The sequence below is a fragment of the Dipteris shenzhenensis genome, chromosome 22, assembly GCF_047967505.1.
Source record: "Dipteris shenzhenensis isolate YYH24624 ecotype China chromosome 22, Dip_SZ_1.0, whole genome shotgun sequence".
In the NCBI taxonomy this organism is placed as follows: domain Eukaryota; kingdom Viridiplantae; phylum Streptophyta; class Polypodiopsida; order Gleicheniales; family Dipteridaceae; genus Dipteris; species Dipteris shenzhenensis.
In genome coordinates, this window is record NC_141617.1 from 30451700 (window position 1) to 30523788 (window position 72089).

The window sequence follows — 72089 nt, forward strand, 5'->3', positions numbered from 1 at the left end:
TATGACAAGTTGTTCAATAGAGAAATTCTATTAGAAGAAGGAAACGAAGAGTCCTAAAGAAGGAAGAAACCATCCATCCAAGAATTGGAGAGTGACAAAGACAGAAAGAAGAAAAGGTGCCCAAAAGGACACCGAGGTAAAAAAGGATCTTAAGAAGCTATGTAGAGAAATGGGCATTTGAGGAGAAGATCTGGTGCCACAAATGCAAACAAATGGACACATAGCAAACAATTGTCAATCAGGCCAAATTACCAAGTCACACAAATGAAGATTTTTGGTACAACAAGATAGTAGGCCCAAGAGCGAAAGAGAGCCTACCAAGGCAAAAGGCTAAGGAACACTAGCATTGTGTGCTTAATCTATGGGAAAGAAGGGCATTGAAAGAGTGAGTGCGGACTATGAAAGAAGTTATGGAAATGCTGCAAAGAGCATCCAACAACGATGAGCGTGCACCCCAAGCACGTGTAGTGATCGATGAAGTGGAAGGGCATCGAAAGAGTGGCTGCAAACTATAAAAGAAGCTATTGGAAATGTTGCAAAAAGCATCAACAATGATGAACATGCACAGTGATCGACGAAGTGGATGCCAAGTGGTCAAACCAAAGAAGACAAGAGAAGCCCAGTTTAGATGAAGGGAAGAAAAGAAGATGGCCACAACAAAGATCAGCCACAAATTGAAACAAAAAGGATCACTCTGTGAAGTGGATCCAAGCAACCAATTTAGGTTGACAAAAGGACAAAAGACCAAAAAAGGGTAGCACACCCTCGAAAGAAGAAGGAGACAACCACCTAGTGGAGTAAGCGAGATCGATTTCGTCTTGGAACAAGTTCAAGGAACCCAATGTCATGGTCACCAATCGACCAACTAATAGAGCTTGTGCGCAATTGTATGAAGTTCTTTCAAAGGACAATATTGGGGCAACGACCCAAAGCCATCCCTCTAGCATCAACAATCTAGGTGATCAAAACCGTGATCTAGGACAAAGAGGTACCCATGATTGAAGTCACGGTTCAAAATCATAAATGTAGGGTGTGGCAATTGATGATGGTTGGGTGTGAACATCATGTCCAAAAAGGCTCAAAGTCAAGAACCTAAAGCCTTTCCCATTTAAAATATGAATGGCGAATCAGAGATTGGACATGCCAGTGGGCATGCTGGAAGATGCTTGCATCAAAATTAGTGAAGCCTACTTTAATGTTACGTCCATTGTGGTAAAGATGGGGCACAAAGGTGGTACCTGATGATGTTAGGCCACACCTGGGCCTCTAGATGTCTCTTTAGGTCTACTGCTAAAGAGGATAACATGACTATGTCATGTACATACAACAATTTCTATATCATCAAATTCGCAAGCAGTGATCCCTCACATCTTCGGTGTTTATTAATGAAGGTCTTAATCTCATCACTCTAGAGCCCAAACAGTATGTGAGAGGGGGCATCCTTGCTTCACTCTAATTGTGTCCTCAACCCAATTTGATAGGCCTCTAGCGGCATGCATTGTCCCTTTGACTAACTCATATAGACTAGTGCAAACTGACCATTAAGAGACCAATTCATCCAAGGTCGACAATCCACAAATAATGGTATATAAGCCTAGTGTCAGACAAGAAGTCACTTTTCACAATCTAGCCCAAAAGCTTCAACTCCCCATCCACCCTCTCTACAACCACCAAATCTTTTGCATCCCTCACAAGTTTGACACCTTCAACCATGACGGCTGAAGAAGAAGAACAAAAGAAGGGAACACAGAGGTGACAAACATGAAGTCCAAATGCTTCAAAGAGAAAAAGTTGGAGGGGTTGGGGCTAATCCCACCATAAGACTGGGAGTACCCAATGGCCTGTTTTGTCTTAGTTGATTGCCATGCCCTCCCCACAGTTCAATTTTTGGTGATAGAGGCCATCAACTCGTATGTTTTGATGACAATGACATTGAAAGCAATAGGGCAGAGGATCACAGTCACAGAAGAGGTAGAGTTGCAATAATGTTAAAGTTGCTGAACTTGAAGGAGACTATCACATACCCCCTCGTCAATGACTTTAAGGAATTGTTTGGAAAAATAGGGTAAAGGGGCTAGTAAAGAGGCGGGTGCCTTGCAAATGTCAGCATCCCCCCTTTTTTGTTCATGGAAAAACCCAATAAAGAGGCATGAAAAAGTGTCAAGCTGTTATGAAAAGTTAAGTTAGTCTCTACATGTGGCACAGTACTGGCCCACCAATGCTTTTAGTATTGGGTATTTAGGTTTTCTACCAAGTGAAAAAAAAATTCTCAATTTTTTTGGAAAACTTAGACTCTCTCTTTTGACTACAAACCCTTCAATTCTAGAGCCTTTGATGGCTTTATAATAATCCCAACATCCTCAAAGTACTTCCATAAAACAGGCAATCCTCGTGCATCTTTCCAATCATGAATTCCTTTGTCTCTCCCAACCAATCAACTCCAACATCTATCTTTGGAAAGCATTACAAAATGAAATATCTCAATAAGAAAACTCTTGTTCGTTATCAACCCGGAATACATGGAAAATCTTATGCCATGCTTACCAATCTTTTTTATGTGATCTTTCTGTTCAGCATATGCTTTGTCTAGTATAGTTGTGCACAACATGGGGTACACATGGGGTATGATGGAGCCTTGATGTGTAGTCCATATCTAGCGATGCATCTCACATATCCTAGTTATGTACCATACTCATTGGAATCTTCCAAGAATCAATCTTGGATGAATCGCAATCCACTTTAGTTTGACAAAACATAGATAAAGATGCTTCTCACACGGTAGATCAAATATTTACATAGATAGAAGATACTCTAGTATGAGTTCTTGCAAAGATTGTACTGTCTTGAGATTGTGTGCTTGGATGCTCCATGTGACCATGGTGCACTATGTCGGTGCAACTTCAAACCATATCTCCTCTCACACTAAGTGTGAAACACAGCAAAGTCATGTACCATTCCTCTTATAGTTTTATCAGCAGTTCATCCCAGAGTCTCTAGCTCAGAGTCAAATTGCCCCAAATGTGACCTCTCAATGGCTTACCTGAATATACGGGTAATCATGCATCGAATAAACTATAAAAATTTCAGCAGAAAGTCATCCGACAAAAGAAAGAAGCGCCTTGCCAACAATACAACAGAGGGACCAGTCTAAAAATTACAAGCAAGGGAGCATCCATGTTCATTCTTTACAATACAAAATTGAACATCAACCTGAGCAAGAAAACAAGCATGAACTTTTCCCTCACCGCTTCAACAAGATGGTTTAGTACAAGTTATACAGGAGCAAGTTCAACACCTTTTGATGACATGTCATACTGTGGGTCTGAAACAGAGCAAATCCATGTACTCTTCCCATTCAATAACAATAGGTGTATCACAGAGTTGAGGCCCAATATTCATTAAAGTCTCTGACAGTCCAGATGCTGAAGGACAATGAATAAAGAAACCGCTCGACGACCTGGCAGGAATATGTATTCCAGTCTGGTGAGTGGGCAAAATGACACAGCTAAAGCTAAAGGCAGATGATTATGCATAGAGATTTGCATTGGAGGTATGGTTGTGTTTTGGGAAGAAAAGGGTATCACTCAAATTGTTTTATAATTTGGATGTTTCCAACCAGCAAAGCATCGGTGAGTGAACAAAAGCCAAGAATTGCATCGGATGTATGGTTGTGTTTTGGAGGTTTCAGACCACCAAAGCATGGTAAAGTGAACAAAAGCGAAGACTGTCCACCATATTGAAACAGGCTCACCAAAGGAACTTTACCACAATAAAGCTCCAGCTATAGCTCCTAGTATCCATTGTGCTTTACATAATATCCCATATCGCAACTCAACCATGATAAATAGAAACCATTTCCATGGTGGGTAACTAATTGTACACCTCATGCCTTTCACGCTTGAAAACAACCAACATAGCAGTCACTTGAAGACTTGCAGGCATTCTGCCAGCTCATATTGCATGTAGTAACCAGCAGGAATGTGTTGGGGGACACAAACTTTAAAGTCCCACGCGTCTATAATGCAAGCTATACATGTCCATGTGATTGCACTTCCTCCACCAATTGTATCTGATTTTAGGATATACTCTCAAGAGCAATGAAAAATGGCATAGGTGTTTGACAGCGGGATTTGAGCATCTTTAGAGTACAACAAAAATATCCTCTCAACTTTCTTGAGAGGATGCCTTCCCAGATCCAACATATTCGGACACTTACCCCTCCTCTTTGTCTGTTACCCCACTATCTGAATGCATCTAAACTTCCACCAATAAAATTGCCAACACCAAGAAACACTATTATCAAAGCCCTCTAAGTCGTCGTTAAACTGTACAGATGCCGTCATGTCCTGCATCCACAGGGTTGAAAACCCCAAAACCTTTTTCAACCAATCTTCAGCAACAACCATCCCGTATTCTCAGGGGAAGGGAATCAACACAAGATTCTGCTCTCAGGACAAAGTTTCTCCTTTCATGGTACTTCATAGAATTTTCAGAGTACCTATGTTGGATAATGTCAACCCAACAATAAAATGAATGCGAGGTAAGGATACAATAGAAAAGGATCCACAACCATGTTGTTGTGCAAGAATCAGCAAGTTTTAGAACCCCATAAAATGTGAACAAGCTCACAAAAGCGAATAGAATTACCGTTTTTTTTGTAGGGACACAAGGCCTTTCCAAGCTGGCTGCTGCCACCAGCTTTGTACAGAGGGTATCTGATCCATGATCACGTGATAGTTTAAACCATTCTCTTCACAAACTTGGGTGTGCTTTGGAGCCCTTCTAAAAGCTGCAGAAACAATAAAATATTTTATTTGTCAAATAACTCAGACGCTACATATAAACATGTCATTTTTTCTTCTTTTGTCCTTCTGAGTGAATGCATCTGATGCCACACGAGAGCAGAACAGAAACTAGGACTAGGTGCAACAGATGGAAAATAATATTGAACTGCAGTGCTTATGCTTATGTGTGCATGAATCTTACATGAAAATTTCCACACTTTCAAATTCATACCCACTTCATAGTAAATAACAAGGGCCTTCCTGTAGTAGCTAGCAGGTCCTCTTAAATGGTTTGATGCCTACAACTCACTATCTGTCCAAGATTGGCATGTGTGTGCTATTCGCAAATCCCAAGACACGTGTTGAATCCCATATCTAGGAATCTGACCACTCCACACCATAATTTGCAGATGAGAAGAAAGCAGAGCATGCCACCATAAGTTCTGTTAACCACGCATACGGACTGCTCACACCCAGCCATAGGTTCTAAATATAAGGACCACCTCCATGCTTGAGGTCTAGTCCGCCACCGCAAGAGCTACATAGGTCCATTCCCAAGCCCCAAGGTCACAGGCCATGGCGGAGCAGTTCGAGTCGCCAAGGGTTGCAAGGTAGCCACCTAGAAACAAGTTCAGCAGAGGGGAATGTCACGTACACTAGTGCAAGGCACAGGTGGCAGTGACACTTGGCTGTGCAGTCATCATTTCTCAGCATCAATTAGCAGCAGACTCGCATGGTTTTCATAATATGCATAATGTGGTTGATAAGCCTATGACTAGAGTTGTTAATGCTAATGCATGAAGCTCCAATGGATGCAACATCCTCCCCGCATAATGCTCATGAGAGCATTATGTGGGGAGGATGTTGAGGATTTTTGAAGAGCACAAAGGAAAGTAGAAAATGTGGGGATAGAAAACAAGTCTATTGGCCCAAAATGGGGTTTGCAACCAATTTGCATGACTATGTTGAAGGGAAATGCAAATTTCATCACAAGGAGAAATCTAGAGGTGCCTCTTGTATCAGAAGTGACCTACTTGGTTCTGCAAATAATCTATTGCACTTTGCCACGCTCCAGGGGCAGCTAGCCATGCAATGAACTGGAGGAAAATGAAAAAGGCAAAAAAGATCAATTGGGGAAGTTATGAGCAATACTTCCAACGTCCCATCTCCCATGATTCCAACACAGTCTCAGACTACAATTGTACCACCTCACATAAAAGTAGTGAGGCTACCCAAGCCCATTTCAGTAGTATTGGTGCAAGCACACCTCAATTGGGAAATCACAAAGCATCCACATCTACATCGCGTAGAACCAGAGTTACTGCTTGGAAATCAGAACATGAGGCAACCATTAATTGAGTGTATTTAAAAATAGGCATTGGAGATGGCTCAACACATTTTTGGTCAACCGATTTTGTATTATGGTTATCCATTCAGTGTGGTTGATAATGCAGCCATGCAAGATGCATAGAATTGCATTGCCTGGTGTTGTGCAGGTTTCAAACCTCCTACTTACAATGCCTTGTGGACAACTATATTAGACAAAGCATATGTTAAGCAAAAGGATTGCATCAACCATAATATTTCTCAGCTCTTGCATATCACAAGATGCACAATTGTTTATGATGAATGGACAAATATAAAAGATGTCCATTATTGAATGTGATGATTGTATCATTGAGAGGAGAGGACTTTCATAAGTCCATTGATTCAAAAAATAAAAGAAAGTATGCGATATATAGCAAGTATTTTGGCAGAACCCATGAGAGAGATAGGCCCAAACCTAGTTATGCAAATCATCATGGATAATGTGAATGATGGGAGGAACATCTCCGCAAGGGTGGAATTGGGAACATCAATTTTCCAGGGCCAGCCAACACACAAAAGTGTGCATCATGGACAAGACCAGTTGGGCAGGGTTGGCCCAAAGGGCTGAGGGCTGACCAGGTTGGGTCAAAATACCTGACCAAGCAGGTTGGCCAACTGATTGCTCTGGTCCCTCAAACCGATAGGAGAGCCTGTTTCCAGCCCTATTTAAGGAACTATGTAGCCTCAGTCCTCTGGAGGGCAGTGGGCAGATTATCCACCCAGCAAGGGTGCAACCTGGACAGCGGCAATTCGAGGTGTTTCCAGTCATGTTTCAGCAGCATAAGTCGTTCTCCCACAGTCGCAGCTTCCCCCTTAGATAGGGGTACTTCCAGCTCAGCTTTGTACTGATTGGTACTCATGTACAGACAATAGTTAGGGCATTTTGGCCAGCATTTATACATCATAAATAAAGCAATGTACGGTAGATCCCTACTGTCCTTCATGCTTGAGTTCTCTATTTGCATTCATCTTTTCAGTACACTTCTACTCATTGCTTGCTCCACTTGAAATATGGTTGTGGAAAGATCCATCTATATGCAAAAAAAGATGAGAAAGAATATAGAGAAAGTGCACAACTATAAAGGTGATTTCGTAATGACGAGATCAAAAATGAAATGCACTAGTACTACTGCTACGCCTAGAGGAGTACATTCTGGAGGTTAGATACAAGCTAACAAGGGCCAGCTCAGTACGTCACATACTCCCCATTCAAAACAGAATTTATGTCCTCAGAATTAGGTAGGAAATCTCTTTGATAAAGATTGAAGTAATCTTGCCTATGATTGGTGAGCCCTTGTAGTTGGTGTAGAGCAAGGATAGTAGCAGATAGTTATCTACTAGATAAGGATACAATTTGTATTCAGATGATATAGACACTAGGCACTCATGATAGTCCATCTTTGTGACATTGGGGTATTCAAAAGACTTGAAAAGACGGTTCTACCATCCTCATATAGATAAGGACATCCAGGATTTCTCTAAAATAGTTGATAGATTGAACAAGATGGCTCATTTATTCCAACTAAGAAAAATGTGAACCCCTTGAGTTGGCGGCAAGGTTGTTTGTAAAGGAGTTTTCAAGTTGTAGGGGTTACTAGCTGTCGCTATTGTTAGTGACCAAGATAGCAAGTTTGATAGCCATTATTGGAGGGTTCTCAGTTTCATTAGTTGGAAACAAAGTCACATATGAGTACGTTTGATTATGGAAAAGGTGGTCAATAAAACCTTAGAAGATATGCTACGTGCATATGTAAATAAAAGGCATACAGATTGGAAAGAGTGCCTTTCAATTTAAGAACTTGCCTATAATCGTTCAAAGCATTCAATAATGGGATATGGTCCCTTCATGTTGATGCACTAATATAGGTTGGTGGTTCCCATGATCCCACATTTAATATCTGTGGATGTAACACGGGGGTTTGTTTGAACAGAGATTATTAAGGATACTTACAATTGTGTTAACCATTACTAAGAAGGCACCTCTGTCCTCAAGTAATCGTTGACCGTACTAGCTGCTGATCAAGTGCGTCTGATCTCATCCTTATGTTTATGTCTCGATAGAAACGTTGTTGAGGCTGCTTAGCACAACACAACACCAAATGCCAATGTACTGCAGGTTGGGTATTACTCTAATCTTTTGAATATTAATATGGTGGGAGAAAGTATTTCTTACGACCCCTTGCTGGTGGCCAATTTTGAGGTCTGTTGGAGCTTGTCATCTCGCACCCTTTTCAGAGGATTTTTCAAAAGCGTTGGGATCTTTTACAGCAATCACCAACATAGCAACAAAAGATACCCTTCCCTAAGCTTAACCATGCTAATATCAAAGAAGAAGAATTCCTGCTCAAACATAATAGTCCCCGAAAAAAAACTGTACATTCTGCAAAGATAAACAATAGAAGGGAGGCATTACTGCTACTTCATGAAATGAAGGGAAAGTGCAAGGAAAACAACAATTGGGATAAGTAACAACACTAGCATTAGAGCTGCACGTAGAAGGGAAACATGTCAAATTTGTTGAACAAGCCTGTCATACTTGTAAATATGATGCCTACATGAAGATTACCTTAGATGTAGGTTGGATTGTTCTATTTGACCTTCTAGGTTCCAAACTTTCTGTTCCTGGCTGTCCTTTATCTGTGTCTTTCACAGCTTCTTTGCTTGAGTTAGGTGGTCGTTTCTCTTTTCCCATCACATCTGAGTCCAGTGGAATTGTACCACCTTTGGCAGAAGCATACGGCTTGTGCAGGCTGTTTTCTTTAGGAAGAGTACCAGAAATATCGCCACTTAATCCCAAGTCTTCCTGATTTCCAACAGAAGGTGCATTTTTCAACAGCTTCCCTTCCATATTCTTGTGGCTTAAAGCCAAACCTTCCTGAGTGAGAGCAATTTTGTGAAGACCAATCCCCGAACCAGAGAAAGACTTCTCGTCATTCTTGAGGGTTCTATTCTTAATTTGACCTTTTTCAAAAACATCAGGCTCTTTTTGTATGCTTGTTTGTTGCTTTGACAGAAGCTTTGTTTTTGGTTCTGCTCCATCACCTTTACTAACTCCTGCAGATTCCCTGTGAAATTCTGAAGCAGATGCTTTATGGTCTTCATGTTTACTACTCTCCTTCCCATCAGGGGAGCCACATGTCACTTTGGAAGCATAATGCTTGCTTACTTCTATAAATCTCCTTTTCTTGGAGGGCTTTGGAACTCCAAATACAACCTTAGAAACTTCCTTGGCCGGAGTATCTCTATCTGCCTCATTGTTCCTTGTGACAGCCTTATCAGAATTATTCTCTTCCACGTGAGACAAAACTGGCACCTTCCCCTTGGTGCTTGCCTCAGTATGTTTTTCCTTGATTAGATAAGAGTTGCTTACTTGCACTTTCTCAAATTTCCGACGCTTTGCAATGGGAGTCTCACCCTAGCACATTTCAAAAAAATTGGCAAGCAGCAAGTTTAGAGACGAATTAAAGAAATGAAAAATCATTAAGTTGGCAGGCACAATTTGTAACAGAGGGATCATGTCCTGTACCTTATGTACAGCTTTGAGCGACTCAAGAGGTCTGTTATTTTGTAGTTTGATATCCGTCCACAGTATCCATTGGCCATTACTCCAAACCAAAGATGGTCTCAAGTTTGATGTTCTGATTTGTGCTGTATCACCTTCCCCTATATGACACAAAAGAGGAAAAACAGGATCAAATGGAAGCAATACAACAAAATGGGTTAACAGGCATGCAAAATGAGATAGTTAGCAGAAATAACAACTTTGTCTGCCACCTTTGACCATTATGGGATCACGACAAAATAACTGAATATCAGATTCTCAAATAGCAAAACCTTAATTATAAGCGTATTAGGACATACAACTCTTGCAAAATAAACGTTGACCTATTTACTAGCACATGTATATAAGAAAGCCTTCAATTCTTACCTGGGAAAAAGACCTTGACTTTGCCCTCATCTTCATCAAATACATCAACAATTTCTCCCTCCCACCACCTGAAACCCCCAAGTTAGAAGTTTACCGAGTTATCTCAAAAGCATGACTGTTCAATAAGTCGAACTTTATCACACTGAAAGAATCTCTAGAAGAAAAGTGCCTGATGTAGGAAGTTATGCAAGAGAGGTGGCATGCAGATGGCGGGTGATTGTTTGTTTAAACATCTAAAATAAAAAATGTTGACAACTGCCAGAAATCCAGAAAATTTCTCTGAAATTCTGCATCCAGAAAGTGGTATACCCATCCCGAATCCAAGCATCAACCCGGTCTCCAACAGACCACTTATGGTTGCCCATAGCTGCTCTCCTCCGTTTTCTCATGCCTTCAAAACTGATATTGGAAATTGGATGAGCCATCCGCACTCTAGGCACTTCACCGGGTGCTCCCTCCAGATCAATCCATTCCTCTAATGGATTGGGACCTGTCGTCTCAGACAGGAGGATTTTATAAGATCACAAAGGAATAAGCTCACCATGTTTTTGCACAGTAACTCAAAACATGCAAGTAACATGAGAATAATTTACCATCATCAGAGAGTAGCTCATCATAAAGAATCAATGCCTTTCCACCTTCTATATTCAAAACTTTAGCAGAAAACCACACTCCACAAAGGCCCTCTTCATCTGACAAAACCTGAATAAAGGCAGGGGCAAATGTCATAGTATGCAGCTTTTATTGAAAATTTGATGAAAGTACAGTTTTCATGAACCAGTAGAAACATGCAGGGCAAACAACCGACAATCTTAAAAGCACAGGAGAATAATAATGCAGAAGAGCAAAAAGCAACTTGATTTCAAGGCAACCAACCTCAACAATGGAATCCTTAACTATTTGATTTGCAGTTGATGGAATTCCTTGCTCCATCCTCCTGTCAGGCTCTGTCTCAGCAGACAACAGTACCTCTGTTTGATGAATACCTGATCGTGTGCCTGCTCCTTCAAGATCATCAGCCCCTTCTTCTCTTCTTGTAGGAGAATTGGGTGCTATCTCTTTGTGACCCCTTGACTCATTGCTTATTGGATGATCCACAGCACCCTTTGAATGAGGTTCCCTAAATTGGGCTGCCTTCTGTGTATCTTCCTGCATACAGCTTTCCTTCAGCACATCACAATCATTCCTAAATAAATTCCTTTTGGATGATGCCAATTCATCTCCCTTATCTAGACCCTTGCCCTTTAGTTTATGCCTCGTTTCCTTCTGATTTGCTCTCTCTTTGTCTTGCAAGGGGTCAGGTGAGACCGTTTTTTCCAATCTGTGGAACCCCTCAGGACCACCATCTAGGAGCATATCCAATGTAAAAGGGATCGGGTCACCCATTGCTACTATATCACCAGCCTGACAAACAGCAACAGCTGCTAGCTCAGCTGCTCTTACAACTGAGTCCAGATTTTGTGCTCTCATTCTAGCTGCCGATGCAGCTTCAAACTTCTTTTTAGAAGCCTGTTTTGCAGTTACCATTATAGATTTGAAACTCCTTGGTACCTTCCAAGTTTGAGACAAACTCTTGTTAGTTTCTTTTGATAATTCTGTTCCCATGGCAGATTTTTCACTAGATATGTCTTCTGGAGATTGACACCCATTTGCTGCTTCGTCTGAAGCTGTTTCTCTTATCATCATGGTCTGAAGAATGGCCTCATATGCAACTTTAGCAGATGCTGCAGCAGCTTTTGCAACTGAAGCAGCTGTTGCCATTGCAATAGCTGATGAGGCCAATTGCACTTCTGTATCTGAAACAAGGCCAGAGCTGTTTTGAGTTCGTAGAAGACTCCACATTGACTCACTTTCTCTTACAGCAGAAGCTGCTAGTGAAGAGGCTTCTTCTGCACGTACCTTTGCTTGCTCTAAATGACTCACCACATTTTGGGTAAGCGTGTGCCTGTCTTGACGATTTCCAATAGGTACAGGCTGATGGTTGGCTATGGGATTGAGTGAGTGGATACTAAGTATATTAGTCAAGAAGGGAATTGAAGCCTGACCGGCGAGTGGTGCTAGTGCAGGTGTGTCAGCGAAAGAACTTGCTGAGACCTGAGTGCCTGCAACAACCATGGCAAGAGTTTCTGGAGAAGTGCATGATTGCAAGCTTGGAAGATTCGATGGGACTGAACGATTCTGATGAGTTTCTGAGCCCCACATCTGTACATTAAGAGGTAAAGTTGTGAGACTGCTAGCTATAGGAACACTCGCAGGGCTCAATAATGAAGAGCTTGCAGTAACCATATTATCCACCATGGGCATCCTATAGGGTTCAGATTGGCCAGGTATTTTGACGGATTCTGATTGAGTTTTCTTTCTCTTCCGTGACCCAGGATCTGAAGCAGCTTCCCTCATAGAGGCAGCATTGTTTCTCTGCACTGATCCTGCATGAGATGCTGCCCTTGTCAGAATAGGTGAAGGCCCAAGTACTGGCATTGAAAATGATGGGATAATAGAAATCGTAGACACAGATGACCCATTGGAAGATGTAGTCTTTCGAGATCCAGCTGACTCTTGTGTCATATCAGAGCTTCCAACAGATTGAGCATGAGTGAAAGAAAGTGAGGAGTCACACCGTGTTTGTTGAGGCAGTGGTAACCATGGTCTGAGAAACGAGGATGGGGAAATCCACGGTGTTGGCCCAGACAAGAAGGGTCCTAGATGTGAAGTTGAAAAAATAGTTCTGGCTGGAATCTGCCGAGAGTCCGCATGTAATGATCTACTAGATTGATGAGTTTTCAAGGTTTCACCTGACAAAGAAGGTGGTGCGTGCATTACAGCTGATATAACAGGCACTCGAATTGAGTTGGTAGGAACTGCTTGATTACTTCTGCTTCCCTGTGTAGCTGTAACAGCAGCAGTACTCTGTCTCGAGTGAATGAATTGAGTCAATTGACCCTTCAAGCCAGATGCATCCAGAAACCCGGTATTCAAGACAGGGAGGTCTCTTGCATTTTCTGTGCTACTAATAGCACTGGGGCCCAACTTTTTGGAAATGCCCTTAGCCCTCATACTTCCCTCAGCTGTCCTAGTTGGCAAATTTGAAATAACTTCACCTGAATGTGGTTGATCTCTTGGTGTACTTGGCAAAGTTCTGCTTTGGACTTTCTCAGTAGCTGTTCTCCATAATTTCTCCCAAACATTCCTTCTTGAAACACTTCCTGACTCCCATCTGGCTGCTGAAACAAATGCAGGACTCAATGAGTATATGCAAGCCCCAGATTCATGACTATAATCCTATCCCAGCACCTCAACAGGAATTCAGAACCAAAAAAACAGAATCAGAAGGCCAACCAATAAAAAAGAAATAGATATCTCCGATATGTGCTTTTAACAGAGGGTTGAAGAGTAAACTCAACCTCCAGTGACATCAGAAAATGCTGCCATCATCAATGTCTCCTCTGGTAGAGCCCCCTGGCTGCCATACAATTAGCTTTAGTGAGAAACGAAATCCCTACTTCTTTCTAAAACCAGCAAAACAAATAATTAAATAGTCTTCATGTTGTTGTCTGCTTACATAAGAGATCCATAAACAAGAATCTGAGCACGCAATTGAATTTGCTGTGAATCGCTGAAAGGCTGTGACCCCAGAGCAAGAGGCGCTAATTCAGCCACATTCAAATCTGGCAAAGGAGTTTGCTGTCTAGAACTAACTGGAAGAGTTGGTTGGTTCAGGCTCGGACTTGGAACATTCTCGTGCACTGTACGACGAGTTTTTCTCAAAAGCGTAACTGTATCTATTCCTTCTGATGCTCGATCTTGAGAACTTGTCCCATTGTGTCTCAAGGGCCTCTTCTCATACAGACTATTCCCAGCAAGTGCTAGTGAGTCTTTTACCTTGAAGCACCTGTCAGCCTTGGGTGAAGGCTTCATTAGAACACTCCCATCCTGAACCACAGAAACAGAAACTTCCGCATTCTTCATACGACTTAGGACATCTGAAGCCTGCAATAGCGCCTTGCCATCCTGAGCCACAGATGTAGGAACACCTTTCTTGTTTCCGGGATTCAATGATAAAGTTTTTTTGGTGGATGCACCTCCAGCCCCTTTTTTTCGTCCAATGGATCCAGGAACCCTGTTTCGCGTTGGCCTTGAAGTTTTTTTATTCTTGTCAGGTAAAGCAGAATCACTTTTGTGCTTAACTGCATCCTCTATACGAATACTCTTGACTTGTTCAGCATTTTCCTGATCTGACATCATTTGTGAGTGGCTTGTTCCAGCATTTCCCCCTTCTCCAAGACCCCTATCTTGATTGTCAAGAGTCTTTAAGGAAGGCAAAATTTCATTTTCTGCCAAAACCAGCTCAGAGCTGTGCATGGCACAACCAGGATTTATTTTGTAAGCATCCTTTTTCTTTCCCATACCAGCCTGATCAGCAGTCACTTTTTCTGAAACCACTCCAGAATTTGGATCCTGCATGTACAAGACATAATTCAAGTAAAGATACAACAAAAAGAGCACATGACTGTAATCTAACAGTGTGCTCCAACTAGGTGGGGCGACAAAAAACATTTGTTTGATTAACTTGTTGACTACACACTCTCATATCTTATGTATATTGGTAGGTCTTCATGAGCTCAACCCTCCTTGGTATCCAAAAACTTCCACTGACGATACAACGATTATCAGGCAGACGGGTATGAACTGACTTATAAGAGTGAAAACATCAAAAACATGTGTCCAGCAATACTACTTCTCTTCCAGACTTATACTTGCAAGGCACAGTTTGAGAACAAAACTACATGGTTGTCTACAGTGTCCAGTACACCAGAAAATTAGTGCATGCAGTTGGTCAAAAAATCAGCAGCCTAATGGAAAGATAATGAGCTTCTTGTGTAAACATAAATTGTTACTGGAACCCCAACTCTTGGAAACATATGGTGCCTCACCTCATTCACAATTTCCCTGCATATAACCAGATGCATGACCTTTCAACATCATCAATGCATTGTTTTCATCAATCCAAGGAAAGCATGTGACACCCCGACAGTTTGCCTAACAGGATGGCAAGTACATAAACAACTAATAATGCGACCAGTAGTGCTCAATTTGAGTAAACAATTATTTCTTAAGAACCTTGTTGTATCTGCATACACATAAGGCATTTAACTAGAAATAATGTCCAGAGGTGAATTTATGCTAAGTTGTGGACTCTTGGCCTCTATTTATTTGATTCAAATGCCTCTTTAAACAAATCATCACAAAGAAAGTCTTGATCGAACATCCAAAATAACTATCATGTGCATGAACCGTTTCTGACGTATGCTCTGGTCACACAAGACTAGCTCAGAAAGCTTGGGGTAGCTTAGGACTAGGAAGGTGATTCGCGGGTAGAGCTGCAAGGACACTGCTGAATTAGGGTTTCCCTAATTCAGGCGTACTAGGCACCTATTTTCCAGGTTAGGACCTCAGCTTGGAGATGGTCGTCTACCTCAAATTTTGTAGATACAGAAGTGCAGAAATTTGCAGCCAATTCAAGAGGCTTCAGAATAGACCAAGACAAGTAGGATTTGTGATTTACAAGCTGCTGCTAGACAAGGGTGTGTTAATGCTCAAGCTGACTTGATAAGAACCAGGCTTGATCTCAGAAAACAGGAACAAATAATTCTGAATGACTCCAGAATATATTTCAGAGACTGCCCCTTCTAAAGAGAGGAGATGACTCCCTGGTCAGCAGCCAGGAGGAGGACGTTAATCTCATTCAACAACATTTTCAAAACCTTCTCTCCTCCATAGTTGTCCTTGATGATAAGGTTCAAAGAGCAAGGAAGATTTGTCAAACTACTAGAGAGAAATCTGTTCTCAATTTTAAGAATTTCTTGCCCTTGACCATTGAAGAACGCAAAGAGGCTCTTATGGTCATGGCTGATGGTAAGACCCCAGGAGAAGATGGCTTACCCATTGCATTCTATAAAGCCTTTTGGGATGTTGTAGGCCCTTACCTTCTCTTTCTCTAGCAAGAGAGTGTTAGAGAAAATGCTCTCCCCAGCCATTTCAATGGAGGAGTCACTCATCCCCAAAGATGGCCCGAAGAATGAATTGAAAAATTGGAGGCCCCTCACTATGTTGAATTGCAGTTACAAAATCTTTGCCAAAGCCCTTTCCCTCAAGATTCAGAAGAGAACGGACACTTGGATTTTACAAGAGCAGAAAGGTTTCACACAAGGCAGGCACCTGTTAGAGGCCATCGTTAATATCTAGGAGGGGTGTGAATATGCCAAGGAGACCAAACAAAACATTTTCTTTCTTAAAGTTGATTTTGACTAGGCCTATGACGGGTTGGAATGGGATTTCCTCATCCAGTCTCTTCAAGACATGGGACTTGGTCTCTTTTTTTTGTCTTATGTGCGCCTTCAAGACATGGGACTTGGTCTTTTTGTGTCTTATGTGAGCCTTCTATTGACAAATACCTCAGCCAAACTTTGTATTAATGGTGAAATAAGTCAACCCTTCCCTCTTAGGATGTCAATAAGACAAGGATGTCCTTTACTCTTTGCCATTGCTGCTGACTCTTTAGGCTGGCTTATCCAAGGTCAGGTTAAAGGTGTAATTAGAGGAATAGAGCTCCCCACTGGCAAACAGTTGGTGTGTCAACAATTTGCAGATGACACCAATCTCACCCCAAGGAACATAGTTCAGGATATTTAGGGAGTAATGAACTGTCTAGAGGTTTTCTACAAAGCTTCTGGGTCCAAAATTAATCATGCCAAGACTGGATATTCCACCCTCAGGGGGGATGAACAAGTCTTCCTCAAGGATCTGAGCTGCCTCAGGATACCCAAAGGAATTGTTTTTAGGATGCTTGTTCTACCTATGGGTTTTGATATCTCAATGAAGCAGAGATGGGATTGGTTCATGGACAGGTTCTGGAAGAAACTGGATAAATGGTGGAGAGGGATCCAGGCTAATCTTGCAGGAAGAAGATTAGTGCTAAATCATGGCATTTACCCTTTTTCAAATTTTTCTCTCTCCTACTGGGCCCCCTCAAAAACAAACCTAGACAGATTCATCAAGCTGTGTAGATCTTTTTTGTAGGGAGGGGATTCCAAAATTTCCAAGTTCAGATGGTCTTTTTGCATCAAGCCTAAAGAGGAAGGTGAATTGGGTGTCATTGATATTGGACCAGACAGCTAAGAAACTTTCTGCTTCTTGGGTAATCAAAGCCATCCTTAGCCCCAAAAGTGACTAAGCTCATCATTTACTCAAAAATCTGAGTCTGTTAAGACCCTATAGAGCTCCTAGGTGGAAGAATTATCATGTGCTATTAGCCCTTTGCAACCCTGAACCTTGCAAGGCTAAGGGGAGCTCATTGAGCCAAATAATTTTCTCTGGTAAAGGGGCTTTCATGGCAATAGCTTCAAGCTAGGTCTCTGTGATTTTCAAGACATCTCCCCTCACTGATGAGATGAATTTTTGAATGCCAGTATTCTGTTCAAAAAAGGGCTCCAATGCTAGGGCAAGTTGTGGAACAAGGAGCTCTTCAGATGGAAGACTTGGCAGGAGATCAGAAGAGAATTTGTTCTCAACAATCTGCAGCAAAATGTAGCTCATCATTTACTCAAAAATCTGAGTCTGTTAAGACCCTATAGAGCTCCTAGGTGGAAGAATTGTCATGTGCTATTAGCCCCTTGCAACCCTGAACCTTGCAAGGCTAAGGGGAGCCCATTGAGCCAAATAATTTTCTCTGGTAAAGGGGCTTTCATGGCAATAGCTTCAAGCTAGGTCTCTGTGATTTTCAAGACCTCTCCCCTCACTGATGAGATGAATTTTTGAATGCCAGTATTCTGTTCAAAAAAGGGCTCCAATGCTAGGGCAAGTTGTGGAACAAGGAGCTCTTCAGATGGAAGACTTGGCAGGAGATCAGAAGAGAATTTGTTCTCAACAATCTGCAGCAAAATCTAGTCTTAAGCAGGTTGGCTCTTTGGAACAAGGATGTTCAGTGGAAGGGGGGGCATCACTTGGTTTACAGTAGTTGGTTTACAGTAGAGAATTTAGTTAGGCGAACAGTCCAGTGTTCTTCCCCATCCCCACCGCAACCTCTGACATTGAGGATCTTTTCAGGATATTAAACGCTGATGGAAGTTCTATGATAGCAGAGAAAAGTGGAAGGAAAGGTTCTCCAAGGTGTCGATTAAGAAAATTCCAGAAAAGATTTCTGCATTCTATGGCTTTATTGCACAAAGCTGTTTGAACTAATGTGAGAAGTTTGACCATTGGGAAATGTAATGGTAAATGCAAAAAATGTTGGAAATGGAAGCGAGAGAACGCAAGAGAATGGAGCTGAAGCAAGCTAGATGAAATTGCAGCAGCAACAATAAACTACAAAGCTAAGGTAGTCATAGAGATGAAACCCTAGAATGAACCCTAACTAGGGTTAAAAGATGCGTGGTGACTAACTCACCCACAAACTACAGATTCCCGAACGCCGATCTTGATTGCTCAAGCTACCTCCCTGCAAACTGCACCCGTTTGTTACTAGCAACCCGTGTGGGGTCACCCAACTCCTTTTACTATCTCAAATGCCCACTAAACCACTGGCATGCCCAAGCAATGGGTCAAAGCATAATGATCAGCCTACAATCTCAGGGAGCCTGCACTCGAACTGAAAGCATTCACGATGAAATATTCTGCTAGCAAAGTCTCTCCAAGTCAGCTCACGACCGAGGAGCAGGATCAAGCAGGAACAACCAAATCAAACTGGAGGCATCCAACTAGCTCATATACGAGCTACTATTGCTAGTGAGCAGCCATAGCTAGTGCTGACTGTACAAGCGTTCTTACTCCGTACAGTATTCGTACACAGAACATACGCTGACTGTTCACTCGTCTGTCATACACCCTGTCATGTGCACGGATTCGTATCTGACGTGTACTAGGTACACAGAGCTAGATCAGGTTAGCCTGGGGAGGCTTAGAGCTAGGCAGGCTTGATTCTCGGGTTGAGTGGCAAGGGTACGAACTATTTATAGGTCTTCGCTATTTTTGGCGCCGGGGCCCGAGTCTATAAAAGAGGCCCAGGGGGTTCGGTTCTCAGTGTGCAGTTGGGAGCAAGTCTCGTTCCTAGGTGCAAGGTCTGATCCTGGATTGTGTCACGGACGCGCGCCTGCATCTTAGCGTAGCCCAAGGCCCAGTGGCAGATCCAGGGCTTCACAGCGCCACCTGGTGGTATGGGACACCAGGCTGGTTTGGATCTGATTGGGAGTTCGTGCCAGTAGCTCAGCTCGTGGCTCGGAGGGGACATCTTCTGATTTGGGATCACATCCCGTAGATGTCACGGTTGGGTGGTGAGCAGCCTGCTCAGTTCTGATGTTGTGTGTGGTTGTTTTGCAGATCAGGGGTTTCAGGAGTGCTGGGACGTGTCAGTTGGTATCAGAGCCAACTCTTGAGGTAGGAACTTCTGATGCGAGAATTTTGACGGATTTCTCTTCCAGGTATGCCCTAAATTTCGAAATTTCCTGCTGCGTTTTTGCTGGCTACCTGGGGTAGAAGGGGTGAACAGATATCTGGAAAAGCAAGAAGAATAGGAGTGAGAGAGAATCGAAATCTCTGAAGGCTACGGGGAGAAGTTTAGAGGGAGGAGAAAGAGAGCAGAAAAGTAGGAGAGAGGTGCAGAAAAAAGACAGCAAGGGAGGAAGGGATGCGGAGCCTAGGAAGGGGCGCAGTAGACGAGGCAGTAGAGGCTGGACAGCCTATGTAATAGGCTGTCCACGGCCAGCGCAATAGGCTGTCCACAGCCTGCGCCTAGGGCTGCGTGCAGCCTGCGCAGGAGGAAGGTGCTTTTTGAAAAAAGCACCCCTCCAAAGTTGGAGGGGCACAGGTGCTTTTTTCGAAAAAGCACCCCTCCAAAGCTGGAGGGGCTCAGCCTTTTTTGGAAGCCCAGCTTCCAAATAAGGCAGCCCTGCACCCTATATAGGTGGGGGCTGGGTGCTAGGCTACTATGCACCTCGTTGCCTCAGTGAAGGAGCAAAATAAGGAATGGGTCATTGGGATTTGCATGTCCATGTGTCCGATCGTGGGTTCAGAATTTGCACAAGTCATAAACCCTATGGTTTCCATGCTCTTGCAAAGTTTGAGTCCCATCCGACACTGTATGCGGGCACAACGAGGTCAGAGGGCCTATTTTCACCCTATGCACCTTGTTGTGTTTGTGAAGGAGCAAAATAAGCAATAGGTCATTAGGATTTGCATGTCCATGTGTTCGATCAGGCTCAAAATTTGCATAGGTCCTAAAACCAATGGTTTCCATGCTCTTGCAAAGTTTGAGTCGCATTCGACACAGGATGTGGGATGGCAAGGTTAGAGGGCCCATTTTCACCCTATGCACCACAAGCAGCCTCGAGTTTCGAGACCTTACCTCGAGTTTCGTGCCCAGCCAGCCTCATCCGTACAGCCTGCGCCCTGTTTCGACCAGCTCCCCTGCATCTGCCCTTGCCTGCGTCAGCCCTGCACGGTTCCCGAAGCCTCTGCAACAGTCCGTACAGCTTCTGCGACAGCCGTACAGCCTGTACGGCCTGTTCCGCCTGCTCCTATACCCGCTGCTGCTCCGAACAGAGGCTGCGCCAGTACCTGCAGCCACCGTATGGCCTGCGTCAGCAGATCGTACAGCTTCTACTGCAGCCTGCGCTTCCGGTTTGCGGATTCGAGGAGGCTCCGTGACTCTAGGTCTTCTGTTTCGCCAGATTTCAGCATCTCCTTCCGTCAGCTTCATTCGGGACGGTTTTCTTCTGCTCCATCCTCTTCTGTGCTTCGTTTCAGTCAGTTATTTCTCTCCGTTTGTAATCAAATCAGATTTCAGCCATGTCTGATGCTCAAAATCCCGAGTTCACCATGGGAGAGCAGGACTTGGATTACACTCCAGTGGGAGAGGATGATCAGGGTCTCTACGACGACCTGATAACTAAGAAAGCCTTCTGTGAGTTTACGACTGCTCTTGATGGAAAATTCGAGCAGGTCAATGCTAATCAATCGGGGTTGACACAGCAACTCCAGGGGATACAGGCAACTCTCACTCTTCTGGCTAGCACTGTACAGGCACTCACGCATGTGGATGCCATGGCTTCAGTGCTAGGCCCGAATATAACTCCAGATCCTTTTCCAGGTGACCAAAAGTCAAGAACAAAGGAGGTAGTTGACACTTGGTTGCACAAGTGGCAGGTACACTTCCAATTTCACCCCTATCCAGATGAGAAAAAGATTAAGCTTGCAGCAGGATTTATGTCAAGAAAAGCCTTGCTTTGGTGAAAAGAACTCCAGCCTAAGCTTGATACTTGGACAGATTTTGAGGGCATCTTCAGGAAGGAGTTCCTGAAGAAGGAAGATGACTACGATATCGTCGGCAAGCTCAAGGCCCTCGATATGTCAAAATTAAATTTAACTTTTGAAGTTTATCTTCAAAGATTTAGGGATCTGCAAACCAGGGCCACTAAAATGGATCCAGTAACCTTGTTAGGTTTCTTCGTGGATGGTTTGCCAGACTCCTATAAGTTGCAGATAAAGAACAACAAGTGCACAACATTGCAGGAGGCCATGACATATGCGCGCATCTATGATGATACCATGGCCGGTACCAAGGCAACCACAGTTACCGAAACGAGTGGAAAGAACAAACGCAAGTTCTTTCAGCATACGACTGGTATTGCGGAGACGAAGTCTACGGACAACGCCTCCAAGAAAAGCTTAACTCCAGCAAAGAATGGTAAGGCCCGTTTCCTTCGCACTCTCAGGCTCAAGAAAGAAGGCCGATGTTTTTATTGCGAGGAGCGGGGCCACACAAAGAATGAGTGTCCTAAGCGGAAGAACCAAAAGTTGGTGCTAGGACCGAAGCTCCAGGCGGGTCCACGTACCGTAGCCAAGGGAGCCAACCAAGTCACGATGACAGGTATTTCAGTAAATGTCCTTACCTGCCCCCTTTCTTGTAATTGTACCTTTAATACTTCGTTGTTTGGTTCCCATGATCTTTTCCGAGTTTATGGAGAAGTTCGGGACCAACAGGTTCACATTCTCTTTGATTCGGGCAGCTCTCACAATTTTGTTAATTACAAATTTGTGCAGAAGATGGGGCTGTCCACAGTACCTAGCGACCACACCTACGAGGTGCAGCTTCCAGCTGGAAAGCAGTTTTGGGATCGCAAGGTTGAAGCGCTTCCCATCCGGATTAAAGCCTACACGGGAGCTCTCACATGTTATGTTATGCATCTAGAGCATGTAGACTTGTTGATCGGAATAGAGTGGTTTAAAACCCACAATATTCAGATCGGATGGACGGAGCATACGCTTTCTTTTATAGACAAGGACACCCAATTTTGTATTCAGTGTGATCAAATCCCCCCTTCTCAGGGGCCTATTGTATCTGCGATGCAGCTTCGGAATATATTAAACACTTCTCATTATGATGTCTATCAGTGTGTTTTGATTCCACTTTCTTCATTTGTTGTTTCGGTAATTAACAAGAATGAATTAAGTGTGTTTGAACACCGTGAATTGAGAATGTTGTTAGATAATTTTAACGACGTATTCCCAGCTCAACTGCCGGAAGGTTTACCTCCAGAACGGGCAGTGGATCATCGCATAGACTTAGTCCCAGGGGCTCAACCTATCAGTGTACCACCTTATAGGATGAGCCAGGTAGAGGAGGATGAGTTAGCTATCCAGCTTCAGGATTACCTGAATATGGGCTATATCCGCCCAAGTAAATCACCTTGGGGTGCACCTGTCCTCTTAAGAAAGAAGAAAGATTCTTCCTGGAGAATGTGTATAGATTATAAACGATTAAATAAAGTTACAATTAAGAACCGCTATCCTTTACCTCGTTCCGATGATTTGATAGACCGTTTGGCCGGAGCGAAGTATTTCACTAAGATTGACTTGCGCACGGGTTATCATCAAATCCGTATCTATGCTAAACACATAGATAGGACCGCATTCCGGACTAGGTATGGTCATTACGAGTTCCTCGTATTACCTTTTGGTTTGACCAATGCTCCTGCTACTTTTCAGCAGATGATGAACGATTTGTTCAGGGATTTTCTGGGCAAATTTGTTGTTCTTAGATGATATCTTGGTATATAGTAAGACGCTTGAGGATCATATAGGGCACCTTCGGGTTGTCTTACTTGTTCTAAGACAGCATAAGCTTTATGCCAAGATGAGTAAATGTGACTTCTTTATGAAGGAGATCATTTACTTAGGACACAACATTTCTTCTGAAGGTATTAGCATTGATCTGGATCGTATCCAGAAGGTTTTAGAATGGCCTATCCCTCAGACTGTGAAACAACTTCGTTCTTTCCTAGGATTTACGGTATTTCTTCGAAAGTCAGTGCGTGATTATTCACATATCACGGCACCCTTGACCAACATATTGAAAGGTCGTGGACGCAGGTCTACTCAGCCGATCCCTTGGAATGATGCAATGAACAAGGCTTTTGAAACCTTGAAGTTTTCTATCAAGGAAGCACCCGTTCTTGCATTACCCGATCCTACCCGGCCTTATGTTTTAGAGGCCGATGCGAGTGATTATGCGATTGGGGCAGCTCTATTCCAAGAGGGCAGACCTGTAGCTTTCGAGAGTAAGAAGCTAGATGACACTCAATATCGTTGGCCCACACTTGAGAAGGAACTTTATGCTGTAGTGTATGCTCTCAAGGTTTGGAGACACTACTTGTATGGTTCAAAGTTCCTTGTATTGACTGATCACCAGTCAATTAAGTATGTGTGTGATGGATCAGAATTGAGAGAAAGAAAAGCTAGATGGGCAGAGTTAATGCAGGATTTTGATTTCGAAATACGTTATCGTAAGGGTTCGTTGAATAGTGTGGTGGATGCCTTAAGTCGGGTTAAGTTTGTAAATGCTTTGTCATTTACGGAAATATCCTCAGACCTATTTCAATCCTTGAGGGCTATACGCAACTGATAGTCATTTCAGTTCTTATTGGCAGAGAGTCCAGGATGGGAATTCCATGGTTGACCGGGACTCAGGGATTGTGCCCCCTAGGATACAGGCGGCAGGAGGTCAGTGGATGATTAGGAACGGCTTGCTGTTCCGGAATCAAAAGATTTGTGTACCTGATGTTCTGGACCTTAAATCCAAGATTCTTTGGGGGTGTCATGATGCTCCTAGTGCGGGACATCCAGGTATACATAGGACTCTGTCTCTTGTGAAGCATACCTTTTATTGGCCTAAGATGCGTGCCTTTATAGAGAACTATGTAGTAGGTTGCCGGGTTTGTCAGGTTACTAAGGCTGAACGCCTTAGAAGCGCAGGCTTATTACAGCCATTACAGATTCCAGGTAATAAATGGGAAAGTATTTCCATGGATTTTATTACTGGTTTGCCTCGAACGCGCAAGGGTCATGACTCTATTTGGGTCATAGTCGACCGTTTGACAAAAATGGCTAGATTTTTACCTACAAGAACAACTATTTCAGCTGTTCAGTTGGCTCACGAGTTTGTGGACCACTTGTTCAAGTTGTATGGTTTGCCATCTGACATAGTCAATGATAGGGACTCAAAGTTTACAAGTAACTTTTGGACACTTGTATTTGAGAAGTTGGAAACTACTCTAAGTATGAGTTCCTCGGATCATGCACAATCTGATGGTAGTACAGAAAAGGTCAACCAGTTGGTTGTAGACATGCTTCGGGCATATGTATCTAAGAGACAGTCTTCATGGGAAGATTATCTACCTATGATTGAATTTGCTTACAACAGTGCAAAGCATACTAGTACAGGTTATAGTCCTTTTATGCTAATGTACGGGTTTCAACCTAAGTCACCAGTTATGGTTGGATTAAAAGGGATTCAAAATGATGCTGCTAAGAATTTCTTGCTAGACATGCAGGACATGTTGCAGTTTGCCAAGGAGTCTATTAGAAGTGCCCAAGATCGGGACAAATTTTATGCTAATAGACATCGTTCACCTAGAGAATTCTCTGAAGGAACGATGGTATATTTGAGAATTCCTAAGGAATCCAAGAGCCTAAGTACTGGTTTGGTTCCCAAATTATCCCCCAGATACTGTGGTCCTTTCAAGGTCATTAAAAGAATTGGACCAGTTGCATATCGACTAGAATTGCCTCCTGATGTTAAAGTCCATCCAGTCTTTCATGTCAGTAGACTGAAAGCAGTATTGGGTGCAGATGATCAACTTGTTTCTCTTCATGAGATTATAGAAGTTACAGATTTGACTTTTATTCCTCACGAACCTGAATCTATTCTTGAATTTCGTGAAAGACAGATTCGAAATCGTACTATCACGGAATACAAGATTAAGTGGAAGGATCGTGTTGAGGAGGATGCAACATGGGAGACATTACAAAACCTCCAAAGATCATTTCCAGATTTCTTAGCGAACTCAGGAGTGAGTTCTTAGAGGAGGGGGAGTATGTCATGTGCACGGATTCGTATCTGACGTGTACTAGGTACACAGAGCTAGCTCAGGTTAGCCTGGGGAGGCTTAGAGCTAGGCAGGCTTGATTCTCGTGTTGAGTGGCAAGGGTACGAACTATTTATAGGTCTTCGCTATTTTTGGCGCCGGGGCCCGAGTCTATAAAAGAGGCCCAGGGGGTTCAGTTCTCAGTGTGCAGTTGGGAGCAAGTCTCGTTCCTAGGTGCAAGGTCTGATCCTGGATTGTGTCGCGGACGCGCGCTTGCATCTTAGCGTAGCCCAAGGCCCAGTGGCAGATCCAGGGCTTCACAGCGCCACCTGGTGGTATGGGACACCAGGCTGGTTTGGATCTGATTGGGAGTTCGTGCCAGTAGCTCAGCTCGTGGCTCGGAGGGGACATCTTCTGATTCGGGATCACATCCCGTAGATGTCACGGTTGGGTGGTGAGCAGCCTGCTCAGTTCTGATGTTGTGTGTGGTTGTTTTGCAGATCAGGGGTTTCAGGAGTGCTGGGACGTGTCACACCCCCTATCCAACATATGTACAAGGTGCGTACCTGCTGGTCGTACAAGCTCGTACGCTAGACCTCTGTATAATTTCAATACGCTCTTATACCGCACACGCAAACCTTGGTGTAGAAATTCCGTACACCTGTCTTAACCAACCCATGCACAGTCCATACAATAGCCTATATGAGCCCGGGGGTGTCCACACGTAGTCCTTGTGTCAGCCGTACACACGTATGCTGCCTTTGGAACTCAGTCTGTCCCAAAGGCCTTTGTCCCGGTGCCTCGAGTAGGAGTTGCTTTCTCTCTCTCTAGTACTGATTCGTAAATCTTGGCCAAGGTGGGCCAATCATGAGGGTGCGGTAGTTCACTGTGTACATGGGATCGCATGCTTTGTGTATCGGCACAATACTCCAAGCAAGAGGGAAGACATGCAATACACCATGATAGAACATCTGCACTAAGATATGGGCCAAGACTTCCTATCCATGAGCAAAGTGCTCAGTCCGCAAACCCTCATGGTTTTGGGCTCTCCCGTTGTGGAGCCAGCACATTGCAACTTGGACATTCTGTGCAGTAAACAAGATGGATGTGGTGGGCTTGGGCAGAGAAGACATGTCAAGAGGTGCATCAATCAGAACGTATTAGAGCGATGTCGCATATGTGTGCTTGATACCTGGATCTATGATGGTTGTGGGGTGGCTTTCCCTCAGAGTGAAGCCCCGTGCAATAGTGGGGTCCCCCCCTCGAAAAGATCGGATCACTTCATCTGTCATGTGCAAGAGGAAATCATGTCTCTTTCAACGTGTCAACCGATGTGAGATCCACTGTGCCTCAAGTGTCGTAAGGTGCCCCAAAGTCCACTCACGTATGAGGTAAGATCTCATCTCACCGTACTCATCATCAAGCCATGGGTTCTAGGGCATCTTCCCAGTTGGGGGGCGTGTTGCGGGTTGAGCCGTGGGGAAAGAAAGGAAAGAAGTTTATTAACATCTACAAAAGACCAAAGGGCCTATGAGACCGAAAAGAAACCAGATACAATGGAACCTAAGGGTGGGGCCACTAAAATGGGCACCCTACCTAACGCTGATGCTTGTGACAAGAAAAAAAAGTAGTAATTGCGCTATCACTGCGAGAGAAACCCGCAACCACTAACGAGAATCTCTTGGTCGATTCTCCTTGGTGTCTATCAATCGGTCACCCGTCCCTGAGCAGCTAGACGTGTGTATGTTGTCTGTAGGACCAACACCACTAGACAACTGAGGAGAGACAAGAGGAGCTTGTCTGACAGTGGCTCAGGACCTGGTGAGGGTTGGCGTCGAGAGAGAAAGTCTGTGATAGACTGCTGCCATCCCTCGGCCTATCTGGGTCCATCCCTCCTCCTCCGTAGTCTCTGTGATGTGGTCCACTGTCTGACAAGTGCATCTGAAGAAAGGTGAACAGCAGTAGGACAGCAGCAGAAGCCCTCTGTTTAATGCAAGGTGGAGCATCAGCAAGCTTTCTACATGGCCTGATTTTAATTTTTGCAAGTGGGGGTAAGAACTTTCTAGCGTCCAGGGGACATCACACGTAAGAGGTAGAATTATCTAGACACAAGGCGAGGTGCAGCTGAGCGGACTGGTGTGTGGTGTATTTTAGCTGGGTGGCAATCTGCCTTGCACACTGTTGTGTTTTGATCTTTGATAGTGTGTTTCCAGGTCAGGTCTTGTAGAGGAGATTGGGCAGTAATATTTGGTATCAGAGCAGTTGGATTATGGGCATTCCTCGAGTTCAGGAAGCCTAGTAAAGTACTTGACATTTACTGTGGTATTTTAGATTAACAAAACCTGTGTCTGCTTGACCCCTCTATGCATTTGAAAGCCAAAGATTTGGTAGAACAATCCTAAAAAAGAATGCTCAAATGGATTAAAAAGGATGCCTAGGGGCGTTGCACTTCCAAAACATGTACTGCTCCAAAAACATTGTAGTATCAATACGTGAGTTTGGTGCATAAAGTTCACCTGTTTAGGTTGAGATGCGGCCAACTCTATAATACAGGTGGCAATTGCACCTGAGGCAGAGACACTACTGTATTGAATTCCAGTATTAACCTGCTCAATAGTGACCTTATCAGCCCTTGTAGCTGTCACACTGGTTTTGGGATCTACAAATAGAATCTTTGACTCAGCACCTGTGTCTCCACTTTCCTTGGCTCCCCCTTCTGTCCTTTGCTGTGAGAGAATTTCACTCGGGGCAGGATTTGCTGAAGCCAACACTCCTTTGACAACAGCAAGGCTCTGTGCCGAGTGTCTATCTGAGCTGTCATCCTCTGGCAGTGCCGAGTGTCTATCTGAGCTGTCATCCTCTGGCAGTGCCCTACTTGCCTTTTCCAGTTCCTTGCTCTCAGCCAATAGAAATGCATCTTGTCCAGTTTCTGCAGCAGAAGCCTCAACAGCTACTTTATCCCCCAAAACACAATGTTCCCTGTAATCTTGTACCCCTTTCGCAGCAACATTAGTATCCTTCTTTGTCGAATTCCCCAGCACATCATCACAAGACCTCTCGGCAGAACACATCTTAGATGTTGTATCCAAGATTTCCATAGGAATTACTTCTGGGCCCCCTTCTGGACAGAACCTTGTTGGAAATACTTCAATTGATGACTTCACAGAATTATCTGCAGCCTGATGTTGCTCCTCTGAAATTTTCTTCTCTGATTCAGCTTCTGGAACATCTGTGAGATTCCAATAGAAGAAGATCAGGATTTGAGCTGCAGGCTTCAGCATAAAGACTATAAAATCAATTTGACATGTTTCAAAATGAGGACAACACTCCAAAACAAACAATCCCAATAAGCAAATGATAATAGCTACTATTAACATGGTTCTCTTAATTTAAAGAAAAACCAGCGACAACAAAACATTAAAAACAGTTCACATCCAGGATGGATACATATCCTTCAATGCTTCATCTGACTCTTCAGTGTTACCTTCCATATCAACATCAACCATTGAAAACCGATCAATGCCAGTGTTTGTATCACTTGCATGACCATTAGTGGATTCACAATTATCATTTTGTCCTTCAGATGCTTTCGTTTTATGTGACAGACATGAATGCAACAGCTCTGCTTCTGCACCTTGCTCTGTGTCATCATATTCTTTGATGCCAGGATAGCTTTCCTTGCCACCTTCAACAAATAAGGCTTCAACATCTTGCCCAGGGATGCATTTCTTCAAATCATTGGCAGGCACCGCTGGACTTTCTATTCCTAGATTTGCAGCCTTATATTCAGGAATACATGAGATGTTGCTGTCACCTGCCGTACCTGTCATAATTGTGTCCTTCTGTTCTGTAGAAGGCCTTTCCTCTGAAGATGACTGCATGTGTTCTATACCTCCTAGCACTACTTCCTGTGAAGGCAAAATATCTGCATCAACCACTTTTTGTGTGTCACTCAGGTCTGTTTTGTGCACTACTTTACAATCACTATGTGAATGCAAATCTGTTTCTTTAGGACCACTGTCACTGATGCTCCCTTTTAAAGGGGTGGCATCTTCTTGTGCATCAGATACATCAGATATGAGATGCTCGCCTACTGACACAGGTGCCACCAACTCCTTATGTTTAGGAGAAGCCACCAAAGTAATCTGTCTTTGTCCTATAGATTCACCACAATTGCTTTTAATTTCATCTGGTATTTCGACTGATTTTTGGCAGCATACCACCAAAGAGCCAAGATGCTGCATAGCCATTTGTGTCTCTCCCTCTGGTGCCTCTAAGTAATTGAGATTATATGAATTCCCCACGATATCTAGCTTTGTAGCTGCACTGGAAGTAAAACGTTTCAAACTTTCAGCATCAACCACACTATCTCTGACGTTACCAGAAACAGACCCAACTGGTTCCAAGTGACCAGTGGTGATTTTCTCCACCGATTCTGACATCAAATTTTGCCTTTCTGCCTCTAAATTGGTGCCAGAAACAGGGGGTAAAGCTTCCTGATCTCCCTTTGTATCACTGGCCACAGCAATGTCTTCTAGCACTGCTTTGTTTTCCTGCAATTGTTGACTTGCCTTGTCCCTGTGCAGTGACATTATATGGCCACTTACTTCCTCCAAAACTTCTGTTACTTCCTGTCCCGTTAGCTCTCCTAACCTCCCAATTGTAGATTCTCTACCCTCCACTTTATCCATTTTACAATAAGTTCTTTGGCTATTTATGTCATGAGAAGCATGCAGAGGGACCACATCTTCTCCTGCAGTCGTCATACCAGATTCTGCTACTTCATCAGATCCTGTAGCAAAAAGTGATGAAGCTGGTAACTGCATTTTGGATGCATTTTCCAGACAAGAATTTGAAACATTGTCTTCTGATAGATCTTGAGCACCCTCCACCTTCCTCTCAATACCAAAACTGTGCCCAGCAGCGTTTGCGACTGTCACTGTCTCAGCATGGTCATGTTCTTCATTGCTGGAAGAAGACCGTGGCCAGCCTTCATAATTGTCAAAGGTCTTTATTTCGTCTTGTTTGGCATGCTGAGCCACAAGCAATACATTATCCTCCGAAGAGGCCTGGAAGCAAGGCCCAGATTGTTCTGCCTCTCTTACAAAATCCAAATGGCTATCTCTGGGTCCATTGGTGTCAAGTGGCATAGGAGTTTCCACCAAGTCAAACCTCAAGTGCACTTCTAAATGCTTGTCCATTTCAAAACCTGAAGGCGCCTGCTCATGGTTTCCTACCATCACAGACAGTTCATCCTTTGCCAAATTTGGTCTGAACATTTGATCCTGTAAACCCAAGTGTTTACAGCAGTAATCCCTAGTGTCACTCGTCCCCCCAGTGTGATCCTTCCTGAAAAGAGCACCCAACAGAGGAATTTACCCCAGTATACACTTTAAGATTGGAACAACAAATACAATTTATGTACATACCACTCAAAAAGAACTTTCCCCCTTCTTGGGTATCCAAACCAAAAGGATACAAATCTCTATACTGCAAAGCATGAGAGACAGCAAAGCTAAGCTTTAAGAAACAACTTCATTTTGTCAATAATTAAGGCTAAAAATAGACACTTTTCCATCTGCTCAATATCTTCATATTTCACCTATCAGAACTGCAATCACTTCAATCAGTTGTAAGCAGCCCATGTACGCACGATCAAGCACTGTATATTCTTCTCACTAAAATTCCTGAAAAAAATACATTGTAAAGCAAGAAAGGACGTGATCGCACCCTTACACATGTTTTCAAATTATCTGAGTTACTCACTCAGTACCCCAACGTAGGGATTCTCAAGGAAGCACCAATAAACTCACGAGGCCATAAAGGGAAAGGTACTTAGGGATCCTTGCAGCTTAAACACATGGTAATGAATCATTTCTTTGTGATAAATTAGGGATCCTAGCTATGATCCGACACTCCTTTAGCTAGCGCCACTCCCATCAATAGTAGATTGAATTGAGATCCACATCATGGACATTTTTTGAGAAGTTCAAGTTCATAAAATCACACAAGTCATGCCACTGGCAATTCAAATGCTCCAACCATTGATAAGATAACAAGCAATTCCAACTATCACATGGAATGGAGCCGAGAATGATTTGCCGATTATGAAAACTAAGCCATGCTTTTAACCACAAGAATGCAACTCCGGTTTTTACAACTTTATGATGGAGACCACAAAAAGCATTAAGAAAGCTACTTTAAATCCATTCAACTAAACGTCCAAACATAGTGTACAAAAAGTTTATCTAACCATACAGAACATGTGGAGGTAGTTTTGACTGGAGAGAGATTCTATATACAAAGATGGAGTTCTTAAAGAGAGAATTATTCTATTTTGGTGATATTATCTCTGTTAACAGTATGCATATTGACCCTAAGAAGTCCGGGTAGTAGTCGAGTCGCCAATTTTACGCATTGTCACAAGAGTGAGCTCCTTTCTAGGATTCCCTCAATTTTTTCAAACTTTCATCCATGAGTATGGACAAATTGTGCTGCCCCTTTCCAATCTTTGGAAAGGAGGAGAGAAAGGGGTTCCTTACAAGCAAGTACAGACCTGTTGTTTTTGGAAAGATGCTCTAGAACCATGCTTTAGAGAGTTGAAGCAATGGCACACGTTGTGGATGCAAGGAAACTATTTGTGGTTGGGACGCAGGCTAACGATGATGTATTAGCTGGTCTAAACCATAATTAAATTCATGAGGATTCAACCATGTGAATGAATGCTCTCTGAGTAATGGAAAGCACTTGTTCCATGTACTTTGTCTTAATGAAACTCTCGGCATATCCTCGATAGTTTGGTTGACTCTCTCCGTCTGACCATCCGTCTCAAGATGACCCCTACTACTAATTCCCGGATAAGTCCTATTGCATCAAATACTGCGGTCTAGACATGATTAGTGATACAGTTATCCCTATCTGATATTATGGATTCAACAACCCATGTAGATGAAACACATTACTCATAGACAAATTCGCTACTCGTGTGTACTGACTGACCCTCTTGTGGAGTCACCTTGGTAAGATGGTCAACCATCACAAGGATGGAATCATATCTTCCTTGTCTTTGCGGCAAATCAACAATAAAATCCATGGAAATGCTGGACCTACCTGATGTATTTCCAATAGCTATAAACGACCAGATGGCTTGTCACCACAATGTAAATATCCTAAGTCAAAGTACAGTTGACCATTTATTTGATCATAATTAAAGAGTTTTATATGTGTTAATTATGGTCAAAGAGTTATTTTAATGGTCAAAGGATTGACTACGGTCAAAGATACTTGACTCCAGTCAAGTAAACCTGACTGCGGTCAGAGAGTGTTGACTTCGGTCAACAAGACTTGGCATGCGCCAAGAGGGTTAACCTTGATTAACCAAGATGTGCCAACTTTGGTTGGAGAGACTTGGCTATAATTAAGGCGCCTTGACCTTTGGTCAAAGCTCTTTAATTATAATCAAGAGTGTTGACTCCGGTCAACCAGAGAATATATATATGTTTATTTGTATATATATTTGTTTAGATGTGCACATGTGTTTAGTGGGGACGCCCACCGTGACTAGGATTAGTCCACAGTGTGTTATTTGCATGCAAAGCGCTAACAATTAATGGGTACCATGGTGGTGCGCTTTAATTAATTGTTGCAGGTACTAGGAAGGATTATTTTTCCTAAGCGAAATGGGAGCCTAACAAGCATCTAGGAGGCGGTTCGTGTGACCGAGAGCTTTGAAGACTCCAGAATGGCCCTTAGTGGCTTGTAATAGGATTTAGTCTAGATTTTAGACAAGTGGCATGTTGCCAATTTGAATGGAGCTTGAAGCTCTTGTAAAAGAAGAGATTATTCACGTTTTGGATATGGAGAAATTTACGAGATAGCTCTACGCTGAACTTCTGTAACAGATTTTCTTGAATGAATAAAGACCTTCGGGGGGGTCCAGCCCGACGATTTGTCCTGGGCCCTAATGCATCTCTAGAGAGAGGGAGTGAGGGAGAGTTTTTGAGAGCGTAAATTCCGTTTTATGGCTTCACCCATGTCGTCTTACTCACTCAACACGAGAAACATTGTGTAAAATGTTCGTGAATATGCTTTTTCTCCTTTGGCAAAAAGAAATTACATTTTACATAATCATATCTATTCTCAACACCTGGATGTTCCCAACCTTGCCATTTCTTGTAGCATACCCTCATCTATGGTATATCTTGCATATGTATGGCCTACCTTGGATGCGAGGCATCAACAACCCCAAGTTTAATTGTAGTAGCCTTAGACCAAAGGCTCTAGGCATACTTATGTTCACTTATTGAGATTAGAGTTCTCTAAAACTTGTACTATGCATAATGCGTGACAATGCATCAGCCACTTAATCATCCTTTCCTTTTCACTACCGTATTTTCATATGGAATTCCTACACGAGTTTTGTCCACCTAGCTTAGTAGCCACTCAAATCGGGCTTTTTCCAAAAGTACTTCAAAGTATCATGATCGATGTCCACATAAAACTCCGAATCATATAACATCATACAAGTCTTGTTCATGAGTTGGCCAATTTCAATGAAAGGGAGAAAGCTTCTTGCTATGAAGGCAATGGCCTTTCCTCTTGCAATAAAACTGCTCCTACTCCATGACTGCTTGCATCCGTTTCTAGGAAAAATGATTTACAAAGATCAACAATCTTTAACACAGGTAACACATGCCCTTCGGCAACTGCTCTCTTTACTACGCCAAAACTCTCTTTTTAATTCTTTCCCCAAGATAAGCTATTTTATCTAAGGTCAACTCAGTTCATGAGACAATATCAAAATACGCTCTCATATGCCTTCTATAGAATTGAACGAAATTGCAAAAGTTGTCTCACACCACCTCCTCATAGTCCCTTGAATGGCCTGGTACCTCTCGAAGCGGGTCATCACCATACACGTGTTGGGTCTAATGGATCATTCACCGAGGCTTACTCCTAACAGAATCAGGTTCAAAGCTTTGGATTAAATAGGCCCCTGAGAAAATGCTGCCTTGCCTGGCTTACACTTCACAAAGCAGTTTGGACAGACGCCAGAGGATTCAGAATAGGAAACGGGGATGGAAAGTGCAGAAGATTCCCAGGAGTTCTTAAGGATATTTTTCATTTGTTTATTGCTTGCCCACATGCTAGGAAGGTGTGGAAGTTCATTCAGATTGAGTGTGGGGAGCCAGTTAATTGGAAGGCTATACTCTTAGGTGATGCATGCAAAACTAAACATTGATGATGAACAAGTTAAGCTGCCACCCTATCTTCTCAGGAGACCTCCAGATCATGAGGGAGCTGGTCCTTCAGATGCTCAGGCTAGAACTGGTCAGGGAGCTGCTGAACAGTACTCTTCTCCACCCAAAGGGTTACCTAATCTTTCTCAAGACATCTCACTGGATCCTCTGCATATAGTTCCTTTGCAGGCTGCTGCTGCTTCTACCTCACAGGGTACTGATATCAGTGATGAGGCTGCAAAAATTCATCTTTTCAGGTTCCCTCTTGTGTCTACAAGAGATGTTGAAGTACTTTCCACTGCTGTTTTTCTTCTTCTAATGGTCAGTAAGGGACTGATATGTCTTGAGAACTTGTTTTTTTTGCTGTTATCCCTTTTGTCAGGATGTATGTCCTATGATGGACCATTAGAGCTGCAAGGATATGAACTTTGAAAATATGTAAATATCATTTTGAGATAAATATAACTTACTTTTGCCCCCCCAAAAAAAAAAGTTTCAAAGCTCTGAACACTATAATGGGTAAGAAGACTTCATCACTCTCACTAACGATGCTGGGGTGCGGATGCATGGATGCTAACTGAGGAGAGAGAGTGAAAGAAAGAAAGAAAGAAAGAAAGTTTATTAAAGTCTTCGGAAGACCGATGGGTCTATCAGACTGAAAATCCTGGTACAAACGAACTGTGAGGGTGGAGCTACTAAAACGAGCATCCAGATTCCACACCAATGCAGAATGAGAGAGAGAGACTGTGAACATGCATGGAAGACATCACATCATTGTTGCAGGGACAGTTATACTGACTAGTATCTTTATTCTTGTGTTTGGGCCTGGCAATCACCAGATGCACGCTATCATACAACTGTTGCTTTTTCTCAATGAGCTGAGCTACATCTTGGCCCTATTGAAGAGGATGGATCTCAGATAGTTATACTAACTAGTATCTTTATTCTTGTGTTTGGGCCTGGCAATCACCAGATGCACGCATCATACAACTGTTGATTTTTCTCAATTAGCTGAGCTCCATCTTGGCCCCATTGAAGAGGTTCGATCTTCAGACCTGAGGCTATGTTGCGCTAATCATGGCTGGGACTGTGGGGAGCTTGTCCACGAACGGACCCCATATGACGGAGCTATGAAAGCGGTGGGCTGCTGCAGAAAAGGTTGCTGTGGGAACTCTGAAAGGCTGAGACACGCAGTAGTAACTTCTGGGTCTGTTCCAGTTCAGCCTTGCCACACACATCCCTCAGCCCGTGGCCATCTGTCTGCAGCAGACAACAGCAGAGATGCGGCAGCCAGTCTGGGCCTTTTATACGGCCCAGAGCAGGTCCGGGTAGGGCAGCAGAAGGCAGCTAGTAGTCGTCAAAGCCAAAGACCCAAACAGGTCCCCACAGAGTTCACCATCAGCTCCAGCAGTAGCAGCAACAGTTCCATAGCAGTAAGCAGCAGTACTTCAGCTGCCAAGGCAACCCTTCAGCCTTAAGCTCCAGCAGCAACTGCCCACCATGCTGACATGGCAGTCCGTGACTGCATCTGCCACAGCCAATGTGGCATTCTATCACCTCTATGCTGCTGCCTGCAACAGTCTGGCGTTTATGCAGCGTGCTGTTGCTTATGTGGACTGCCCGCATGCCCTATGCTGACGTAGATAGCCTTGCATGGCTGCTGGGGGTGTGCTTGTGGCCCTGACTGAGTTCCATCAGCCATGGACAGCAGCATGCCCACTGCCCAGAACAACACCCCCACCAACTTGGAAAGCTAGTGAATATAATCTTACACTCAGTTTAGATGGAGGACATCAAATCGTGGTTTCAGACTGGTGGCACCCTAAGTAGCACAAGTACAGGCCTGATTTCCTAGCAGCCAAGGTTTTAACACACAGCCCTATATATTCGAATCCGTTCCAGCAGTCACGACTCACGTTCATTCGGACACCACCTGAGGTACGAGAAAAGGCAATGGCACGTGGCGAGGAGAACTATAAATGGAATTTCAACATGTATTACGCGCGTCCACGTCCATAAACAGAAATAGCGATTAACTACGGTCTCTGAGTTACAAATGCAGATGCGGAAGAACCAAGGATGCGTTTGTCGGCGTATGCAAACAAGACGGCGCAGGTAATTTAACAAACGTAAACGGTTACGTGCCACAATAACATAATTGTGTCTTTTCGCAGCTTCGCTGTTAAAAACACATGTTTTCTTCCTTATTGTTAACGCACTTTGACTAACTCAAACAACGATAATTGAAAACACAATCGTCTTTGTCGCCCAGAAGAAAAACTATGTGCTACTTCATAAACGTCGAGTTGACAAGCTGTGTGAAAGTCCGCGAGACGAAGGAAATGAACGTGACGTATTAAAGTAACGAGAATTCAGATGGGAGACTGTACCCAACCTGCGAGACGTGATGGGGGACAGCTCCCGGTCTTCAATTCCGCTCCCTCCATCCTGCGTTTGCTTAGATGCAGCGGAATCAGCGCCAAAGTCGCGACGATCCATTTTGCTGAGAAACGACGGACTACAAAAACTGGGCAACCTAGGAAAGGGTACAGGGACCTGAGCTGGGGGCCTCGGCATGGGGAAGGTGGCTCTCCATGCGGGCGAGAGAAGGGAAAGATGTGGGAGCAGCAGAAATTGGGTAATGGTAAGAAAGTTTCAGGCAGGGGTAATTGAATTCTATAGAGCGAAGGAAAGAGGAGAATTGAGCGAGATGGAGGAACGAAATTCTCCAGGGAGGAATCGAGGCAGAAGAGATTTTTGGGGTGGAGATGGAGATTGGAGATGGAGATTGAGAGCGTGAATTGAAGCAAAATAATTTTGTTTGAACACAAGGTCTCCAAAGTTTGTCATCCCCGAAGCTTCTTTTTCAAACACCAATATTGTTCACATTTCCTTCATTTTATTATTATTATTATTATTATTTTAATGCTTTAGCTTCCCTTCACGCCCATAAAATCTTCTCATACATTTTACTCGTCCATTTGCTCTCCTACTATCTTTTTGGCCTTTCCTCCAAGGATAGGTCTTAGTAATGAAATTGGGATTTAGAATCTAATGTAGCTTTCATTCTAAAGTTTACTCTTCTCCAAGTTTCACTCCTCTCTTTCATGCTTTCCTCACAACAACTTGCTTTTCTCCTCTTTCACTCCGAGTCCTCCATACTATCCCTTCTCTCTCTCTCTCTCTCTCTCTCGTTTCCGCCCTCTTTCTCTGCACATCGAAAATTCAACCACATTAAATTCCAAATTGCCTATAGGACAGGCCCATTGAATGTAATTTACCTTGTTTTCCACGCTTTTTTACACTTACCATGCTCTAACATCTAGTCCTTTTTACAATCCAGGCTCCACGACATCGGACCCGCCGCTATTTGGCACTCATAGCCTGCCATCGCAACTCCTGGCCAGTAGGGCATCTGCCCACTTCAGCTAGAATTGCTGAAAATCCGAACGGTATTTCGCAACTGTAACTAATAATCGCAAAGCAGTGGCAACTCCAACCATAGGGCGTTCGTCCACTTGAGCCAACTGCCCGCGTGCGAGTCCTTCAACGTGCCCTCCTTGCTCCCTCGCAACTTAGGCCACGGGTAGATGTGCCCATGGGTGGGTGGGTGGGTGAGTGGGGGAGGAGGAAAGTTATAGTAAACGTTAAATGTTGGTTTTCGTAAGCACTACTCCAACTTAGTACTTCCTCTTTAGTAGACTTTTTCGCAAGCCCTATTTGTATTTTTTTCATAAGATATTTGCCAAAGTCTACCATCGTACTTTATGCTTCTTTTGTTTAATAGACTTCTCCACATATCCTATTACTCCTTTATAGAGAACGTGTTATAACTTATCTTGGAGACTCAAATGGGGATTTTTTTAAATATTTAATCTCATACTATTTTTCAGGAATCCCCTCTCTTGATTTGTCTATCTAAAACAAAGATGGAGTGCCCATGAGCATTCATGCTCTCTTGCTTCCATTGCCAAAAGTTGGCTTCTTTTGCTTCAAGACCTTAACTCTATGGATCTTAGCTTACAAAGACTACGCAAAGCATATATATTAAGCACCCAAAAATCCAAATTCTACCTTGTTTCTTCTATTTTGCATTGGTTGCACTTACAACATTCTCGCATATTTCTATCATCAACTCTTCTATCAACAAAGGAGCATTCCTTGGATGTATTTGCATAAATTTGATTGAAGATAGCTTTTCCATTCTCTCTTTTAGCAGCTACTACTCCCCAGCAATTAATTGGAGTTTGACAAGCTCAAACTATTATCCTGATAAAAGAGAGAGAGAGTGGGAGGACCTAGTCACAAGCAGTGGAAGGTGCTTTCTAGTTAATAAAATATTAAAGCCTAACAGTGTGTAGGGGACGTCAGTACAAGGCTGTGGGAATATGAAATTACTATCCTAGCCATAAGCCCACATATTGCAATCTTTGTGGGGCCATTGTGTGGCCACATTACTAACTACATGGGAATGAACTCGTAACATAAGTGACAATGGTGTGATGTCAATGCAACTAAACACAGAATAACATAAATGGGATGGCAATATTGGGAACTCATTGTCCTTGGATGTCTAGCCCCTCTCATGTAAGTGCTTCACAACATTGGTACATGTAGTTTACATTCTCAAACCCAGCAAATCTAGACATCATGTCTGAGGTTGGGTGAGATGATTAAACTTTATGGGAAGGCCTTTGTGAATCATCTACATCATTTAAAATGATTCCTTTACACGACTAATTCTTTGACTTCGTAGTTGCTTTTTTCCCCTCGATTTACTTAAGAAATAGAGAGTTAAGTCCTTCAATCTTTAACTAATGATGCGAAATTCCCCCTCTTATTTCTTCACACTTTTAAGCAACAAAATAAATCCCCGCAAGTAGACAAAAGGTCTTGTCATTCCTCCCATGTGAAGACTACATGTAATATATGTGGGTCTACTTCCATGTTCTATTCCTTTGAATCAAGTCTTGTTTTTTAGGAGGGCCATTTTCTAGAGTGCTAAAAGCGCTCCCTAACAAAATGCATGATTTTACATGCCATAAACCAATCCCATGGGTAACTAGTCATTTCCATCCTTTTATAAAGGAAAACCTAGTTCTCAATCTCTTCCATGCTTTTTGCCTCCCAACCTTCTCTTTAAGGAGGCTACTACCACTCCGCCCCTTCTCAAACAACAAAGCTAAAAGGTGATGTCCGCACTTTCATTTCATCCTCCTATATCCTTTTTCATAACCATTAACAAGATGGATGTAAACTTCTTCATTGTTTCATGTCCTTATAATTTTTTGTGTCCCTAACAAACATACCGAGTACCCACTAGTCATTTCCATCCTTTTCTAAAGAAAACCTAGTTCTCAATCTCTTCCATGCTTTTTGCCTCCCAAGCTTCTCTTTAAGGAGGCCCCCCCCCTTCTCAAACAACAAAGCTAAAAGGTGATGTCCGCATTTGCATTTCATCTATCATTTCCCCCTATATCATTTTTCATAACCATTAACAAGATGGATGTAAATTTTGGCACAAAAAACAAAGTAGAAAATCAATACAAATCAAGAAAAGGTGCACGTACTGGTTAAGTTTTTTTAATGCACTTTGTAGCCACAATGAGGTTAACCATTCAGACACGTATTGTGTGATGTAAATATAATTGCCCATATTTCATAACATTTTCCTACTGAAAGGCTTACACAGGTGTGGCTACACATGAGTTAAATGAACAATATGAATAATATATCTACATAACAAGACATATTTAGTTGTTTTTTAGACTTGTGTATTATTTTGACTATGAGATAAGTTTGTCAAGGTTGTGTAATTTAGTTCATTATGCTTTGCTAGTGTTTGAAGGACTTCCCTATTATTGCCCATGGAGTAATTCCAAGTACTTGGTTGTGCTTTCTTAGTTATTCTTATTGATTCTACAAGGTGGTTCTTAGATATTCATATATGGCAATGTTCGTACTTGTCTTCTCCATGCATGTGTGGCATTTGTCTATGTGATTATAGAGAGCTACTTGTGTGGTCGCAGATCTTTATCAGTTTATGTGTCAATCTGTTGTGTATGCAACTTCATCGTTTCGTATGAGTCTTTGCAGGGCTGATAAACTTCTCTTGTATTGTTGCAACAAACCTGGTTGGGTTGAGAAACTTCATCATGTGTCTTCCTCTCAATACTATTTTTGGTTTTGAATATTATCTTGGGTCTCTGCAAACTTTCCATATTGCATGTGAGAATTAACTTTAAATTTGAAGAGAGGTTTAATGCTTTAATTTCCAACAGCTTGTATCAAAGCAAGTCAGCTCATAGGGAGTGAGAATATTGTGAGGATTCATTGAATCATCTAGCCAACCGATGATTTACAGAGTTGTGTGAACACTTGCTTCAATAGTAGAAACCAAGTTGGATACATGGTTGGAAACTTCTAAGTCTGGGCTACCCGAAATGTCAGTAGTGAAGTTTGATGGAAGAAACTTTCCATCTTAGTAGCTGTTTGTATGCTTGCTTCTTATGAAGAAAGGTTGGTGGGGGGTTGTAGCAGGGATAGAGAAGAAGCCTTCTAATAATTAGGGACTTGAGAAGATGCAAGCTTAGGAGCTGAAGAATGAGGATTGCTAGATTGAGATTTGGGTATGGAATTATTTCATCACGTGGATACTTCCAAGATGGCACATCAAAATTGGACCATGCTTGAGACTCTATTTGGCTCTAAATTTAAGAACTCAAAATTTTGTTGAAGCAATAATTATTTGCTCTTCAGATGGGAGAAGGAGAGTCCTTATCAACACGTTTGAACAAGATGCAGTCCATCACGAAGCAGTTACAAGTCCTGAATGTTCAAGTTGATGATGACGACAAAGCGATCCTGCTCACTAGCCTACCTCTAAAGTACTCTGAGATTGTCACAATTCTCAAGTTGAACTCCGACTCTTTAGATTTCCATGATGTTATTTTCATGCTTTTTAGTGAGAAGAGAAGATCATAGATCAACATTGTAGGAAAGGTTTGATGATTTGCCACTCTTGCGGATGTGATGAACATGTGGATAAATTCTTCTACAAAAAGGCCTCCAATCTGAAGACAAAGTGTGTATCATTGATGGAAATCAAGATGAACATGTTGCGAGATTAATACAAGAAGGGCCACCTGTGGTGGTCAACTTGGAAGACAATTATGCTTTCTAAATCTCATGATAGAGTTCAATTTCTACTCCACTTTCATCTCAATTTTACGGTTAGGTTAGTAGATAGTAGTGATCCTCTTATTAACTACATGCTAACGAACACTGTAGTTTTTTAAGTAATTATTAACTACCTATTAAGTAGTTAGCAGTCTCAAAATATAGAATGCTAAGTAGCTTTATCCCTATTTCCTTTATGATTTATATTGCTATTTAGCATGTTAATTACCACCCATCATGTATTGCTGCATTCATGCTAACTAGACTTGTGGTATACTAACTAACACTTGTTATAGGCCAAATCAGGAGAGCAACAGGAATTCATAATTACATATATATGAACAACTCATCAGACTACAGTTGAACTCAAGGCAGATTACTATCAGAACAAAGTCTTTCATCATGGGCGACGTATTTTCCTATTTCTTTCCCATGATCATAGACATTTTATTTCTCAAAATAGTTAAGTCTCTTTCCGGAGTACTGAAGGTATGAACCAACTACAGGATCGCCAAATGTGTTACAAGAAAAATTAGACCTACAACAGGAATTCGTAATTACAAATATTATATGAACAGAACATCAGCAGACTAGAGTCGAACTCAAGGAAGATAATTACTATCGGAACAAAGTTGGACTGCTGTTAGAATAGAACTACATCAGGAATAATCATCTTCCATGAACATACATGCAATGCATGAATCAATTACATCAAGAATGAGTATGCTATAGTAGTTATAACTCCCACATGACCCATGACCTCCTAACTATTACTTATGACCATACTTAGCTTAAGACTTAGCCTAGGTGCCTAGTTAACCCTCAACAACACTTTAGTATGGTAGCTTGGAACAAGAGACCAAATCCGAGCTACATTGGCCAATCCATGAGGACCAACTGCTCTTTATTGATTTATTTCTTCCTATAGTATGCTAAGTTTGTTATTGTTCAAGTATGTCAATACAAATCAATGTTGCAACATCATTGCAGGCTGAGAAGCACGGCACAGGAGGGAGTGTAGAAGGTAAATTGCCTAATGAATAGGCTAGGGTGGGTAATAGAAGTCAGGGTGTAGAGGAGAGAAAGAAAGCAGAAGATACCTTCTCTACATCTAAACAAGGTATACCTAGACTTCACAAGTCTCAGGATACTAAAGAGGACACAATAGGGACAAGAGAGGATGAATTTGAAGATCAGCTTGATGTGTCAGACCTCGATGCCCTAGTTGTGATGTTGCAGTTAAATGCATTGATTCTCCCATTGTGAAGGGTGGGATGGAGCCGGAATTGAGCATGTTGATGATAACATTGTTGTGGCAAGGATTACGTTGAAAAATATAAGTCGCCCAAAAATTTTGACAAGTGCAAGTGACATTGAAATGGTTGATAACCTCGTGAAAGATCTCGCAGCTGTAGATGGATATTTTCAACATGGATTTCCAAGATGACTCTCCCCTAGGTCACCTACTAAAAAGGTTGTTGAGGAAGAAGGGAGTGTGTGACACTTGGATCATGGGATATGCCTTTGAGGCATCTTGGGATTGTTCCTGCCATATTAAAATTGCTCTCTCTCTCTCTCTCTATCTATCTCTCTCTCTCTCTCTCTCTCTCTCTCTCTCTCTCCAAGTCCCTCCTAACCCTTTGTGTGTGTGTGTGTGTGTGTGTGTGTGTGTGTGTGTGTGTGTGTGTGTGTGTGTGTGTTCCTGCCATATTAAAACTACTCTCTCTCTCTCTTTCTCTCTCTCTCTCTCTCTCTCTCTCTCTCTCTCTCACACACACACACACACACACACATAGTCCCTCCCAACCCTTTGTGTGTGTGTGTGTGTGTGTGTGCGTGTGCCTGTGCATATAACTCTCTCCCCCCCTCCCCCCCCTCTCTCTCCCTCTCTCTCTCTCTCTCTCTCTCTCTCTCTCTCTCTCTCTCTCTCTCTCCCCTTTAGCAATTGTACATGGCCTGTGCTTTGTAAACTCAAAAGCCTTGCATTCTATTTTTGCATGATGGGTTTTGCAATCATTGGCCAATTAATAATGATGGTTTAGGGTTTGTGCTCCAGTTTTGTGTAAGAAGAAGAAACCATTAAGAACAACAATACTTCTACGAAAGAAGAACAAGCAATGCATTCAAGTCCATGCTAATCACATATTTATTTGGTGAATCGAACCCAACATTACAAAGGACACAATACTCCAAATTTCTCCATGATATTGGTGTATGATACATAATTGCACCTAGAATTATGTTCCAAGGAAAAAAGCAAATAAATAGTTTTGCTACATATTTGGGATTTTGGGAAATGTTCTCTTGTTGCCGAAAATGACTTGCAAATTGTCATATGAAAGCATGGGTTGGTGTATGAACATGTTCGCATTGGCATCCATCCCAAACATGCGGAGGTACACAAAATACAAATGCTTGCATGCAAGGAATGCCTTCCCCTCCATCACTCGATCCTTGAAATCCCAACAACTACTCTTGGCACTCTAGAGTTTTCAGTCTCTATCTTGAAAACTTCATGTTTCAAGGCTATCAATACTATGTGGTCGTTTACTATTGCTTCTAGAGCAAGGGCAGAATTGATCCTTGTAGCTATAGCTTTCGAGACTCCCGGTCGATATCTTGGTGCAGATGCATTTGAATGACACTCTATCGGTGCCTTGTGTAGAACAAATCCTCTCGTCTCTAGGGAGTTTATCTCATTCTCAGTGTTCCACGAGCTACTGGCCATACTTGCAGAACCCTGGCCCATGAATTTTTGATCGAGGAGCATATATTCCAAGTATGGTCCACGTGGTCATTATAGAACCAAATGTATTGCCTTCGCGAGCCTACTTGATTGCTTGGTTGCCCTTGCGAGGTGGACCACTCAATCATCCCCCAAAGGGATGGAGCTGGCACTCCTACTGCTGTGTTCTTGATATTTTTCTTGCACTTTCCTTGTCGTGCCCCTAGCCATCCTTGACATTGCACTCTACTGCGTGGTGGAATCCTTCTAATTGCCCATACGGTATTGTGAACTTCAGTCTCCACCACCTTCTCCAAAGATGTATCGACCATCATGGGCTCCTTTTCCAGTTGTTCCACTGTGCTTTCAAAGTTGAGTTGTCTTGCTCCTTTCTTGGGATGATGGTTTGTTGCCATAAATTCTGGCCTGTGAGTGGCATTTTCCTCCTCTGTTGTCACCTTATTGACACTTACGAGCCACTGTTATGTTGTCGCCTCTAAATTCAAGCTCTTGATGCAAATAGGAGTGCTGCTTATGACACCCTCCACCATCTTCCACGTTGCTGTAGGGGTTGGGCTTTTCCCTTGCTGAGCTCGCCTCGCAAGTTTCTCTGCACTAGGGTTGGCACCATGGTACTTCCCTCCAATGAATGCACGTCTCTTGGTGCTTTGCAACAACGCATTGGACAAGTCACTGGCACATGCATCGTACAGATTCAACATCCCCTTGAATCCCTTGGCAGCTAGCTAACTTGCATGTACAGGCTCAGCAAGATTTGTTGTGGGCACGTGCGATATGTCCTCTGTGTCCTATCAAGAGTGAAGTACAATGAGTGGTCCGTTTGCAAAATTTGGTCAGAAAATAAAATTTTGTGTTTGTGAATGGATACTCACACCGACAAAGTGCTTTCGCCAATGCGGATATCGAACATGCCACCAGCTCAGCCAACAATTTAACAGAGGGATGTTCGAATCAAAAACCTTATGTGGGCCACGAAGCCCGAATGTACCTTTGATGTGTGGTTGCATCCTCCTCTATCGATGCACACCTCCACAATCGGCACAGGTGTTTGTGCTCTTCTTAGAAGCTCCTATGCACGTACTGGGAGGTGTGTATCTGTGGCCAGTACTTGGATAGATACGATACACACTCTGATGGCCATTTGGGCGACCATGCAAGGATCATCTCGAGCAGCCTCCTCTAGGAGAGTTACTTTTCTCAGAGATTGGAGAGACTCTCCCTTCTTTGCTGAGACTTCTACAGGGTTGAGATGGCATTTTCAGCCTCAGCCTTGGTTTCTTTCTACCTCATTCCTCTGAGGTGTTTTTATTACATGCTTAGCATGGTGTATTTTCGCACAGAGCTTGCTCTAGCGGGTTTCTTTCTTACTTAATAGAAGTCTCTTTTTTGAAAAAAAAAAAAGGGCCGCGTAGCAAGGTTAAGAAAAGGGATAGGCAGGGAGTGCAAATAAGTTTAAAGTAGGGGTATTTAGAAGTAATTAAATTAGGAAGAGAATAAAAGAAAAGGGGGGGGGGTTTATTAGAGTAGGGTAAAATTAATGAGACATGGTAAAAAAAGGAAAAAAATATTTTAAAAGATTAAGAAGGAAAAATTAGGCAAAATTAGAGAAGGGAAAAAAGGGGGGGGGGGGCTAGGGGAATATAGGAAAAAGGAAAATTTAGGAAAATAGGTAAATAAACAAAAGGAAAAAAATAGGGAATTTAGAAGAAAGGTTTTAGGGAGATTAGGGAAATAGGAAATTAGGGACAAATAAGAGACTAGGAAAAAATTGGGCAATTAGAGAAATAGAAAGGACAAAAACAAGAAATTAGGAAAAAATAGAAGATAGGAAAAAATTAATAGGGGGTTTAGGAAATTAGGGGAAATTAAGGGGAAAAAAGGGTTGGGGGGTGTAAATGAGAGAGAATGACAAGGTGTGTAAATGTAAAGGGGGGGGATTTTGAGAGAGAAGGTCAGGGCGAGGGGGGGGGGGAAAGGAAAAAAGGTAAAGTAACTATAAGGTGAAAAGTGAATAGGAAGTGTGTGTGTGTGTGTGTGTGTGTGTGTGTGTGAGAGAGAGAGAGAGAGAGAGAGAGAGAGAGAGAGAGAGAGAGAGAGAGAGAGAGAGCGAGGGGTACCTTGATAGCTCACTCACAAAGGTATCATGGGGGCGGGGTTATATAGCCAAGGGGGGGGGGGGTAACTATTCCCAAAAGCATGTTTTTTTGGTTTTTTTAAAAGCTTATTGTTATTATTTTTAAACTATTTCTTAAAGGAATTTTTTTAAAATAGGGGCCATGTTTGGCGCCCAGAGGAGGGCGAGAGAGAGAGAGAGAGAGAGAGAGAGAGAGAGAGAGAGAGAGACCTTGATAGCTCACTCACAAAGTGAGTATCATGGGGGGAGGGTTGTATAGCCAGGGGGGGTAGCTTTTCCCAAAAGCTTGTTTTTAAATTAAAAAACTATTTTTTAAAGGAAAATTTTTTAAAAAGGGGCCATGTTTGGCGCCTAGAGGAGGGCACCGAAAGCATGTTTTTTTTTGTTTTTTAAAAAGCTTGTTTTTAAATTAAAAAACTATTTTTTAAAGGAAAATTTTTAAAAAAGGGGCCATGTTTGGCGCCCAGAGGAGGGTACCAAACATGGCTCCTTTTTTTTAAAACTTTCTTTAAAAAATAGTTTTTCAAAAAAAAATAAATTTTCTAATAATTTTTAAAAAAATATCCAAAAAAGGGTGAAGTTGGCACCCTCCTCTGGTCGCCAACTTCACCCTTTTTTTGGAGATTTAATTGTTTAAAAAATCTAAATTTTTAAAATAAAAATAACAAAAAAAAAAGGGCAAAGTTGGCACCAAAAAGAGCCATCTTTGCTAGGGGGTCGAAAATTTGCACTAAATTTTTTACCCCCAACAAAGATGGCCCTTTTTTAGGGCCTACCACTCTGAATTTGGCCAACATCAATTCGAATAAGTAATCTTTTTCAAATTCATGCGTAGATCTAGTTATGCCATTAATTTTCCTTCAAAAAGTTTGGGAATCAGAGTGGCTACGCAAAAGTTATGGCTATTTTACTGTTTGGCAAAAATTCTATATAATTTTTACTAGTTTTCATGTTTTTCTATAGGCTTGCTTGCCTTTCACATGAATCACCTACACTTTCTAATTGTTGCATAATTGCGATTGCTATGGCAAGAGCCAAGATGCTCATTTTTTGGGGGTCTTTAAAAGCTTTTTTTGTTTTTTGGGGTGGAGGTGGGGGTAATAGATGTTTTTTTAAATATTTGACAACAAACAAATTACAAAAAATGGCATCTTCACTTACACCTATTCTTGCATTAAATACTCATTGAATGCTATTTGTTAGACATCAACTATATAAGATCCCCTACCCCCCCCCCCCCCCCCGGCATCTCTCTCAAGTTCTCGTTCTCTCTCAGCTCCTCCTCTATACCCTAGCTCTTTGTCCGTCTCTCTCTCCCCCCTATCTTACACCTCTCTCTCTCTCTCTCTCTCTCTCTCTGTCTCTCTCTCTCTCTCTGATCCCTCTTGAAATGGCCGGCCCAACTGGTGCAGGGTCTAGCAACCTCAACGAAATGCGGATCTATTTGAACTCCCCCTCGTCGGAGCCATTGATATGATATGCAAATGGCAAAACCATTGTGCTAAGTGAGGATGACCCCGTGATGGCCATCACACATGAAATGGCCACCTATAGACTACACAAGTGGAAGCCAATCAGGAGAGTGGATTGGGGGAGTTGTACATGCTGAACACAGAGTTGTCATGTGACTATGTGCTAGAGAGAGGAAAGAGTGCACCTGCCCATGCTCCAGCCACAATAGGTCTCACCCAAAGCCCAACCAATTTGAGGCAGAGACCATGCGAGTTGGACCCATCATTTTGAGCACGAGGGAAGGCAGCCATTGCACAAGCTACACCCACAATACATCTCATGGCTAGCCCAGGAAGCCTAAGCTCGAGACCGAGTTCAGAGGCCAAGTTCAAGCCATGTTTAACAACCATTAGGAGGCCATGGCACAGTACTGATTGATGATGACAATGATACAGTAGCCGCAATGAAGGGTCCTCAAGCACTCATTAGCATCGTCATACATAAGGTCTTCTAGGGGACATCATCGACTACATGAACTGTTGCACAATTCAACCACAATGCAGAAGTTGATAAAAGTTCCAACAAATTACAACAAGAATGTTGCGTTCGAGAACTACCACCACCCACGCCACATGGAGTGAGTGCAATGGACAACATGGAGCAAAAGTATGATAGCCATTGCTGGACGAAACCAATGTCGACAACAATGACATTTCCTGGCAAAGTTTGTCACAGTAAGTGTGTGGGGGAACTAGAGTGTACAAACCCCCTTTGCTCCGGTAGGTCAATTAAGGGATTGTCGAACCACACTGCATGGATAGGTTGGTCCATAGCACACCCATTGTTGAGAAATTTAGTTAGAGAACGTTGATTATGTCTCTTTGATTGCATGTTATAATCTTCTCTCATCTGGTGTAGGAAAAATGAACATTCTGGCTGTTGGAATGTCTGCTATTGGCTTGGGAACCTTGGCCTATTTCTTTTGCAAAAGGTCCCCCATTCTTTTGAAGCAATGCGAATGTGTGGCGTAGTACATGATGGCGAGGCCCAAAATGATGAGACTCTTTTTCCACGTGGGCATGCATAATCACGAGGTGCAAAGAGGTACCTGTAGATCCCATGTAAAAGACCTTAGGTGCATGGTCGAAGAGATGGTGAAGGACTTTAGTGCAGCAGGTCCCAGACACCTACAAATGGTAGTCATTAAAAAAATAGTCTCAAGTGCCCTCATCCATGACCCGGGCACTCTCGTACGGATAATGAGTTGATGGCAATGCTTGAGGAGTTGGAGCCTCTTGTCCAAAGGCACAGGTAAACATACAGGGTCGGTTTAACCCAATGGCAACTACATGAAAATGTGTTTTCTTGCATTCTTAGAAGCAACATAACGCATAGTCGAATGGACAACCTAGCTTAGGTTCAAGCATATGGTACGTGGTGCTCATGCTGAAAGTGATGAAGGCATGGAGTCTAGACTCCTGAAGCTGAAGCAAAGATGTGCTTACAGATTTTTCCATGGGAGCCTCTTCCGTGGTCAAGCGGTCGATGATGAATGCAAATGCTTTATCTTCAAGATGTCGACAACTAGGCCTGCTTCGGGGGTGGATCTCGTGAACCGCATGCACCGCACTAGTGGTGGAGATCTGTGAAATAGCTAGATATGTTTTGACCATGTACGGCACGTATGTGGGTGGACAATGATGGTTGCTCACGTATATGATCCGAGGTAAGGCAAATGCTAGTATTCCTACATTCCCTCTAGCATCGAAAGGATGATGCTTATGCCTAACTTTAGTTGTATGATGTAGCATCCAAGAGTTGACGATTGTTGCAATGTGTGAGATGAAAGAGGAGGACATTAAGGCTCATATCATTTTTTGGTTGAAGCTAAATGATGTCATGGAGAAGTGTGGGCACCCCATTGTGGACTTTAAAGGCTTCATGGCAGATGAGGCTGCCGAACTAGAGGGCAGTACGAACAGTCTTCAATAATGGACCAGAGAACATGATAAGGTCTTGCCTTTTCCATTGGGAGCAAAGCCTACAGATACACACCTCCCAGTATGTGCATAGGAGCTTCTAAGAAGAGCACAAATGCCTGTGCCGATTGTGGAGGTGATGTCATGGAGAAATGTGGGCACCCCACTGTGGACTTTAAAGGCTTCATGGTAGACGAGGCTGGCGCGAACTAGAGGGCAGTACGAATAGTCTTCAATAATGGACCATAGAACATGATGCATGGCCAGGAAAGGTCTTGCCTTTTCCATTGGGAGCAAAGGGTGAACCTGAGAACCCTCCAAAGACTCAGTGCACCATGCTGCAATGCTAGCTAGGATCTCCCATGGAGAGTCGACCGAGGAGTGAGCAACCCTGAAAAGAGTGGCCGGAACATCCTCTAGAGAGCACGACTCCACAAGGTGTCATCGGATGTGAAGAGCCCAAGAGGAGTCAAGTCTCTCAAAAAATACCTGGGGCCCTGAAAGAGTAAGCCAAGCCACTAATCCCCAGGTCATATAGAAAGGTAGGCGAACAAAAGTGCTGAAAAGTCTTGCAATCCCCTTCCATATGATTCTCGCCTGTCTGCAATCCCATAGGCAGTGCTGTATTGTCTCCAAAGCAGAAAGGTAGCGAGGGCAAGAAGGGTCAGCTCCGAACTTGGACCTCCAATGGTTCACTGCTATCCGACCATGAATAAAAAGCCAAAAGAAGAGAGTGATTTTTCTATTTCGGTGGGATTTCCAGAGCCTCTGCCAAAAAATTCTCTGCAAGTCAGCAGAAATCTGAAAGTTCTCCCAATGAGGAGCTCTGGTAGGCTTCCAACCCCTAGAGCTGAGCTGGAATTTCCTAGCATTACTGACCGTGTAACGAAAGAAGGGGATGCCCTTCTCTCGGTGCCCTTCATCTATCCATTCCCATTCCCCAGGGTCCCACTGCAAAAACTTAATTGTGACACCTCCATAGAGCCACAGCCTCCATGAGCCAAGGGCAAGGAGAAGTGGGTCAGGATCCAAGTACCACTGTGAAAGAGAGCCATGCTCCATGAAGCCCACTATCCTGACTGGCTGAAACGGTACCTCCAACAAGATATCATCTGTGCATCTGGACAGCCCGCCCCCCAAAGAAACATCAAATACTAAGGCATCCTCATGTGGGTCAAGAAAAGAAATCACCTATAAAGGAACTCCCAATCTGGAAAATGCTCCCATCCAGGTGGAGCAAGTAATAGGCATGTCATCTGTGTCCACCCAATCCAAGGGCAAGGCTACATCAATCTGCTGGACTCTCCCTGCACTCCCTCTTAGATTAAGAACCATCTGGGCCTGTTGGTCTGTAGGAAGCTTCCTAAAGGCTTTCCATGCTCCCACTGTAGATGCAGGGCCCCTCTCCCATCTTGGCCACTGCATGTAAGGAGAAGCTCCAAGTGGTCTGCCAAGCTCATCCAAAATCCTATCATTCCACATGATAGGCTACCTTTCAATCTCTTCACGGGTGGATGGGGGAATCCTACGAAGAGTACTCCTGAAGCTGGCCCATGCTTTCAGGATAGCAACCATAAGAGGGGAAGAGGGAGACCTGAGGTGGGCTGTGGTGAAAACCCATCTAGTACTGTGTGTCCAATCCTCTCCTGAAGTGGGCATGCGAGACTGTATGCATTTGATAAAAAAATCCTTCCAAGGCTCTTGTCCTAGCATAAGCCCTCTCACAACGAACTTGCAGAGTAAAGCTCTACACTGTAGATCTAGGTCGATGATATTCAAACCCCCTTCTCTTGTAGGAAGAATCAAGGTCTCCCAAGCCACCCTGGCTGTAACATCAGTTGTGCCATCTAGACCACTCCATAAAAAGTTTTGTACAGGCCTCTTAAGCTGAGTGATACAATCCCTAGAGTGGCACCAACAAGAGCATACAAACCATGCTGTGGCTAGAAGAACCTGGTTAACCACCACCACCCTGGAGGCCAAGTCAAGTTTGGTTGAGCTCCAGAAAAGGAGCTTTCTTCTGATGCTTTCCAACACCAGAGCAAACTATTGTGAGGGAGAGATGCCCACCCCAACCTGGTAGCCCAAATATCTGACGGAGAAGCCCCTCTGTACCCAAGTGAAGCCAATATCATTACCCCAATCTGGGGTGTCATCCTCGCAAATCCAAAAACCACTGGTGGATTTATGCCAATTAATGTGTGCACCTGCAGCCGTGCAAAACAAATCCAAGGCTGTCTGGAAGGAAGTGAGTGTCCTGGGGGAGGCATCCAAAAAAACAGTCGTGTCATCTACCAACTCACTATCCAGGATCTCTTCTTCCTGGTGGATAGGAAGCCTCAGCCCATAAATATCAGCTTGAGATCTAATGTAGATACTCATAGCTTCCGCCACAAACAGAAAAAGAAACGGGGCAAGAGGACATCCCTGGCGGACGGATCTGGAAATCTGAAACCTGTCCCCTCTTACTCCCCCAATGAGCAACTGGCTATGGGCTGATCTATAGAGAGAGGATACTCAATCCATGCATCTGAAAAACCAAAGCGAGATAGAGTACCCTCTAAGAAATCTCAGTCTACTATGTCGTAAGCTTTCTCAAAGTTCAAGAGTAGAATGGCCAATCTCTGGCGGCTCTGCATGGCCCATTCTGAGGCCTCCCAAAATGAGAAAATATTATCAAAAATACTTCTGCCATGCACAAACCCTGTCTGCGTGTCATGAATCAAATCTAGAAGAAAAACCTGTAGCCGCAGACTGATGGCTTTCGCCAGAATCTTGTAAAAAGTGCCCAAAAGAGTGATGGGTCTCCATTGAGACAAAAAAAAAAGAGAGAGAGTTATAAATAGTAATAATAAAAAACCTCCTCCCTCTCCCTCCCCGCCCCCTTCCTCCCTATCTCAGCTCCCCACGCCTCCCCCTCAACCTACCTTCTCCCCTCTCTTTCTCCTTCTTCCTGCCCCTCTCTTTCCCTTCCCTTCCCCTCTCTCCTACCCTCTCTTTCTCCTTCTTCCTGCGCCCGTGTTCAGGGCGTCCTAGGCAGTAGTTTCATGGACAGAGCTTTTTCAATGTTGGAATCGGCCTTTTCACATCGATTGGTGAATGGATCCCCATTCAGCCAATCTCTATCCACCTCCACCGGCCGCGAGAATCGTCATTTTTTCAGAAGATGAGCTGCAGCAGCTCAAGAAAGATGTGGAATTAGAGGGCTCCACATCACTTTTCGCCCACATCTTTGGGTCACACCCTTCCAGATCACAGGCTAGAGATTGGATGCTAGCGGCGTTACCAGGAGACCTCACCCCTCACCTCAGGGATATTTGACTTTTGGGACGTGGATTCTTCCAAGTGGTTTTCGACTCCCACGAGTCCACAGCCCTTGTTCTCAAAGCTAATCCCCTGGCTTTGGGTTCGAGGAGGACCTTTCTTTTGCCCTACACCTTGGGCTTCGATCCGGTCGAGGAGGACAGGTAGGTCACATCACTGTTCATTAGGTTTCCTGGTCTTTCTCAGGTCTACCATCGACTGCTTGCCACCATCGGAGCCACATTCGGAGTGGTCATGGAGATCCCCTCCCTTCCTGGCATGCCTTCTTCCTTGGCAGAGGCAGTCAGTGCAGACGGGGTGCCTCGTGTTAGGGTCATTGTCTCTAACCCTAACATCTCAAATGACCACATTATGCTTCAGCGTCCAGATGGCTCTCTCTTTCAAGGAGAAGGGTGCGGGGGGGCTGGCAGGGGAGAGGGAGGGCAGAGGAGAATGAGGCAGCAGGGAGGGGGAGAGCAGCGGGGGGGAGAGAGAGGGCGAGGGGGGGGCAGGGGAGGAGAAGGGGACGGGGGGGTTGTCGGGGGAGAGGGAGGGCAGAGAAGAAGGGGGCAGTAGGGAGGGGGGCAGCGGGGGAGGGGAGAGGAGAAAGAGGCAGCGGGGAGGGGGGCAGTGGGGGGGGGCTGGCGAGGGAGAGGGATGACGGGGGAGGAGAAGGAGGGCGGGGGGGCTGACGGGTGGGGGAGAGGTTGGGCGGGGAGGGAGAGGTAGGGGGTAGCAGGGGGAAGAGGGAGGGCGGAGAGGAGGAAGGGGAGAGGGAGGGTGAGGGAGGAGGGAGAGGGGGCTAGCGAGAGGGGAGGGAGAGGAGGAGCAGCGAGGGGGGACAGCGAGGGAGAGGGAGAGGGAGAGGGGGCTGGCTAAGAGAGGGAGAGGGAGAGGGAGAGGGGGCTGGCTGAGAGAGGGAGAGGGGAGGGCAGTAGTTCATGGGGAGGAGCAGCAACTCAGGTGCTTAGGGGTTTTTGAAAGCATTACTGCCCTTTTTTTTTTGAACTACGGCCCTTTCTAATTCCCTCGGTTTGTGAACCCGCACAAACCCCCCTTAGTCCCTTCACCTCCCCTGACTCCCCGACTAACCTACCCTCCCCTATATATTAAACCCCTCCCCTCACACTATGAACACTAGCCCTCTACACTAAACACTCATTACTCTCCCCGCTGCCTCTACACTACCTTCACCTTCTCTGGATCCCCCGCTGCCTCTACTCTGACTCCCTACTGCTCGGCCCTCTCCTCTATTCATTAATACTTATGCATTTTCCCACTCCCCTAAAGCTAGCCTCTACATTTTCCCCCCCCACCCGTGCTCTCGCTGTCTCTATTGCGCCATCAATAGTCTGCCCCCTACATCCTACACTACTCATTATCTCGCATTTCGTGCTTCTGATGCGATGTTCCACTTTGCTACTCTCTACCCTCCATAGCTCACTGCTCCCTCCCTGACATTGCTGTCCCTGACCTCCCCGCTTCTACTGTCTGACCTTTGCCATTTGCTGCTCCACCCTGCCAACCTCTACGTACGCGCTTCGTCGGCTGCCCTTCGACTCTGACAACCTCTGCCTCCATTACTCTGCCCCTGCATGTGCCTTCACGCCTCTCCATCCAAGCATGGATTCTTAGGTTTTTATTACCACTCCTTTATTACCCTCCTTTTTCTTGTTCAACCCCCCTCTTCTTGTTTTGTTAGATATCTTCAGTTTTCTCTAATCTTTTTAACCCCCCCCCTTTCTACTTTGCTTAATTTTTACTATTAAATTCTCCCTCCTCCTTATTTAATTTATTCCCTCCCTCTTTTCCTTTTTATATCTTAACCCTTTTTTCCCCTTTCTTTCATAAATCCCCCCCCCCCCCCCTTTCCCCTTCCCCTACTATGTAAATACTTATAAACCCCTCTTTTTCTTTCTTCATACATTAAAATACCCCTCGGTTTTTTTCACTTTAACCCCTCTCTTTATCACATTTGACTCCTCACCTTATACTTCTCTACCTCATTTCTCTCCTTGGCACCTTATTTCCTTTGATTCTCTTTAGGTTTTTCCCATGTTCCCTCTTAAAGACCCCCTACTCTAAAAACCACTCTCTTACAACAACCCCTCCTTTTTCATGCTCCCAATTCTTCCCTCTTGCTTACTAATTTTTTATAAATAAAGATCTTTTCCTCACCCCCAAATACCACCCCTATCTTATTAAATACCTGCTAAATTAAAACCCTTTCTCTCCTCCATTTTGCATTAACCTCTTTTAAGTTAAATGTGCATTATTTTTTTCATAAACCTTTGGTTATTCGTGTTTAATATTGCTCTTTACTTAACCAAAACTTATTTACAAAATTTCATTACTGTCACTACTTAAGCTTGAAAAGTGTGTAAGCAAAAGCATCGATTTTTATTGTGACTCCAATAACAAGGGAGGGGTGTTGATGACACTTGTCTTCCCAACCAAGTTAAGACATGGTTCTTATCATTTTTCTTGTTGGATGGTGGCAGGTAGGTAAACTCCCCTCTTCGATAAAAGTGATATTGCCGATGAATTTTCAAAGCTTTACTGCTCGCTTTATCTCTTTTTGAAAAGATTGTTCATCCTTTAATGATGTTACTTCCTCCTTTGTGGATATTTATTGCAAAGTATTTTCTATTAAAACATTTCTCTTTTTTCACTCCAAATTTGTCTACTTTTCACTATGAAAGGGGTGGTGTTAATGTCTACTGCACACACACACTTCTATCCCTCTTCTCTAACTCATTCCTTACCCCTTTACACACACACACACACACACATAGTCCTGTATCTTACACCATGGACTTCTCCTGTGTCCCATGACTAAGCATGGTAGTTCTTTGAGAGCACTTAATGTACTCCTTGGAAGTTTCCCCTCCCTTTGGTAGTGGTCAATATAGCTTGTAGTTCCCTGCGGGAACATTTGTACGTCGGTATATTACTAGCAATAAAAAGTTCCCCCCTTTTTTTACTATTGTGTTAGCATCTCAAAAATATTTTTACTCTCTTTTCACATTATGGTTCACTCTCAAACACATGAGCATGATCTATATTAGAATTAATCACTGGGCACTTTGCTCATAATCATCATAAAGTGTGTTAATAATGGTACAAATTAGCATTGGATTCTCATATGTTTCAAAAGGTCTTTGCTCGTTATAGGGTAATGAATTTTGCTAAATATCTACTAAACCAATCCTTATCTCAGTCACCCATCTAAATTTTTGGTGCATTTAATGATCCCTATAGTATATGACTAAGGTGACCCCCTCATACCTCTCCTATTGTACTCCCCTTATCCTCACTCCTGCTTCAAGCTCTCTTAACAACTTGCTGCCTCCATCTGCTCTTATGGCGACAAATCAAGTTTTTCCTAGTTCTAATGTTGTCTTTCTTCATGCTTTGAATGCAAAGACTCACTGTACATGGTCTTTTTGGCTGCTCTCACTGGCGTAGCTTCCCTCTCCTCTACTTGGAATACTTCCTCCTTCTTATTTGCTGCTGGTCTCACCCTATGCTGGCCCTTCCTTCTCCATCCTACGCTACTCCTACCTTCTCTTGCCTGTGCTCCTTCTCCTACGCTCCTCCTATGCTCCTCCTCCTTTCTCTGACATCTCCCTTCTTTTGCCATTGAGTCTTCTCCTCCTACGCTCCTCCTCCCTTCTCTTTCCTACGCTCCTCCTCTTACACTCCTACCCCTGAGCTTCTCCTTCTCCTTCCTACGCTCCTCATCCCTTCTCCTTCCTACACTACCCCTTAGTCCTTCCCTTCTCTATCCTACGCTCCTCCTTGTCCTTCCTATGCTCCTCGTCCCTTCTCCTTCCTACACTACTCCTTAGTCCTTCCCTCCTCTTACTTTAAAACTCTAAAACCCCCATTTCCCCTTTCACTTAAAATCCACTTGGCCCTCCAAAAAATATATTTTTCCTTCCCTTTTTTCCTAACAAGTTAAAAATTTCCCCCTTTTTTATTACAGTTTTTTGTTAATCGCCTCCTATGATGGATGGCTAGGATCTTTACTAATAGGTCTCTTATATATTTATTCTACCTCCTCAATGGAAGGCTAGGATATTTTTCAATTTTTTACTTCCTTGAAACTTGTTACAAGGTTGCTTTTTTCTTTGCCTCCTACATGGAAGGCTAGGAACATCACTGTCTTTTCTATATTAAACATGCCTCCTTAATGGAAGGCTAGGATATTTTTAGTACTTCCTTAATGCACAGTTACAAGGTTTCTTTTTCTTTTTCTTTTTCTTTTTGCCTCCTTCATGGACGGCTAGGAACGTAACTATATTAAACATGCCTCCTTAATGGAACGCTAGGTTTCCTTTGTTACCCTCTCCATAGAAGGACTAGATTATTGGGGATGAAATGCCGCCTCAATGGAGGACTTGGTGTAATTTAAGGATAAACCCTTGCTGTAGATGGCAAATAACTTGACTTCTTGGTATTTGTACATCACTTTTAGAATCTAGTTATTGTCTTCATCCATGGTAAGATGATAACAAGTCGGGAAGTACATGCATTACATGTCTTCCTAAAAGAAGTTATCTTGTTCTAACACATGCTTTTTTTGGATGGTGACAAGTAATTCCCGACCATGGAGCAAACAGTGTGGGGTTCTACCATTCTCATCATTGAAAAAACTTGGAACTTCTATCTAACTCAATGGAATAGAAATACTATCTCAATTCAAGATTCTAGTCTACGTGTACCAAGTTTTGTGGGTTTTTAGAATTAAAACACACACACCTTAACCCCAATCATTACTTGCCTATTTCTCGAATAATGGAATCCATAAGAAGTTACTGAAGTTTGAGGAAGATGCTAAGAAATACAACACTCCCTCAGCCACCATCAGCATTGCCTCCCTCAATGATTGGCTGCAGTTGCTACTGACCTTTTGTAAGGATCCTCATCTTGCTAATGCAACTTTAGACAAATTCTTTCGACAACTCAACGACATGAATATCATGGATGAATAGGACTTGAAGTTTTATAACAAGAGTCTTCCAGCCATTGTCAACAAGCTCGTCTTAGTAAACAACCTTCTCTTGATCTCTCTCCTGGCTTTGATTGCTTGCATCCCTCTTAATCCCATGGTTGATGTTGATGGACTAGACACAGAAGAGAAAGAGGCTCTAGCCAACTTAACCCAAGCCTTTTCCTCTGGTGAAGCCACCTCTGGCAATCCTCTTTCTGGATTTGCTTCCTTTATCCCCCTTCTACCCCCTAGACAGTTGGAATTGGACTCTCTTGGGCTTTCTCATAAGCTTTGGGCCTTTGAGACCTTAAATCATCGGGCCCCCTTTACCTTAGATTCCCTCATTACTTTATGCAGCCTTTCTTCAGAGGCTATGGACCAATGTAAGGTGTCTATTTGGCAAGGGAAAGTGTATCTTTCTACTGATCTAAATTTTACTCTTCCACTCTTTGCTCTACACACCTTTGATCCATCTAATGTGCCAGTCACAGTGTCTACTTTAGAACCAAAGCCATTCCTACATAAAAAACTGGAATGAAATATCTTAAGACATTATGGAACATTCATAGACCTTACATTAAGTGTCGATGCTCTTCTCGATCTGCTGGCTGCTCATGTGGCTTGACCAAGTGCTATGGTTTATGATACACAACCTCCAGTCCCTCTTTAAGGTTGATTCTCCTAAAGCTAAGTTCTATGCATTCATAGCATGGGTGGCTTCCCTCCCTCTTGAGGTAAGGACTTCACTTATTGCCTTTTACATTTTTCAAGAGCAGCTACTTGAAGGGGCAAAAAACTTATCTTGAGCTACTCCAAATCCCCACTTCTTCCCAAGATCAGTCATACTCCTCTTGTAGCAGTGATTGAACAGATTCTGAAACCCAGCCTTGCTATTGACTCATCCAAAGGCTCAGGAAAAAAATCTAGGTTTTCCACTCCACATGGATCCTCGTCTTCCTAGTCCTCCAAATGGCCTATGCGTGGATCAAAGTGCTACAACTTTGAAGACACAATCAAGCAAATTTCTTTCGAGTTATGTTCTTAAAAAATCCTTGGATACCCAAGTGAATGGATTGAAAAGGTTGGTGGTGAATAGAAAATGCTTGAAAAGGTTTATTCATGTTTGCTTTTGTTCAAAGGCTTTTGAATTCGTCAAACCACGATGGATCTTTATGGAAGTTACTAAATGCTTTGATCCTTCAAAGCTCTACTTTTTTAATAACATTGCTTTTTCTTGGAAATACACTTTTGGTATTTCCAAGTGGTTTTATCGACCATTGGACATTTTTACCACTTCTTCAAACACTTCTTACATATGTGCACAAAGCAAACACTTTGCTCCATTTATAACTGCGAACTTTTTTAAAGAACCACATGTTCTTACTACTAACACTTCTATTTGTCATCATCCGAAATTAACGGATTTTTTTTCTAAAGGTCTTAACCATATCCCTCCTCTTCCTCCTAACCTATACATTGCTATTGAAGAACTATAGAAAGCATGGTGCTCACTTTAAAAATTAATGAATGTTTTGCCAAGTAGTTCAGAATCTCGGTTTTTGATATCATTGATAGGAGGTGCCTAAATTGGAATGCCCCCCAACCTTGGTTTAAGGAGGATCATATCCTTAGTGAAATTGAATACTTGCATTCACATCTATTTATTGTTAGACTTGACAAATCCTCACAAACACCCACCTTTATTTGCAAAAGATTATGCCAAATATTAGTAAAGAAAAGGGTATCTAGCTTGGAATTTGAAGGATGCTCTTTGACAGAATGTGAGATTACAACATGCATTAAAGAGAGAATTAATCTATTTAGACTTGGGGAAACTAACATTGGAACTCTAACTTATCTTATGTGCAACTATAAATCCCATAAGAACAGTTTTAGGTGGATTACAAATGCTCATTCATGTATTTTCTCACATATTAATATTGTAATTGATTCTAGACTTTCTAACATGATGCTTGGAATTAAAGAGGTCACAAACACTATTCACGTAGATGCATGGAAATTTTGCAAGAAAAAAATCAACGTCTTTTGGATATTAATAGCTCAAATGATTTTTTGGCTAATGTTCCCATGCAAATCTTCTCTATGCACACCTTTGACATTACTACTTGCTATGAAGCAATCCCTCATCTAGGGGATGATAGTCTAATGTCTTCTCTTTGCTTCATTGTTGATCTCTTAAAGAAGAAAGGTTATTCTGGTTTTAGGATACTCAAGCAATAACTTTTACTCACCAAATTGAAGAAACCTAACGTCTCCTTTGATAAATTCCTACACATGAACCTCTATGTACTTACTAATGCCTTTGTTAAGGTTGGTGAGTCTATTGTCAAATAGATTCTTGGTATCCCCATGGGATATTCTTGTTCTCCTTCTTGGTGCAATCTATACCTCCTTAAGTTTGAGATTGCCTTCATTAAACAACTTATGGCACTAAATCAATGGGAGCTTGTAAAGAACTTTCTATTGTCTTTTAGATTTATCGACGACCTTAATTTCTACAATAATCAATTTGTCCTAAATTGTCTTCATCCTTCTCAAGAAAGGTCACCTAAGAATCCATGGTGGATTTATCCCCTAAATATTATATCATTGAAACCTACTTCTGAATACATTGGATCTATCACCCGTCATACCGTCTTTCTCAATACCTCTTTTACCATTCTTAGACCTTTTATCGAAGAATATTCCTCATTGATTGCATGCAATAAAACAAATGTTGCCTTTATTCATCTTCATAGCAATAGACCTAGAATTAATTGCTATAAGGTGTGTCTCTCTCAAGTTGTACCTATTGTCAATGCAGCTTCATCCCATCACATTGCTTGGCTTGATCTTAATAGATTAATGAAATTATTTTGCGATAATGGCTTTTCGTTACAAATGATTAAAAAATTCATCATTAATTTCATTAGGAAAAATGACTTTCCTCGTTGTAGGATCAATACTTCCTCTTTAATTACTCTCCTAGGAGTGGGGTAGGACACCATTTGATGGGTCCTGCCCCCATCATATGGTGTCCCCCTTGGGTCACCCAGTCTAAGACTACCTAGAGCTAAAGTATGGTCGATTAGGGAACTTTGGGAGTTTCAATGACTCAGAAAATTCCTCGGAGAGAAGGAAGGATTGCCCACTATTGAGAGATTCTTACTGGCTGTGACGAGACAATCTTTGCCATATACATAGCTGTTGAGTCCATAAGCAACACGAAATCAACACAGCTAGTCTTATTGGCCCAAATGATGTCTAACACAAATAATAGCCCAAGCTATGTTTGGCTCAAAAAATATATTTTTATCGGAACCTATGTCAGTTATGCTTGACTATCTCAGAGACATTTGCTTCTTTCACAAGAGATAGTCTCGTAACCTTCTGCCAAAACTCGACTTACACGGAGGTTCATCCGTTTCTTGCTCGAACCTCCCCGTTGAAGATCGTGTAGATAGACCATTTAGCTTCAATAGCATATGCTTGCAATACTATGAGGTGTGATAGTAATGGGAATATATGACCATTCAAACACATCTGAGTTAATGTAATACTATATGTAAGGGAATATGATGATTCGAGCACCTATGCCTAGCAGCATGAGAAACCTTCAGGACCTTGGAGGGAGCATACATAAGTAGAGAGTTGGTGTTTGCTATTGCCCTCATGAGCAATCTTAGTCTAGTAACCTTTGACTACATGAGAAGACGAGGTCATTATATTTCTTCCAGCTCTGTTAGCTAGTATAAAGATGGTACAAGAAAACATAGGACCCGTGTACTTCAAGGCAATATAGCACATACTGTTACTACATTCAAGGGATCGCCATTGCTTTCTACTTGGACTTTGGCAGCCCATAATATTGTAGAGATGGGTAGGTTGTGTGAGCTCTCAGTAATATACCCCCAGTGTTTTACTATGCTCATACATTCTTTTGCATAGCATAGCTTGTGAGCACGCTACACAAGACGTGATCTACCATAGGCACAGGGGTTGGGACAACTTTTTACTGAATTTCCACTGGATGTTTTACACTAGGAAAGGGCTTACTATGCCAAAAGAAAAGAAACTTCAGTTCCTTTAGGACAATTATTCACTACTATATTTCGGAGATTAGAAAAGGAAAAACTTGAAATTGAATTATCTTGCATTGGTTGAGAACTTTGCATTATCTTGCATTTGTTGAGAACTTGGAGCTGATAAGTATATGCAAGTGGGGCAAGTTTATTATGTTAAGAGGGAAATTTCACTCTTAAACACTCTCTTACTACAATTTGTTATTGGGGAATCATACACTTGCACTAAGGAACCCTTCTATTTAGGATTCCTATACTTTAGACATGAAGTCCATTGCTTCCATTGCTTGCAAAGAAGAGTATAAAGATGGCATTTCCTTTATTGTAGAGGTTGATGACTTTGTTAGGTTTAGGATTTGGGTGACTTTGGTAGGATTGTATTTTGCAGAAGTACCTTTGGAATGCCCCTTGGGAATTTATTTCATTTTCTCTGTTGAGGTCCCGACAAGTACCAAGGTTATGGAGGCATTAAGCCTAAATATTGATAATTGGGATTTTATAACACCTCATTTTCATGGTACTTCCCATTGTTATAATTTTGAAGTATGCATAAATTTAATTATGATACTGGGAATTGGAAAATGCCAATGGAAATCAAGAAAAGGTATAAGTATACTGAGGTTATATATGGATTTTTTGACCTTGGGAATTCCCTTGGACTTGGTTGGAACTCCCGTATTTATGGTTTATTTGAGTTTCCCACTTATTACTTGGATTTCACTAACATTTTATATACATTTCTTCATATCTTTAATTGCCCACCTCTGATTACTATTGAATAGTAAAATGTCAAGATTTGATTATGCTAATCTAGATCGAGTGACACGAATAACAATTGTGTGCCAGCATTGAAGCCTGCAGTCCCACAATTCATAGTGTACATGTTCTAATGTGCTATGTTTGTGGATGGATGCAGGTGAGTCGGCATACCTCTCCATCAAATTTGCATTGAAAATTCTAAGGCATGAAGGCGGTGTTGGCAACTTCAAAGCGTACTCTACAGCGGATTATCTCCAAGTACTAGTAAATAAGATAAAACATTCTATTGGTGACTAGCCGTCAATATTGTTGTACTTTTTGCAATGTTTTGACATGAATGTGAGTATAGAAATTGACTTTCACTTTGTAACTTTGGAACAATATGATATGAATTATTCTCACTTAGGCAGTATTAAGAGATTGGTTAACAATAGATTACTCTCATTAAGTGTTTGAAAAGGGCAAGAGCGGATGTTTGCAATTGATTTGATGCAGCCATAGCAATGATTACTCTTACAGTTGCCATCCTTGCAACCAGACTGAATGTTTCTTCATAATCAATGCCATATGTCTGTGCATACCACTTGACAACTAATCTTGCCTTGTATCTGCTCACAGAACAATCTGCATTGTGCTTCACCTTATAGACCCACTTGCAGCCAATTGCTTTCTTGTCTTTAGGCAAAGGCACCAATTCCCATGTAGCATTTGCTTCCAAGGCATCCATTTCTTCATCCATGGCTTTCTCCCATTTTTCTTTTCCCATGGCTTGCTCAAAAGAAGTGGGTTCTAGTTCTTGTATCACTTTGACCATATAGGCATAGTGAATGGCTGTAAATCCATCATATTTTAGCCTATCCATAGGATACTTAACTTTGGTAGACCTGCACAAAATAGGTTCACTACTAGGTGCGCTCAAAACATTTCTTGTCTTCCTTACTCCAGGTGTAACAACAGAAGGAATACCCAACTCATCATCAAGGCTCTGTTTTGAGCCACTAGATTCACCATCCACATAAGAGTGACCTGCATTCACATCAACCATGGGCTGATCTACTTTCTCTTTTCCCTTTCGTGATACTTGCATACCACTATCTGCATTGCTTTGAGGAGATTCTGCTCATCTCAATCGACCTGTCCATGGTGAAGTATGTGAACCACTGCTAGAGGACACTACAAGTCCACTAATATTTTGTGATTACTGCTGTGAACTCTATGCAGCATTACCATTTTGTGCATCTACATCATCAATCACATCTACTAGTTTATACCAGCTGCTCATCTCATAAAAAACAACATCTCTGCTCACTATAAACTTACGAGTAGAAGGGTTATAGCATCTATACCCTTTCTGCTGCAAAGAATAACCAACAAAGATGCACTTCTCAGCTTTTGGATCCAGCTTGGATCTCAACTCATCTGGCACATGAACATAGGCAATGCAACCAAAAACTTTCAAATGAGAAATATCTGGTTTCCCACCAATATACCTCTCCTCTAGCGTCATGCCATGTATTGCTGCAGTGGGAGTCCTATTCATTAAGTACACTGCTGTAGCAACTGCTTCAGCCCAATAATAATATGGCAGGTCGTTTTCGTTGAGCATGGCATGAGATACCTCTCCAATATGCCTGTTTTTTCTTTCTGCAAGTCCATTTGGCTGTGGGGTATGACTGCATGAATATTGCTGCTTTATGCCATGCTCCTACAAGAACCTTGCAAACTCATTTGAGAGGTACTCTACCCCTCCATCTGACCTTAGGCATTTTATTTGCAAGCCTGTTTCTTTTTCAACCATAGCTTTAAAAGCTTTGAAATGCCCAAACACTTCACTTTTCTTTTTCATAAGATACACCCAAACTTTTCTGTTGTAGTCATCAATGAAAGTGACAAAATAATGACACCCTCCAATAGATTGAGCTTTAGTAGTCCACACATCAGAGTGGATTAATCCAAACCTTATGCATTTCTGTAACCTTGAACTTAGGCAATCCTGTAATAATATTTTGGGCCTACATTAATTTAAGTCGTTGTACATTAACATGACCAATGCGTTTATGCCAGATATCAATATCTGCAACTACACCGGTCCCATGTGCAAACATTGTTGCACTCAATTTAGGCATGTCTGCATCCAATGTAAACATCATGCCCTTCTTCTTCCCTTTTGCTATCAAGCAACCTTTATTTTTCATATCCTCAACAAAGCATCCATGAGGATTAAATCTGACCTGCAAGCGCTACTCAACCATTTGACCAGCAGAAACCAGGTTCTTGGTGATATTCGGGACATGAAATATATCAGACATGTATTTCTTTTTCCCATCCTACATTGACAAAGGAATTTTACCAATCTGCATAATAGGATGTGCAGTATCATCTCCAGTCTCCACAAATCTTGGTCTTTCCATTTTCCTTGCATCCTGCATCCATTCTACATGACCTGTCATGTGGTTTGATGCACCTGAGTCAACATACCACACATCATTGCTTTCTTCTACACTTGTCACAGAATTGGTCATGTGCTGCACCATAAACAAATGCTCATTTCTGTCATCACCCTGTCTACTAGAGGATGCATAATTGCCTTGCTGCAATTTTCCATTCATAATGTCATTCTGCTTTTTGTAGTAGTCTTTAGCCATATGAGCCATTTTACCACAGTAGTAGCATTCAACATTGCTGTTTGCATTTTGGCCTCTCTGCCATCCACCACGACATCTTTGGCTCCCCCTGCCTCTAAAGTTACCACGTCCTCCTCCATAGGACTGGTTTTCTTGAATTTGCTGCATATTCTGATTTCTACCATGGCCTCCAGATCGGCCTACTCTACCTCTTCTAGCATTTGAGTAGAAGACAGTTTCTTTTGAAGTTCCTCCTGAAGAAGATGCACCACCATTTCTCTATTCTTCAGAAATTAGGAGAGCAATCAATTCCTCAAAATCATGAAATTTTTCACGGATGGCAATGGATGTACGGAATTGTGCATAATCCTTTCCTAGACCATTCAAGGTCATAGAAACTAAATCATCATCTTCCACTAGCGACTCAATGGAAGCAAGTGCATCTGCAATCTTCTTCACCTTCATGTGGTAGTCATTGATGCTCATATTTTCTCTCTGCACATTATGCAACTCCTGCTTGAGCTGCATTTTCCTGGCTTGTGTATTTGTGCTATACATTTTTGTCAAAGTATCCCATGCCTCATTTGGTGTGCTTGCATCCTGAATATGCACAATCATAGAATCTGAAATACTAATTGACCTCCAGTACATAACTTTTTTGGCTCTCTCATGCCATCCTTTAAATGCCTACAACTCCTGTTGATTGTAACTAGTTCTTGTTCAGCTCCAGTAATGAACTCCCAATAGCCTTTTCCCTTAAGGAAATTTGTCATTCTAAACTTCCATGCTTGGAAGTTATTCTTGTCAAGCTTTTCAGTGACTATCTGTGAAAGAGCATCAAACGCCATTACAAAACACTACAAAAATATTCTGGCACTACAAAAAACATAACTTCTGCCCCATAAGGGCAAATCTGCAAAACTGATGAAAGTGGTATTTGACCACACAGTCACTTCCTAGTGACGATTTTGCATCAATAGGCAATAAGAATGATTCTGTCACTCCCAATATCTCTATGCACAGGCATACAATGCAATTTCTACGGCAACTTTTCACCGACCTGCAGAAAAGTGGTCGCATAGCAAAAACAGGGCACTTTTCTGAGTGCCTGTGGAAAACTTCCACCACCAAAACACCCCAAAATGGCCTCGAATCTGAGACAGTGCGAAGGGCATCTCAATCTGAGATAGTGCACTCTTGCACTTTTCGGCTGTGCTAACTGCAGAGATTTGCTTCCAAACTCGAAAAAGGAAAGCAACACTGATCCTCTTACTAAGACACCGCGAACTTAGTTTGCTTTCTTGAGCTCCCTACCACGAACCAAGTTCTGATACCATGTGAAGAGAGTGGGAGAGAAGTAAGGAGTCTTACTTGCAGCTTTTTCACATACACAATGGGGGAATACACACAAAGGTGGAGGCTGAAAATAGTTTTACTCTTCTTCTTAGTTGTGAAAGCTAAAAGAACTCTCTCTCTTAGTACAAAAGGAATAGGATGTGAACCCTATATGTGGGTCTCAAACCAAACTCAACTAACCTAGGTGGCATACTAACTGAGCCACTAGCTAGAGTATATAAAGATAGCTATCATTCAGCTATTATTCATGGGCGGTGTACCAACCGCATCTACAGCTAACAAGTCGGTGATATAAATGCACAATGGTCACCCTAGCATATCACGAGTGGAGCTCGATATCTCAACACCCTCCACTGATTGGTTAGAGAGGAGTGATACTTTTATTTACTTACTTTTAATTTACTCGTTGGAGAGGATTGAGACACTTGTATATCCATTCAAACTTAAGTTTATGGTTATGACTTAATCTAGGGTAGTTGTCCGACCCAATTCATTGTGATGGGCGGACTGATTCCTCACTTGGATTGTGTGTCAGACCTGCAACAATGCGGTCAGTGGGAAACACACACACACACACACACACACTACAATTTGTTACTTGGGAATCATACACTTGCACTAAGGCACCCTTCTAGAAACTTGGGATTCCTATACTTTAGACATGAAGTCCATTGCTTGCAAAGAAGAGTATAAAGATGGCATTTCCTTTATTGTAGAGATTGATGACTTTGTTAGGTTTAGGATTTGGGTGACTTTGGTAGGATTGTATTTTGCAAAAGTACCTTTGGAATTCCCCTTGGGAATTTATTTCATTTTCTTTGTTGAGAAACAAGTACCAAGGTTATGGAGGCATTAAGCCTAAATATTGATAATTGGGATTTTATAACACCCCATTTTCATGGTACTTCCCATTGTTATAATTTTGATGTATGCATAATTTAATTATGATACTCGTAATTGGAAATGCCAACTGGAAATCAAGAAAAGGTATAAGTATACTAAGGTTATATCTGGATTTTTTGACCTTGGGAGTTCCCTTGGACTTGGTTGGAACTCCCGTATTTATGGTTTATTTGAGTTTCCAACTTATTACTTGGATTTCACTAACATTTTATATACATTTCTTCATATCTTTGATTGCCCACCTCTGATTACTATTGAATAGTAAAATGTCAAGATTTGATTATGCTAATCTAGATCGAGTGACTGGATGTAGGTGAGTCGGCATACCTCTCCATCAGAGTTGCATTGAAAATTCTAAGGCATGAAGACAGTGTTGGCAACTTCAAAGCATACTCTACAACAGATTATCTCCAAATACTAGTAAATAAGATTGAACATATATTGGTGACTAGCCATCAATATTCTTATACTTTTTGCAATGTTATGACATGAATGTGAGTATAGAAATTGACTTTCACTTTGTAACTTTGTCAGAAGGAACAATATGATATGAATTATTCTCACTTAGGCAGTATTAAGAGATTGGTTAACAATGGATTACTCTCATTAAGTGTTTGAAAAGGGCAAGTGCGGATGTTTGCAATTGATTTATTTTGACATTGAAAATTGGTCCAATAGTGTAGTAGGATAGCTATTTGATAGGGAAAAAAAAAAAACACACACACACACACCCATCTCTCTCTCTCTCGAGTCTCTCTCTCTCTCTCTCTCTCTCGCTCACACACACACACACACACACACACACACACACTTCCCCTTAGGGTTCCTTATGATTTTTGAGTATGCATACTCATCCCCCTGGGGGACATGTGTAATGTCTATGCATGAGAACACTTTAGAGGAAGAATTTGGGGTGCATTATTGGCATCGCGCCCCACAAAGAGAACTTGGACTTGTGATTGGGGGTTTAATCATGTTGGAAAAGGTTATGACCAACCATGCATGCTCATGGTCATGGGAAGATCCTTATGAGCAACCATGATGCTCATGGTCATGGGGAGAATCTTTTGTTGTCAATGACATAAGTGAGGTTACAAACATTTTCATTGGAATATATTGTGGTATTTTGCCTCAACCATAATGGGTTGGATGAAAGGAGTATATGCTTAGACCCTATAGATTTATTATACCTTGGGGATCTTTGTAGTTTCCTTGTATTGGGACTATAGGAAAAGACCTAATTGGTCTTGCTTTTGCCTCCTCTTTGGTATTGACCTCAATAGTGACAATAATTTGAGATCACATCATCTATAGTGAGTGGATGGATGACCAAACATATATTGCTTGGACAATATGTGGGTGACCCTAGCTTACAACAAAGCCACTTAAATGTTTGTAGGGAAATTGAAGTAACCAAGGGGAATTACCTTACAACAAAGTCACTTAGATGCCCCTATCTATGAAAATCTTTATGAATCAATGGGATGGATACAACCACGAGATACAGAATATCCAAGGAGTAAGCATGGTAGTAATAGTTTGAAGAGCCGTATGAAATTGGGAGAGTGACCCAGGCACACTAACTCTTGCCATACTTCCCCAACTTCATGCTCCACTTGTTCACAAGGAGTTTCATCTCCTCCCGAGCTCTTCCTCACCCCCTTCCCAATCTCGTTGTCACGACTCATATGCGAGACAAAACCCAGGTGGAGGACTTGATCACCTTTCTTTCTTTTTTACTTGTCTCTGTTCGTCAAGCCGCAGTAAACATGCATGCCTGGGATTTCTTTTCCTGGTAGCAAGAAGAGGCACATATGCGTAGCTGACTCCTGGTATTTCTCCCAAGCAAGCTACAGAAGTAACTGTATTATGTTGCATGGGAGATTTTTTGGTAGCTTTTGGTTACCAGCGTTCATGCGACAGGCTGTGCCACAGTCAAATGCTGGGTAATGGATAGTCCTATATGCTAGACGGAGTTACGAATATCTTGACCACCACTGTTCACGATGATACACTGACTAGTTTCCTTGCATCATAGAATCGTGAAAACACTGCTACCACAAACAACATGTAGATTATTTGGAGAGGGCCGGCTGGCTATGTTCGTTGAGAGCCAAGGGCATAATATATATGCCAACCCGATAGACACAAGGGAGTTCGACGGCGGCTGATTTGCAAGCAGGCCATAAGGATCCCTGTACCACACTTCACGACTCCTCCTCCACCAGAATAGAAGTGGCGTTGTGGGACGTGATATCGTCTAGATAAGTCTTCTCTGTAGATACGATGAAGTTTTGGCTAGCTAGAGGAGAAACTGGCCGAGTAATACAAAATCTCACTCCCCTGTGGCTCAGACTACGACTTATTCTGTAGGTCCAAGTTACATGCGAGTTGTCAAGACCCCTGATCGAGTTTTCTCCTAAATGTACTGCGGGATTATCATGGAAAGTCCATTACCAGAAATGCGACCCATCTTAGTGGAATTGGTGAATGAGTCTCTTCTTTCTATACACGAAGCTTACCACTGACTTTGCATCTCTGTGTAGCATATGTTGCAAATTGTGAGAATTGCATACATACTAAATCACCTCTCTGGGATATGACATTTGACGCGAGGAGAGCTCCATTATCTCTGCTCACCCAGTATATTCTTAGCTTCACGTAGTTTTTGAAAGCTATAGCCTTAGTAGCGGTAGTGCTCTCATGTGCAGCCGAAACAGAGAAGAGCACTAAACTGAGATAAAGAGCATTCTAGTAAGGGAAGGAGCCCTCAAATTGGCAAAAAGGAAACAGTAAATGAGCTACAGGTCGTGGCCTCCCTCCTTTCTCCAGCACTCAACTAGTCATACGTGAGTTTCCCACGACAGAGAGCCTGAGTCAGAAATCGAAAGAGCGAATTCATACAGCTCTGTAATAGGATATAGCAGTAGAAATCACCAATCCAGCTTGTGGCGGCTATGTTGCAACTTTGTGATTGTCGGGCTGTGGCAAAGCTACAGCACGTTAGCATGCTAAGCCCTTCATTTTATGTGCTTTTTGAGTGTTGAATACTGTGTTGTCTGTGTACTATCCTAACCACACGGTTTGTTGAAACGCTTTACTTTGTATCTTTAAACTCATAGACCCTGTTCTGTCCTTGGAAGATAGTTAGCATGAGATATAAGTAGATAAAACGATATGGGGATGCAGATACATTTGATTTGTAAGTGATTTGTAAGTGCTATGCCATGCTCATCTAGTCTCGTTTCTAGTATGGGTAATCAAAGCTATGGTTAGATTTGTTATGACTATGCTCATCTAGACTCGTTTCTAGTACGGGTAATCAAAGCTATATTTTGCTCTTATTTTGCATGATTGGATGCTAACAATTATAAATACGACTAGAGATCTTTTTTAGCAGGGAAGGATTTATTTAAAAGTCTAGAGCTATCCTTAAGTACTTAAAGGGACACTCCATGAGTATGATATGGAGGGAGCTCCTTAATCTATTAGAGATGGGGATATTTCCTTTACATGTGAAAATGCAAATGAGGCCAGTCCCTTCAGCATTTTCTTTAGCAGCTAGGGAGAGTAATAGCTTATGATATAAGAGACTTATGTTATAGAAGTCAGAGTTCATGTCTTAGTCTTGGATTTCTTGAGAGGGTAGATTTTGTACAATGGGAATTGCTCAAGGAACCTACAAATCATGAAAAACACAGCGAAAACCATACACACAAATATGCACAATATTTCAAGACTCACAAATGGAAAAGATAACAATCGTGCTAGTGTAATTTCCCCCCATAGCAGTGGTGCTCATCTTCCATTTCCTATGTATTTGATTGATTCAATACTTTTG

General features: G+C 42.5%; 1 protein-coding gene across 3 annotated transcripts; it reads right to left on the reverse strand.

Annotated features, from left to right (window-relative positions):
• Positions 1-3081: 3081 nt before the first annotated feature.
• On the reverse strand, positions 3082-37505 carry LOC147887986 (uncharacterized). Of its 3 annotated transcripts, none has more exons than XM_087393831.1 (13): positions 37131-37505; positions 28981-30845; positions 28013-28725; positions 13640-14535; positions 13482-13540; positions 10957-13298; positions 10674-10782; positions 10390-10570; positions 10081-10148; positions 9679-9815; positions 8719-9567; positions 4648-4789; positions 3082-4498 (listed from the first exon to the last, which is right to left on the reverse strand). In XM_087393831.1, the coding sequence occupies exons 1-12, from the start codon at positions 37310-37312 to the stop codon at positions 4739-4741; spliced, it is 7452 nt and encodes a 2483-aa protein (XP_087249957.1). In that variant the 5' UTR covers positions 37313-37505; the 3' UTR covers positions 3082-4498; positions 4648-4738. The 3 variants fall into 3 exon arrangements, with proteins under 3 accessions (XP_087249957.1, XP_087249956.1, XP_087249955.1); XM_087393830.1 differs by having other exon boundaries at positions 3082-4346; positions 10957-13301; XM_087393829.1 differs by having other exon boundaries at positions 10957-13301.
• Positions 37506-72089: the final 34584 nt, after the last annotated feature.

What these genes read in the sequence shown, in the direction of transcription:
- LOC147887986 (XM_087393830.1), bottom strand. Translation starts at nt 37,312, where the DNA reads ATGCCGAGGCCCCCAGCTCAGGTCCCTGTACCCTTTCCTAGGTTGCCC. An exon ending in CCGCATCTCAACCTAAACAG is followed by an intron (nt 14,536 to 28,012) that starts GTGAACTTTATG and finishes TTGTACATGCAG; the next exon opens with GATCCAAATTCTGGAGTGGT. An exon ending in ATTTTCTGATGTCACTGGAG is followed by an intron (nt 13,302 to 13,481) that starts GTTGAGTTTACT and finishes CATTTGTTTCAG; the next exon opens with CAGCCAGATGGGAGTCAGGA.